Source organism: Ictalurus furcatus, chromosome 14 (assembly GCF_023375685.1).
Source record: "Ictalurus furcatus strain D&B chromosome 14, Billie_1.0, whole genome shotgun sequence".
Classification (NCBI taxonomy): Eukaryota; Metazoa; Chordata; class Actinopteri; order Siluriformes; family Ictaluridae; genus Ictalurus; species Ictalurus furcatus.
The window spans coordinates 27199162-27265993 of record NC_071268.1 but is presented as its reverse complement, the minus strand read 5'-3'; the positions used below and the strand labels follow the sequence as shown (position 1 = coordinate 27265993).

Here is a 66832-nt window from a genome sequence, read left to right as displayed (position 1 = left end):
AAAATTCAAGGCAATGATTGCACCTCAGACTGAATGAACTCTTAGCACATTTCTGCCTTTAATCAATTTCAAACCCTCTCACACACACTGAGAAGTTTCAGGCATGATCTCTGTGTCTCAGTTCTCAAGTCTCAGCTAGTGTCACGAACCAAATTGTTTTGTGTTCGTGGTATGTGTTGTTTTGATGGTTCCTAATCACCCTGCCTTTCGCCCTCACTCTCTCTCTCTGATCTTCTTCTCTTATTATTTGTAGACTAGACATTATTTGGTAGACTTGTAGTTCTTATGTCACTCGAACCTACGTAACAGATCTATTGATTTTATCTGTGACTTGATCCAATTGACATTTATCATTCCTTATCAATATTTCTGTGTGTACATATACTGTGCTTTCTGTATGATAGTTTCACTTAACAATGGTGTCGGTGTGACTTCTTCCTGGTACCAGACGCGAGGAAATCAGCCAGAGCAGGGTTCAAATTCTGGTTCTGTGACTGGTATCGGACAAAGAACTCAATACACACGTCGATGGCGATTTTTCACATCAGTGTTCCAGTAGATGTTTGCTTTTATTATTATTTTTTTTCATTTGTCTGCATTGATAGGAGAAAACGTTAACGATAAGTGCACGCTTGCTTTTTTAACCTCTGATCCAGAACAATACTAACAGCTGCACTCGCTCAAAAGAAAGCGCAATCCACTGAATATGAACAACACCAATTATTAACAATGAGAGAGAGAGAGAGAGTGGATATGAATTTGATTCATCACACCGTCTGGTGGTTTAACAGCAGAATGGGTGTCGTGTTGTCTCAATGCCTTTGTTGCTTTGCAACTCTTTTTTTCTGATCCTTCGGGGGAAAACACGGATCACGAGGCCAATCAGGATCAGCAATCCAAATCCTCTCAAAGCAGATGGCAGGGAATGTTCAGTTTATAACTGCTAAAATGTAAATATTAACAGGATCTGACTTGCTTTGCAGAAGTTCCAGAACATTAATTACAATTTGATATAAAGTGTCATTCTTTAATGAAAAAAAAAACAAACAAAAGATAATTGTTAGAAAATTGGCGTAGTATAAGAGGAATTAACCACCTAGGGACAAGCTGTTGTAGGACAATAATCAACGGTGCTTCACTTCAGACCATATTACAGCACAATACTCTGTCGTGCTGTCCTATTATTGTCCTATATCAACATGCCCAAGTGTTTTTATTCCTTACTTAAATTACTTAAATTATTTTTTCAATTCTTAACAATATTCCTGATATCCTCCCTCACAGGCATCCTCTACTAAACTAGCTACTTTTTAGAGAAAAGAAATAATACATATATATCATCATCTTTAAGTGTTAAAACATTTTTAAAAAATAGTGAGAAAAAAAAAACAAATTAAATGAAATAATTAAGAAAATATATTATTTATAATGTATAAATAAATGATAAATGTATTAAGTAAATTATTCATTATAATTATTAGAAACCATCCTGTGTTTCCAAACTTTTTCCTGATAGTGTATTATTATTTCAATTAAAGTGACTATAAGAATACGATCTTGCCTGTGAAAGGAAGATCATTGCCTGGGTACCCGGTGTGACCCAGATGAGGACGGGTTCCCTTCTGAGTCCGGTTCCTCTCAAGGTTTCTTCCTCGTATCATCTCAGGGAGTTTTTCCTCACCACCGTCACCACCGGCTCGCTCAATAGGGATAAATTCACACGCGTAAAATCCGTATCCTGTGTTTATATATTTCTGTAAAGCTGCGTTGAGACAACTTCCATGGTTAAAAGTGCTATACAAATCAAACTGAATTGAATTGAAAGGCAAAAATACTGTATGTTTGCAGGATTGTTTATTTCTGCTCAACACAAGCTACATTATTCCCCGAGTGTAAATATCGCCAGATGGAACGACTCCTGCTTGCGTCAGCGTTCTTGCAGCTCTCTGGCCGACGGAATTATAAAACAAAAACGAATTCTCTTTCTCGGCCATCGTCTCTGTGGTGATTTAATGACAGGAAACGGACCGCTCTGAAAAAGGAACAGGACGCTCGGATCACGTCCTGGGTTTATGCGTCTAACTCTTGCGTGCTCTTGTGTCAGACTGATTGTTGCAGATTTCGGTGCTGTACTGGTCCTGCTCCATCTCTAATAACGAGCAGGGCGTGAAGCTGGTGGAGCAGCTGGAAAACGTTTCCCATCAGGTACACTAATTCCCACCTCACTCTGTCATGCCCTGTGCTCTTTTTTTTTTTTTTTTCCCATCTTCACCTTAATTACTTCCATTCATCCTGCTATTTCCATCTCGACAAATGAGGCTCTTCGCTAAAAGCAGGCCGGGATTAATTGCTGGTGCTCCCTAAATGGCAAACAACAACTCTGTTTTATATTGAACGCAGCAAAAAAGAACCAAAAACAACCAGGAGAATGGAGAGTGTAGGAGTGGTCATGCTATGGAGACAGATGTGTTTGTTTATTTGGGCCTATTTTTCTCATGAAATTGCAGGATAATTGGTTTTAATTGGTAATTGGAGGTGATTAAAGCAGCTCTGGCCCTGGATGCCAAACCCATCAGCAAGGTGGCCCGAGATAACACGATGCACATGCAAACACACGCACACAAATATTATATATATTATATAAAGTGTTTTATTCCTTTTATACTACAGAAACTTACCAATGATTACAATCTATACTTAATTAATGAACGATACTTCTTGCTTTTTAACTGTTTATAGTTAAATGTTATGGAATGTCCATGAAACAGATTAGTTTCTGTTTACACATACAGCACCCCCCACTAATATTGGCACCCTTGGTAAATATGAGCAAAGACGATAAAAGAAAATATCTTCATTGTTTAACCTTCTGATCTTTTGTTAAAAATATTCACAAAAATACTCTGCTCCCATGTATTTCAAGCAAGTACAAACAAAACAAAAGTTTATACACACACACACACACACACACACACACACACACACACAGATATATATATATATATATATATATATATATATATATATATATAAGGAAATTGTTTAAGCATGACTTCCTGTTTCATAGGGGTATAAATATGCGGTAACGCATAGGACAAAAATTCCCTTAGTCATTTATAAAAATATAAATATATTATATATATATATATATATATATATATATATATATATATATATATATATATAACTTTTTGTTACATATAGATGTGCAAAAACTATTGGCACCCCTATGAATTCATATGAGAAAAATGTATTTGAAGTATATTCCCATTGATATTTTACTTTTTTTTTTTACTGGGTGACTAGGAACAGGAAATTGTTTAAGCATGACTTCCTGTTTCATAGGGGTATAAATATGCGGTAACGCATAGGACAAAAATTCCCTTAGTCATTTATAAAAATGGGTAAGACCAAGGAATACAGCTGTGATGTGCGGCAAAAGGTTGTTGAGCTTCACACAATGGGGTGTGTCTATAAGAAAATAGCACAAGCATTGAAAACGCCCATTTCCACCATCAGGGCAATAATTAAGAAGTTCCAGTCAACTGGAAATGTTATGAATCGTCCTGGAATTGGACGTGTGTCTATATCGTCTCAACACACTGTGAAGAGGACGGTTCGAGTGGATAAAAATCTCCAAGGATCACAGCTGGAGAATTGCAGAAGTTAGTTGTGTCTCGGGGTCAGAAAGTCTCCAAAACTACAATCTGAAGTCACCTACATCACCACAAGCTGTTTGGAAGGGTTTCAAGAAAAAAGCCTCTACTCTCATCCAAACACAAACTCGAGCGTCTTCAGTGTGCCAGACACTACTGGAGCTTCAAATGGGATCGGGTTCTATGGGCAGATGAAACCAAAATAGAGCTTTTTGGTAATAAACACCAGAGGTGGTTTTGGAGCACACAGAGAGGTAGACATATGGAAAAGTACCTCATGCCCACGGTTAAATATGGAGGTGGAGCTTTAATGTTTTGGGGCTGTTTTTCTGCCAGAGGACCTGGACATTTTGTTAGGATACATGACATCATGGACTCTATCAAATATCAACAGATATTAAATGAACACCTGACTGCCTCTGCCAGAAAGATTCAAATGGGCCGTGGTTGGATCTTCCAGCAGGACAATGATCAAAAACATCCATCAAAATCAACACAAAAATGGTTTACTGACCACAAAATCAAGCTCCTGCCATGACCATCCCAGTCCCCTGACCTGAACCCCATAGAAAACCTGTGTGGTGAACTGAAGAGGAGAGTCCACCAGCGTGGACCTCGAAATGTGAAGGATCTGGAGAGATTCTGTATGGAGGAACGGTCTCAGATCCCTCACCATGTATTCTCCAACCTCATCAGGCGTTATAGGAGAAGACTCAGAGATGTTATGTTGCCAAAGGGAGCTAGCACAAAGTATTGACTAAAAGGGTGCCAATAATTGTTACACACCTACAGTGAGGGAAAAAAGTATTTGATCCCCTGCTGATTTTGTACGTTTGCCCACTGACAAAGAAATGATCAGTCTATAATTTTAATGGTAGATTTATTTGAACAGTGAGAGACAGAATAACAACAAAAAAAATCCAGAAAAACGCATGTCAAAAATGTTATAACTTGATTTGCATTTTAATGAGGGAAATATTTATTTGACCCCTCTGCAAAACATGACTTAGTACTTGGTGGCAAAACCCTTGTTGGCAATCACAGAGGTCAGACGTTTCTTGTAGTTGGCCACCAGGTTTGCACACATCTCAGGAGGGATTTTGTCCCACTCCTCTTTGCAGATCTTCTCCAAGTCATTAAGGTTTCGAGGCTGACGTTTGGCAACTCGAACCTTCAGCTCCGTCCACAGATTTTCTATGGGATTAAGGTCTGGAGACTGGCTAGGCCACTCCAGGACCTTAATGTGCTTCTTCTTGACCCACTCCTTTGTTGTCTTGGCCGTGTGTTTTAGGTCATTGTCATGCTGGAATACCCATCCATGACCCATTTTCAATGTCCTGGCTGAGGGAAGGAGGTTCTCACCCAAGATTTGATGGTACATGGCCCCGTCCATCGTCCCTTTGATGCGGTGAAGTTGTCCTGTCACCTTAGCAGAAAAACACCCCCAAAGCATAATGTTTCCACCTCCATGTTTGACGGTGGGGATGGTGTTCTTGGGGTCATAGGCAGCATTCCTCCTCCTCCAAACACGGCGAGTTGAGTTGAAGCCAAAGAGCTCCATTTTGGTCTCATCTGACCACAACATTTTCACCCAGTTGTCCTCTGAATCATTCAGATGTTCATTGGCAAACTTCAGACGGGCATGTATATGTGTTTTCTTGAGCAGCGGACCTTGCGCGCGCTGCAGGATTTCAGTCCTTCACGGCGTAGTGTGTTACCAATTGTTTTCTTGGTGACTATGGTCCCAGCTGCCTTGAGATCATTGACAAGATCCTCCCGTGTAGTTCTGGGCTGATTCCTCACTGTTCTCATGATCATTGCAACTCCACGAGGTGAGATCTTGCATGGAGCCCCAGGCCGAGGGAGATCGACAGTTCTTTTGTGTTTCTTCCATTTGCGAATAATCGCACAAACTGTTGTCACCTTCTCACCAAGCTGCTTGGGAATGGTCTTGTAGCCCATTCCAGACTTGTGTAGGTCTACAGTCTTGTCCCTGACATCCTTGGAGAGCTCTTTGGTCTTGGCCACGGTGGAGAGTTTGGAATCTGATTGATTGATTGCTTCTGTGGACAGGTGTCTTTTATACAGGTAACGAGCTGAGATTAGGAGCACTCCCTTTAAGAGTGTGCTCCTAATCTCAGCTCGTTACCTGTATAAAAGACACCTGGGAGCCAGAAATCTTTCTGATTGAGAGGGGGTCAAATACTTATTTCCCTCATTCAAATGCAAATCAATTTATAACATTTTTGACATGTGTTTTTCTGGATTTTCTTGTTGTTATTCTGTCTCTCACTGTTCAAATAAACCTACCATTAAAATTATAGACTGATAATTTCTTTGTCAGTGGGAAAACGTACAAAATCAGCAGGGGATCAAATACTTTTTTCCCTCACTGTATATTCAACCATTTTTTTTTTATAAACCTATGTTGTGTTTGAAATTGTTTAATATCCATGAGAGTAGAGTATTTTTGTGAATTTAATCAAAAGGTTCAACAATAAAGACAATTTTTCACAGCCTTTTTTTGTCGACATTCACCAAGGGTGCCAATATTAGTACATTATAGCAGCGATAAACATTCGTTTCGTTAGCATTCATGCTCTCAAGACAGAAATCGCAGCTTGTCATGTCACCGAGAAACCCCACCGCGTAACCTCCTCTGTTTTGAAGATGACCCAAAACTTGCTGACCATAACAAATCACTGACTCTGGAGACTTCCATAAATGTTAAATATCTCCCTACAGAAAACACGCTCTTAATCATTACACAACGTTTCTGTGTTAAATAACGACACATTGCTTTTATCCATTTATTATTATCATCACTACAGTTTCTCTTATAGTGTAGAAAACATGGTACTTCTCCAGTTAGTGTACAGTACTGACGTCTGCTTAACATGCGTCCTACGTCGTCTTTTCTTTTTCTGCCCTTTTGTAGTAGAAACAGATTTGATATCCCCTTTTTTTTTTTTACATGGCTCATCTCTCACACTAAAGCACAACCGAGCACTTTAGTTTCCTTGCATTACAGCCTGCAGAGAAGAAAAGGCTTTTAAGAGCAATTAACTCAATGGAGCTGCTCTGTAATTTGTCTTCATTGGACTCTGAATAATGATTTTGTTAGTGTCTAGTCAGCTGCTTAAAGCCCTTCTGAACGTGTGTACTACATATGGAGTGCTTTATTAGCATCACAGACAAAAGCACACAAGACTTGCCACCACGTTATAAGCCATTGACGGCTTGTCAAGGACGTGAAAAGAGACGTGAGATGAAAAAGTGGAAGCAGGATGGAAGCGAAAGTGTTAGCTCAGTGTGTATCATGAGTAAATGATAAACTCGATGGATACAGGACGATCAGTAAGGAATAAAATGCTCCATTTAATAATCAAACAAAGAAAATAGGAAAATAATCAACAATGTTGCTTTCTGAAGTTACTGTTACCACCGCAAAGTTGAATTTTTTTTTTTTTATCACTAATAACAATAATGTTTTGGTTTTTTAAAAAAAAATATATTTATTTATTTTAACTTTGCATAGACCTTTACATTTTCAGAGACCATTTTTTTTATGGTTAAATTAGTGTTTCAAAAAAGGTTCATAAACTTTCCATTTTGACTGCGCAAGTGCAATTAGGCCTTGAGAGAATGGTTTTAAAGTATTAATTGCTTTCTTAGAAATGGTCTTTAATGACACACACAGTGTCTCTTTGCTCATTTATATGTAGGGCACGTTTACACGACAGCGATGTAGTAAAAATGGGAAAGTTTCACGTACAGACGAAATGATCCCCGTTCACACGGGTCCGCGAAAACGACTAAAAACGCTGTATTATGCACGCCAGGCCAGTAGGTGGCGATATCACTTTGTAAAGAAACACTATGCGCATGTGCGCATAAGCATTCACGTCAACGTGTCCGCCATATTAATCCGGGCGAACGAGTAACGGAGGAGCTGCGGTTCTTCTGGATAAAAAGCACAATGACGTTTACATTTCTCAAACGATTTCAGTCGTTTATGTTGTACGTGGAGAACAAAAAGTTTTGTCCCACCCAGTCACTTAGAATCTCGATAGTTAGACTTGGAAAATTATTCGTCGTCATAAAGAATTGTGAAAACTCACGCTTGTCAAGCATAGATCCGGCTTATTTTTTCCTGGTTAATAAATGCTGAGACGGCCCTAACGTCATATAATTTAATGTACATGAAGTTTTTTTTCATTGTGGAAATGGATTTTTCTGTCTTCAACCCCATGTTTTAGCTTTTCTTGTGCTCCAGGTCAGAATTCTGTTAACGAAGCTCGTTCATTTTTAAACACTGAAAAAAATCGAAATAGTGCATCTTTAAGTAATAATAATTGACCATCACTGTCATAATGGAACAAAATTAGCAAATACAAATGGAATAGTGAGACGCTGGCAGTCCGTCTGCTTTCTATATTCTGTTAGCAATAACATGATACAGATTTACTCCAAAACAGACAGTATATGATAATGATAAGATTTTGAAGACCCTTTGTCGGTGTACTGTAGATGCGGGTTAATAACGTGGTGTATGTAATAAACGCGTCTCCGCTGGTCGTAGTAACGATGCACACTTTGCTGGAGAAGCACAAACACAGTCCTGTAGTTTTAAACGTCTCGCGCGTTGTTTTGAAGTACTCGTGCGCACACGTATAGACTAAACACGTAATACGCGTGCGCATGACGTCATCGTTTTCACAGATTCTGGTTTTTTTGTACGTTTAAATGGAGTCGTTTTCAAAAACTTGCACTTTGAAACCCGTTTTCAAAAGTTTGTGTTTTCCGGCCCCGAAACGCCGTCGTCGCGTAATCGAACAGCCAAACTGCACAAAAAGTTTTCAGTTGTTAATTGAAAATGTTGTCGGTTAAACAGCCGCTTAGATAGTACTTAGTAAAACTTCAGGTTCAGGTTAGAGAGGATGGAGGGAAAAGAAACATGAGAAGTAAGTTGTATGTGACACTTAGGGTTAGCAAATTTTAACCTTATTTCTCCAAAAAGCCTGCAGCGTGCCCTCCAACCAGCCTTCAGGCTACTCTCTCCCTCCCCCCCTCCCCCTCTCTCTTTCTCTCTCTCTCTCTCTCTCTGTCTCTCTGGTACAGTTTTTTTTAATACCTAAGAGACCATCATGTGAAATCATTTCCCAAAGTGGTTGAGTGAATCCTATAGCTCATAGAGCATAAGAGCTCCATTTTACAGAAATATGTGCAGTTTGTCTCAAATCCCCTAATGCTAGTGCATTTTTCCCAATGTGTCTCAGTCTCGCTCTGGCCAAATTATATTTAGGGCAAATGCATTAGATGAGGAAACGGAAGGAATTCGATTCAGCCATAAAAGCTTTTTGTAATCACCCAGCAAGTCCAATTTATTATTAAGGAGGCAACGTGTTTATCCATTTTAACACTAAGCTTCAAAACCAAGGAGAACTGGCCCCTGAGCTCCAGTAACTGGCTGAGAGCCATAATGTAGAAAAGCCACAGAAAAAGATGGCTGAGTCATGTGATTCCTAGAATCTGAACACCCGTAAGAACATCAGAAGGGGATTTAAACTTTGTTAGCATGTTAGCACTCGATAACATCACTTAATATTTCTAGATTAAAGCAGTATCAGTATGTATAGGACAAGGCTGTGTGTGGGTGTAATTGCCAGCTGTCACTTAACTGATTAATTGAACAGACAGACTTAAGAGTGCTTTCATCTGCTCTTCCTGGCTGTAAGAGGAAGCTGATTAAAAGTTTGCCCGGAGTGCTCATTAAACTCCAGCAACCAGCCGGCCCTCAGTAAATCACAGGGCCGTGTTAGAGCCGTCTCAGAGCCGTCTCACTGCAGCCAATTCATAAAGCATGAATAAAACTCGCATTCATTAAGGGAAACCTAGACATCCATTATGACACAGATTGTAATTATACTGTATTTGGTCAGTAAATTGAGGTGAAGCTGATCACAAGCTCGCTAATTTAAAGTATTAGAGCTTTTCTGGCTTTAGAAGTACTCGTGGTGTGTGTGTGTGTGTGTGTGTGTGTGTGTGTGCCAGTGAATGAGAATGATTCATTTATGTGTCCCGTTTTATGTATAACACACTTCATCCTGATGATGATGATGATGATGATGACGATGACGATGATGATGACGACGATGATGATGACAATGACGATGAGGATGATGAGGATGACGATGGCGATGATGACGATGACGATGATGATGACGATGATGATGATGATGACGATGATGATGACGATGATGATGACGATGATGATGATGATGACAATGATGACGATGACGCTGATGATGACGATGATGATGACGATGATGATGATGATGACAATGATGACGATGACGCTGATGATGACGATGATGATGATGACGATGACGATGATGATGACAATGATGATGATGAGGACAATGATGGTGATGATGATGACGACGATGACGACGATGACGATGATGATGATGATGACGACGACGATGATGATGATGATGACGATGATGATGATGATGACGATGACGACGATGACGATGATGATGATGATAACGATGATGACGACGATGACGACGATGATGCCGATGATGACGACAATGACGTCGATGATGATGACAATGATGATGAGGATGACGAAGATGACGATGACGATGATGATGACGATGACGATGATGATGACGACGATGATGACGATGATGACGACGATGATGACAATGATGATGACAATGATGATGACATTGATGATGGCGACCACAGTGATGATAATGCATAATAATTACTACTGCTTTTTCTCTTTTATTCATTGGTTTGTTTATCTATCTATCTATCTTAATGTTTGTTTAAATTAATTAATTAATTCATTTATTTCTTATTTAAGAGTTTAATAATTTTGTGTTGTTTAAGATTGAGTATTTATTTGGGATTATTTATTTTTTTGCTCATTATTGATTTATTTTCTTGAGCTTGTTTAAGGCTATTCATTTATGTATCTATTTATTTAGTTGAGCATTTCTTTAAGGTTATTTATTTATCAGAGTTTATTGAATAAACATCGTCTGCATAGGCTGCATCACAGAGCAGCATAACACACTTTGAGAAAAGCGCTATCTGCCCTCTTCTGCATCCATGAGATCACAGACACAGACGACTGGCTAGTGTTGCTGTGATTGACAGGGGAGAGGGAGTATGCCCCTCCCACCTAGAGTAGCGAGCATGGGCAGTTTTGCTTCCTCATCTCCCGGTCATGAATGGCTGTGACATCAATGGGATTGATCTCATGATCCCGTAACGATAGATGGAGCGCTTTTCTGCTGCACCACTCAGGAATGTTTACTTGTTTAGGTAGTGGTTCAGCACAGCAGTGCTGGCAGCCATTTTAATCCCTGCAACTCCTCTATCCAAAGTATCTCCTCCGGCGTGACCTAGTCTCTCCCAATTCCCTGATGTTTCCAGGATTCCTAGCAACACATTTCCTTGTTTATCCGGGTCTATGGCAATATAGAACTTTAATGTTTTATGTTCAGGAGTATAAATAGTATAGCAGAATTTAATATGTGATGGGTTTTTCATTTAGCGGTTAAGTGTATTTTTTGTACTTTTAACATGTGTTTATGTTCTTGGATTCTTTCTTTGGACTGTGTAATAAACACGTTAAACTCTTTCTTCCTTAACGACTTATTGATTCTTCTACAGGAAAGAGGAAGTTAAGCAAATATCCATGATTGGTATTACCAGGTAGACACGGTCAATTAAACCTTCGACAAACGATTCTAAAAGTTACTACTTGTTGTAAAATATGTTTAAAATAAAAATTCATCAGTATGTTTCAAATATCAAAAACAAAAACAAACAAACAAAAAAAAAAAACACGCGAGACCATAATATTAGTCATGTTTTATTGAAAAATCTCATTTTATCTCACTGAGATTTATAAACAATTTAAATAATAAAAAAATAAATTTTAAATAATTTAACTGCGCTGTTAAACTGGATAAGTTCATTTAAATCAAAAAAATTTGAGGAAACTAATTACCTGAAAAATTTTTAAGTCGATAAATCGATTTCTTTAAGCCAAATACGCTTAAATATAACAAAAATGTATTTTGAATTACAAAGTTTGAGTTCAATTTTTGTTATATTTAAGCGTATTTGGCTTAAAGAAATCGATTTATCGACTTAAAAATTTTGAGGTAATTATTTTCCTCATTTTTTAATTTATTTAAATGAACTTATCCAGTTTTACAGTGTGGAGTTGGAGACAAGTTTTTTATTTTATTTATTTATTTTTTAAAAAAATTTTTTAAATGTCATACACAGTGCTTTTGGATTCTCAAGTCTGAGCGTTGATTCATTTTCGATTCCGCAAAGCAAATCACAGGTTTATATTAATGCACTCGTTTTAATAAGTTATCGTTCCTATAATGAGAGCTAACGCAGTACTTTGACTGCTCCATAAATGAAATAAATTGCTGCGTGTCATTGTTTTCTGTGACGAGACGTTTATTTCACATTTACGGAAGGAGTCTCCGGTGTCAGCGCTCCAGTGTAAAAAGTCCGACAGTCTTCTTTGACATCTTCAGGACGGAAGGGTTTATGCTTTATGGTTTCTCGGTGACGTGAACTTGTTTCGCAGATGTTCCACATACATTAAACGTAACTATAAACAGATAAAAAGTATGACCGGTTGTTATTCATTAGTACAAAATCAGAATTGTTGGCAAGTTGCCGCAGTATAAGAGGGATAAAAGACGTCGGGACGTGCTGTTATAGGAAAGTGTGTCAACGTCAGGCTGGTAAGAGTAACTCCAGTTTATCACACCGCCCTGTCATTGATTATTTCCATACAACAGCACCATACAGAGTGAGGAGTGTTGTGCTGGACTCTTTATCTTCCCTCACACTCAGTGAAGCCTGAATTCAATCCCATCAGACTTTTTAATACTAAATTCATCTTACTGTCGCTTGAATAAACCCGACGTTCACTACAGACACGATTATATGTCCCTACCTGCCCTCGCCTCTCCTCGAAAATATATTTTCAGTACACACAGAATAAGATCTGCTTCAGGGTTATGAGTCAGAGTTATGATGTGCTCGCTTTGTATTCAGCGCAGGAATCAGAGGGTAGGTGGTAAATGGATAAGGTTACTGCATCACTTCACATTAAACATGATCTTTCCTCCCGGTTCCTCTGTCTATCTCCCCCTCTCTGTAGCTGTCTCACTTTCTCTGAGATTAGAGATAAATGGGACTCTGATACGTTTTTGCTCCCCTGTACACTCTTGCTGGCTCGGCCCTCTAGCTCTCCCTACTTGAAATGCATAGGCTGTGCGCCACATCTGATTTCCAAAAACGTTTGTAGGTCACGGTCGCTCGATCACGAGCACGGGGGAAGATAAATATCTACTCCAGACATCTACAGTAGCCGAGTGAGAACCAAGCGTTCATCATGGGTCGTCAACCAGCGGGGTGATTTCACAATTTGTGCTGCCAAAAAAAATCATTTTTATAATCGTTATTAAACATCTCACTGTAACGTGCAGCGAGTCACGGCAGGACGTGAGATCGTATGCTTGGCTGACAACAAGGCTAATTCATACAAGTCAAGAAACAAGGACATAGTAATCTAAGATTAAAAAATTTACAGAAATGCATGATATGAGAAAAACAAATTACACTGTTTGGTCAAAAGTACGTGCGCACTTGACTATAACCCGTTATATGTGCTTGTTGAACATCCCGTTCCAGATTTATTCCCGTTTTGCTCCTATAATAAACTCCATTCTTCTGGGAAGGCTTTCCACTAGATTTTGGGGCGTGGCCGTGGGGATTTGTGATCATTCAGCTACAAGAGCGTTAGTGAGGATGAGGTCAGGCGCTGATGTTGATGTGAGGAGGCTCCAGTTCCAGTTCATCCCAAAGGTGTTCAGTGGGGTTTGAGGTCAGGGCTCTGTGCAGGACACTCGAGATCTTCCACCTTCTTCCAACCTTCACACACCACGTCTTCACGTAGCTCGCTTTGTGTACAGGGACGCGTGTCGTCATGCTGGAAAAGTGTTTGGACCTCTTAGTTCCAGTGAAGGGAAACTGTAATGCTACAGCACACGGAGACATTCTATAAAATTGTGTGCTTCAAACTTTGCAGTAACAGTTTGGGGAAGAAGTGAAGAAGCACATGTGTGATGGTCGTGTGTCCACAAGCTTTTAGCCACGTAGTGTCAGAAAACACTAATGACAGGACAGACGCAGCGACAAGACCAGAACAGAAACAAACAACAACAACAAAACAACAGCTGTAAGTAAAACAGTGTTGATGAAGTTTAAATTAAAAAAAAAAAGTCATGATCTAACAATTCAACTTTATTATGAAATAATTCATGTGATTCATATTTCTTTTATCCGAGATGTTCAATAAACATGCCGTTAATGTCGAATACGTAAAAACATCCCCGTATCGATGTTGCACAACAACACGCTTTAATCCATTCACTGTTAACCTCACACTGTTTGGATGGTCTGTCTTCTATACAAGTCCAGGTGCCAGATTGTAGCTATAACAACAATAACATATTAACCGTAGTGCATTAATATTCACAGCTTTTGCAGCTACTTTACAATGAACCAATCAGAATCCATTGTTCAACACTAATGTCAGTTAGTGACTTTATTGTAACCACTAAATGTGTAAATATATTCTCTGAGCGACAGATTGGATCCGTAAAATTCAGCAAAATTGAGATTGGAACACAGTTCCTGGATTAGAGTGATGTCTAACACCCTGGCTGTGAGAAAGTGTGCTGTGTTACAAGGAAGGAAAAAGAAAAAAAAACAGTGCTGAGCTTGTCACTTTTCACTTTGCGCCATTATATGAAAACACAAAGAGGGTTTTTTGGAGCTTTTAGTTTATGAAAAGACATCAAACGGGTAAAAAAAAAAAAAAAGAGCAGGCAATTTCATTGCTTTATAGTGTTTGATTTTTTAAAAGAGTTGATTAATTAGTGTAGAGATTTTACTACACTGCACTAAAGACAGAGACACATTTAAAGAGAGAGAGAGAGACATTTATAGTCTTTGTTCAGCACTTTTTTACGTACTTAAAAGAAACTCTTCTCTGCAACAACAAAATCCCAAGAGATGTTTTTTGAAGCTTTTTTTTGTGTGTGTGTGTGCGTTTAGAACCCTTCACCGTAAAATAGATGATGTACAAGGAACAAAAAATGTCCTTTCCATTTCAGTCCCAGCAGAGAGAATATATAGAAGTCTAATTACAGATGTATCAATCACTTGTTTTAAAATGGATCCACAGTGACAGAGTGTTTTCACATACACAGCGCCCTCCACTAACACTGGTACCCTGAGCAAAGAAGGACGTGAAAAAAAAAAAATCGCCTTAATTGTTTAACCTTTTGATCTTTTGTTCAAAAATATTCAGAAAAAATACGGTAATGAATACTCTAATTCACAGCTCTAACGAGAAAGTGATTCGGCTGTGAATCGACTCACTGCAGGAAGTGAATCGAATATTCTCTGTGTTTTGGTTCGCAAATAAATAAATAAATAAATATTTGGTAGATGTGATCTGCTAAAGTGAGCCAAAGGACAGAGCTATAGCGCTGCAGGAATGCTTTGGAGATTTGGATTGAAGAACATAAAGAGTGAATAAACACTGGATGTACAATCTTCAAACAGATGTGTTAAAAAAAAAAAAAAAAAAACACATTTTGTGTTGCTTTTAACACAATCAGTGTGTTAGTACATTTAACCCGTGCTGTATGTTAGTACATTTCCACACAGAGATGTGTCGTTTATACATTTCTCCCTGCAATTATCCTAAAATGTAATTTGTTTCTATGCTAAAATTCTACTAGAATGATTAACAAACAATTGCATGAAACGCAGGTGACATTTATTCAAATCATTAAAACACTTGACAGATGTAAGAATTGGAGTTGATGCGTCTTCTTACAAATCTCACTCAAGTGTCCCAACTAACCGCTCCCTTCCGTTTGAAAAGCAGTAAAAGGGCACAGAGAGTGTTGGTTAATTGTTAGTTACAAAATACGGACTGAGAACCGAGAAATGTTGGAAATGTGACCTCCTCTCTCCTAATGAACAAACCAGGAAAATCGAACTGACTTGAAAATATTTATTTTCCAGCCTTTAGCACGTTAACGCCATTTTTTTTAACAACCTAATTAAGTCAACCTACATTACAGAGATAGTGGAAAACATTACAACCTACTGTAACCCCAACCTCTCTTTCTGTCACATTAACCTTGCGAAGAACTTGTGGCCTCGACATTACTGAGTTAGCTAAGTTCCGTTAGCCACTCAGTACGTTTACATGGACAACAATATTCCGATATGAACCCGATTAAGACGATACTCTGATTAAAAAACTAGCATGTAAACAGCGATTATTGATGATAATCCGATTAAAGTCATACTCGAAGTAAACACAAATGGAATTAAGACGTGTGGAGTATTCCTGTTTTAGTCGCATTATTGACGTGCGTTACAGACATGTACACACCTTAATCACACTATTAACGTCGTGTGAGAGTTTTCACCGCATTTTGCGACAGGACACGTACACACATGGCAGCGCTCAACCGTTTTATGGCAAACAGGAGAGCACGGCTACGTCCCAAACCACGTACTTGCCTACTGTATAGTAGGAGAAATACACGTATATAGTAGGTGAAATTCATGTATATCGGCTACTATATAGACGGTAAGTACGCGGTTTGGGACGCAGCCCACGGCTTCAAGCAGTCGTCTATTAGCACGTACAGCATGACAAATAATTAACCGCACTTGAAGTGTGCATAAAATTAAAAATAAAAACACCCAAAACTGTATACGGTTCCATAACGAAGACCAACTGTATGTCGATACGTGAAATTCTGGAGGGAATGTCGGACGGCGTGGCGCGGTGACGTAATGACGTGTGACGTTAATCCATCTATGTTCTATAACATGTAAAGCCTGAACGTGAAAGGAATATTCTAAAAGCGACTCATGTAAACACCTTAATCACAATATTATCTTATTCAGAATAAGATCAATAATTAGATTACTGCTGTCCATGTAATCTAATGGACATTAGATTACACAATGTAGTCACTGACTGTCTGCACCTGTTATCCAGCATTAACATTCACCAAATACGTGAAGAAACACGGCTCTAACCCATCCTCATAATGCTTGCCTTGTCCAAAACACTTACTAAATATAGTTAACATTAACCCACTCTCTGTATTGCATCATGGTGAATAACTCTCCAAAAGGGAATGGGAATGTCTAACATTACCGCAAGCTGTATGCTAAAGTAATGTTATCAGCTCAGGTGAGTGTGTAGGTTAGCATCACTCATCCCTACTGTGATTGGTGACAGCATCCAGCTAGTTAACCCTAATTATAGAATAACCTCAGTCCATATTTCACATCCAATATAAACCCATGACACTAGTAGTGTAACTCCGACCCTGAGGAAGCAGTACATGATATTCACTGTTGAAGCCGTAGCGATAGGTAAAGTTAATCATCACTCACTGAGTTACTGTTTTATAATGAATACATTTTCGAAAGCTCCCTGCCTAAATATAACAAACTCGGCCAGGCATTTTCAGCATCGTTAACACTAAATAATGATGAACGCTAGCTTACCTGTGGTCATTTGGTTTCCTCGCCTCAGGACTCTCAAACATTCACCTTGAGGCGAGTTCAGAGTCAGACGATGACATCGGCAGTTTTTTTTTTAACGCATTTACTGGAGTATTTAACACGACACGCGTTGAAATAGTACTAACACCAAAACGTGTGTAGGATATTAGCACATCCTTTCTGAGAGTGTAAGACAAAATGTTTTAAACTAGTTCATTTTTTATAATGATCTAACTCTTTATTTATCCCCAGCTCCTTGGTTTCCTTTCTCAGGAGAATTCTGTGATTTATTTGTGCGCTTGGCAAAAACTCTGTTTACCCTTTTAACCTTTTTTCTTCTTCTTCTTCTTCTTCTTCTTCTTCTGTTCAATAAATGAAATAATTTGTTATGAGTACACGCCTTTGTTTTTATTTTTGGTTCATTGAGTTATGTGCAGTGTAAAATGAAACCAACTAGCGAATGAGCTAAAAGCAGAACACTTACTGGCTGTGACAAAGCGCTGACACTGGAGACTCCTTCCATGGATGTCAAATAAACATCTCCTTACAGTACAGCACGTTTAAAAAAAATCCGTTTATTATTTTCCTTAGATTTTATTCCACAATTCATGAGCACTGTGGTGTAATAATGTAATGATGTTCGCATTCCTATTAACATTAATATTAATATCTGTGTTAATAAACTACATTTGCACATACAAGCTGTTGTGGCAGAGCAATTTTATTGTACAGTGACTTGTAAAGTGGGACCACACTTCTTAACACCTCTCCACACACACACACACAAACAAATTGCAATGCATAGACTTCCAAGAAGAATATATTCAAATGCAAAGCACGTCTTCTTGACACATCGCCATTCCATATGCAGGAATAAAACAATATATACACAGACATAAAGAATATAAAATAATCTAATGCATGAACATAAAAACACAGTCATGTAATGAGTTATGGACAATTATCCCCAGCAGAGATCATAAAAATGCCTCAGGATTGTTTTTTTTATATATATATATTTTTATATTATAAATCCTACATAAAAAAAGAAATGTGGTTTCTGCATGAAACAATTAACCCCAGGAAAGGGGGGTGGGGTGGGGGGGGGGGGGGGAGTCAGAAGGAAAAAGAAGGTAGGTAGTTTAAACAAACCGGCGGATTTCCTATCCATTCTGTCATTAGCTCATCTGATGTTCATGTTCAGAGCATCACTTCTTTCTTCTTCTTCTAGCATAGGACGCTTCTTTTATACTCATTATCATTACCTCTGCAAACACATCCAGTAGGCGAGGTGACAGGAGACAAAGACGCATTTTAATCTATTCGTATGGCACTTTTAATAACAGTCAGGTTCGTAATGGAGAGTAGAGGAACCTTGGGAGCAAGGAAGAAACATTCAAAGACGAGTGAAGACTCGAAAAGGGGTGGAGATAGAGTTACAGTTACGGTAAGACGGGAACAAGGGTGTCCCAAAAGAATCCATATATAGGGCGCTATGTTTGCCAGCACTACAGTATGTCGGTTGTTCCTTCGCCAGTGGATGTTCGTGTCGTGGGCGTCCACTTCTCGGTCGGTCCGCAACACTTCCAGTATTTTTGAAATTGTTAATAAGTTTGGCAGCAGTGTCGTGTGCGATGTGCCCGCCATGTTTCGTATTAAGGTTCATCTCAGCCTTGTGAAAACTTCCTGTTCCAGCCATGAGAATGATTTCTGGGCAGTGGTGGCTTGGTGGTTAAGGCTCTGGGTTACTGACCGGAAGGTCGTTGGTTCATGCCCCAGCACTGCCAAGCTGCCACTGTTGGGCCCTTGAGCAAGGCCCTTAACCCTCTCTGCTCCAGGGGGTGCTGTATGATGGCTGACCCTGTGCTCTGACCCCAGCTTCCTGACATGCTGGGGTATGTGAAGAAAAGAATTTCACTCTGCTGTGACCAATAAAGACTCATTATCAGTATTTCAATTCCTTCTTCTTTGGTCAAAGGTGTTCTTAAAACCTGAAAAAAATATATAATATAATCCGAATATGAAATATTTTAGGAGACATTTTACTAAAAAGTGTTAATTTTCACAGATATTCGTCACAATCGCACATTTAGGAGTGCAGAGCGCGCCTTTAACTAAATGTCATCTAGAGTAGATGTGGAACTGGAGAGAACTTTGAGAACTTTTGTTGTTGTTGGTTCTATTTTGTGCTAGGAGTTGTCGAATAACAGAGAGGAGGTGTGAATGGGGAGTGTGGAAACTTGTGTGGATGTACATGAAGTAGGAAGAAGCACCTTCAGCAGCAGTCTTTCTCCCAAACCTCAGTTACTTCATAACGCCATTTTTGTAACGATCTGCACTACTCAATCCGAAAAGTTACAACTGTAAAGACAAGGGTTTGGGAAGAAGTTTTATTTGATCAGGTTTAATTGAGATCTAACCACACTATCTACGCTTGTTCAAATCTGTACAAATTCCTGAGGAGATCAGGTGGGCATGGGAATCAGTGAAACCGGGATGGTTTTACCTGAGCAGCCGTGAATCTGGAACTCTGGGAGCAAGGCTATGGACAGGACACGAGTCCATCATGGGCACACATATATTTGGACGAATTTCAAATGTGAGTTTCAAAACCGTGAGGGCACTGGAGAACACACATGGACACGAGAAGAACATGTGACTGCAAGGGTGTACTCCCACTTTACGCCAAAGATTCCCAGTCCCCTGACCAGGATAAAGCACTGACTGAAGAACATTTAAAAAAATAAAAATTTCAAGCGGGCGCACGGTGGCTTAGTGGTTCGCCTCACACCTCCAGGGTCGGGGGTTCGATTCCCACCGTGACCCTGTGTGTGCGGAGTTTGCATGTTCTCCCCGTGCTGCGAGGGTTTCCTCCGGGTACTCCGGTTTCCTCCCCCAGTCCAAACACATGCATGGTAGGCTGATTGGCGTGTCCAAAGTGTCCGTAGTGTATGAATGGGTGTGTGAGTGTGTGTGTGATTGTGCCCTGCGATGGATCGGCACCCTGTCCAGGGTGTACCCCGCCTTGTGCCCCATGCTCCCTGGGATAGGCTCCAGGTTCCCCTTGACCCTGAAAAAAATAAGCGGTATAGAAGATGGATGGATGGGTAATTTCAAGCTTTCCTTCTATGCTACATTCCATGATGAATATTTCCATTTGAATTGCATGCAAGTGCTTTTTTTTCCCTTGCATGGCTTTGAGGGATTTGTTGAACAGCTCTTAATTAACTGTGAAATAAAGTGTGAGTATTGGCTTGGCGCTCTGTTGATCCTTTATGGCTGCCTGGGTAGGAAACTTGGTAGAAAACTGGCAGAAATTTGTAATCCTCAATGGCTCTTAGAATGTCATAACAGCGCAAGAAAACAAAGCTGTGATATTAAAGATTCATATTTTGACACTCGTACATGTGTGTTTTCACAGGAGGTGTTTCAATATGTGCGTAATGGTTCCACAGTGCACCGTTTTCTACACTTCTCCCGTTTTTGAGCATACTCGTGGTTAACGGCAACTGAACGAAACGTTCAGATGTTCTACATTTCGGGCACCAGTTACTCATTACAGATCATAATATTTGGTTTTGATTTATGGGACCTCAGTTAAATTGCTCACATGCTGCAGGGAGCTAAATCACCGCAGAGCAAGAGTCCCGGAGGGCGAGCTTTTTCGCTGCTGGGGAAATTTGTGAAAGTCAGTCAAATATGACTGTGGCAGCAAAATTCCCTCCACCATCACCCTTTAAACCAGATCACATAACCCACCAGGTAAGACATGGCCCAGAGGTCTGAAACACCATCCGTCTTAATCCACTTCAGGCTACAATCTAATACCGCGAGCTGAACAAGTAAAAACCTGTGCAAGTCATTTCTTAACATCTTAAGCAACAAAACATGAGCAATGGATCCAATAAACGTTTGCAAACCAGGTCAGATCATGGGCTTTTAACTTCTGTATTGACTTCTCTAAGCCAGCTCTCCTAAATGCACAACTCTTTACATTTATTTAGACGGTTTCACACAATTAAGCATGATCACATAGAGCTTAAGTGTGTGAGTTGAGATAAGCATGCGATGATTTAATACTGAAATTCAGGTAAATACTGGTATTCAGATCTCAGATATAACCACAGACAAATAATCAAAATATATCATGCTGAAATTCATATTTCGCTGTAAAAATGCACTGAGAAATAAAACACGGAAAGCCAATCCAGCGCTAATGCTAATGTAATATTAAATGCATATATTTAAACTGATATTGATAATCCTTCAAAATGTGTCAGAATAAATAAAGTTTTTATGACTAGTCATGCAGCAATATATTGGCAGCATACTAGACTCCTATTACGTTTATTTTAATGTTTGACATCTTCTTCTATGATCTTATTATATCATAATATTAGTCTTTCATTTATAAACTGTCTCTTGATTTTATGTTACATTGTCTTAAACTTTTTATCTGTTTAGCACCTCTGTAATACGTGATATGAGGAAATAGATATTGACATAACTTAAGTCTCCGACTCTGATTATGACTCACAGAGCCTTTCCGTTAGTAAAGGGCATCTATTCGGTGGAAAAAATAATACTAAACTAGCCTAGATTTTGTTAAATTTGTGCAAAAAAAAAAAAATGTAATTGGCCTGGATTATTTATTATTTTGTCACATTAAAAGGAACACGAAGACACTACACGGTATGGATATTTCTATGTTGGTTCCAAAGAGTGCTATCGATTTTAGTCTATGATGCGGTGAAAGTATGAATCATAGCTGTAGAAAAGAGCCTTTAATGATCAAAGGGGCATGACATGCAGATTTATTCTTTCTCACACATACATTAGTGCCAGAGGTTTGATTTAGAATGATTCAGTTCAGTGACCGTATGAATAAAAAGAGTTCAAGGGATTGCAGACAGCAACTTTCATGTCTGGAATTAGTTGAATAGCCTGACTGCTGTATTAAGGACAGTGATCAAAGTCCATCCAGTCGTCTGCATCGCCATGGCAACAATACCACACACTAAGGATGCACTGACTCCAATCTGCTATTGGGTGTTGGTCCAGGACCATGGTCATTTACTCGTACTTATAAAAATACTCTAGAGTCAACATTGAATACCAGGTGACGCTAAGTACGTGCCATAAGCCGAGAATTAACACAGAAAGATGAAAGGAGGAAAACTGAGTAAAGTTTCCATTAGAATAGCACTGTGAGGAGAACCCATGAGATCTGAACACTGCCCTGTTGTAGTGAACCAAACTCAGCAAAGAACCATGTGCAAACCTGAATAAATCACAATCCAGAAGCGTAGTTGTGAAGCAGACAAAATGGTCAAAAACGGTATTAGTATCAATCATCAAAACAGAACGGTCGAACATGACACTGCAAAAGGAGCAATACACAGGATAAGAAATCAGGAAAAACAGCTCGGAACTTCCACAGCTTGAGAGAATGGCAAGACTGAAGAATTCAGCAGACATTGACCTCTGCTGGTGGGGAGGAGTACTGCCCTAGTCTGGTATGACACCTGTGAATCAGACTATAAAAGGCAAACAAAATGGATCAAGAACTGACCCCTGGGGAACTCCCATAGCTCGGGTGTGAGGTGGTGATATTTAGAATCCCTTTCATAGAAAGGGAACTGTATAATGTTACCATGTATAGACAGCATACGTCCTATGTTACATTAAGTTATAAGAAAAGCTATATACTGGCAAGAATATGTAAGATCAGCTTAACTTTGTCTCATTCCATTTTATTATATGATCTTATTATAGTTTCTAAAGCTTGTCTAGTTTTTACAGGTGTACGAGGTCCATTATTTTTCTCTTTCTTCATTATTTATAGTGCAATCACTTTGCTAATGTCAATTTGCTAATTCCTGTGACGTAATCAGACGGCTATTTCTGATCCCTTCGTCGGGGTAAGCTAGCTTCACCTGGATGCCGTATACAGTAGTACTCAAACCTAGCGGTAGAAAATGGTAGAATAAACAATTTATTTCTTTCAGGTATCTTCAGGACGTGCTTTATTCTGCGGTGGATCCGGAGCATATCCCGGGACCTCTGGGTGTGAGGCGGGAATAAACTGTGGATAGAATTTCAGTCCAACGCAATGAACCATGCACATGCTCATTGGGAGAAAAACGGAAAATTTGGGAGGAAACCCACAAGGACATGGGGAAAACATGCACAGAAACTCCACACATAGAGTAACCCAAGCTCAGGATCAAACCAGGAACCCAGGAACTGTGAGGGCGCAACGCTACCTGCTGCAATATAGCAATCTCTCAAATGAAAGGAACAACGTTCTTTTTTTTAACCATTCAATAATACTTTCATCATTGAAGCTATAGCTGATAGTAATAATGAGGATTCATATTATAGTTTCCAATCTAACCAATCTGTATTAAAACGAATCCCCTAAATGTAAATGAATCCCACAGGACGGCAGAGCTGCAATACACACACGCATCTCTAATGAGAGACCAGCTGACTAGATGGGGAGAGAGGCAGCGAGAGATTTACAGTGTTCATTTCAGCTGCGATTTTCCACACAACATGCTGAAATGATCAATATTCAGATGATGACGCATCAAGGGAAAAAAATGCAGAGGAAAGAGTGAATCAAACGGGCAAGCATATTGCGAGTGTGAGGCAGAAAGCAAGTGAGAAAGGGAGTGAAGAGACAAGAGAGTGCAAGAGAGAGAAAGAGCACAAGCCAGAATGAGCAAGCGAGAGAGGGATAAATGGCACGGATGATCGACAACACTTTGCCGTCTGCAGCTCGCTATCTTTCAGCCCAGAGCTCTGGACAAAAAACAAATGACAACATGGAATTTCTGAATTTGTTTCAGATCAGGAGGCTTGGTATTTCTTTCATTCTTTTTGCATTCACTCCACTGGCTTTTTTCCCCTTGGATTTGTCCTTCGTCTGGCTTTTCCAGAAGTCTGCAGAAAAGGACAGTTGAATGCAGTCACTGATGTTCACAATAGAATGGGTAAGTTCGCTTTCTTTGATTTACACAGTCTGGACCTGAATAGGAAATGAATAGTGAATTGAAAAGACGGTGGGGAGAGAGTGAGGGAGTAGACTGCCCGTGCAGTTAAAATGTCATCTTTCTTACGCCATTTCCCCATATTGAATCATCCAAACTTGTGATTTAGACTCGCTTTAAATAACAGCAGTACTACAGGATAGAGAGATGATAATGATGAGTAAAAGAGTGCTGATAAAGTCATCCACATATGGTTCCCAAATGCAGTATAAATGTAGATGGGAATGGAAAATGTGCAAATGAGCAACAGATATAGCATCTGAAACAGCCAAATGAATAATGCATGCATTTGGGCATTTGGCATATTTACTGTTTATTAATTAATTATTATTAAAATGGGAAACCAGCTCAATCGTAAGCCTGAAAACAATATTCAAACCTCAAATTCTGTATCAACATTAATATTTCTGCTAAACCTAGAGCAGAGTGGAACAGGATATATATATATATATATATATATATATATATATATATATATATATATATATATATATATATATATATACACACATATATGCCCTGCTGAGATCAGATGTGCTTATCTTTAAACCCACCCAGGTTTTCATTCCAAGGTGGCCATTGGTGGGACAAGCACCAGCAGCACTTTGTGTGATCAGCATACTACTGTGCTTCCCTCCTGCGTCATGCACAGCCTGCCCTCAGAAATGCCGCTGCGAGGAACTGCAGTTTTACTGCGACACGCAGGGACTCCTGGCGCCCCCAGATGGCGTGGACAGAGGAGCCCTGGGACTCTCGCTCCGGCACAACAGCTTCACCGAGCTCAGCCCTGACCAATTTCTTGACTTCACCCAGCTAACCTGGCTCCACTTGGACCACAACCAAATACATACTGTGCATGAGGATGCCTTCCAGGGGCTCTACAAGCTCAAGGACCTGAACCTGAGCTCCAACCGCATCACCAAACTGCCCAACACAACCTTCATCCACCTCATCAACCTGCAAATCCTGGATCTATCCTTTAACCAGATGACCGCGCTGGAACCTGAGCTCTTTCACGGGCTTCGGAAGCTCCAGATCCTCCACCTGAGGTCCAATTTACTGAGGACTATGCCTGTCAGGGCCTTCTGGGACTGCTGGAGTCTGGAGTACCTTGGGTTGAGCAACAACCGGCTTCGGAGCCTGGCTCGGAATGGATTCGCCGGGCTAATAAAGCTACGGGAGCTCCATTTGGAACACAACCACTTGACCAAGATCAATCTGGCCCACTTCCCACGTCTCGTCGCCCTCCAGTTCCTCTATCTCCAGTGGAACAAGATTAACAATTTATCATGTACCATGGAGTGGGAGTGGACCACTCTGGAAAAACTGGATCTAACTGGGAACGAGATACGCACGCTAACCCCTGAAGTGTTTGAAACATTACCGAACCTAAAGGTTCTGCTGCTGGATAACAACAAGTTGACCAGCCTTGATACCCAAACCACGGATATGTGGAAGTCTCTGAACACCATCGGGTTGTCCAGCAACCTTTGGGAATGTACCAACAGAATCTGCAACTTGGCCAGTTGGCTTAGTAAGTTTAAGGGTCGATGGGAGCAATCCATCCTATGCCACAGCCCTGACTTCACACAGGGCGAGGAAATACTAGACGCTGTTCATGGATTCCAACTCTGCCAAAACATCTTAGCACCTATTGCACCGACCAGTACCACGATGGAGGCCACGTTACCCCAACAGTTCACTAGATCTTTGTTTGGGAATATGCAGACACCGACGCAGAACTTCTATGCAGAGAATTTGGGAAGCTTTAGTATTTTCACCACTCCTGTCACAACATCCAAAAACCCACAAACTACCATGGCTACCACCACAGATGAGGTGAAAGAAGTTACTGATGACTCTGCTATGATGGACAACAAGTTACTAACCCAGACAATAATTGTAGGTACCATGGCTCTTTTGTTTTTCTTCTTTCTCATCATTTTCATAGTGTACATCTCATGGAAGTGCTGCCCACACTCAATACAACGTACCCACCACTGCTTGACCATTCAGAATAGGCAACAGAACCGGACACAAGAAAGGCAGCCGATGGCGGACCCGGCCACGCAGCTGCCCTATAATGAGTACGAACTGACTCACAATGACGGTGCGCTTGTAATCATAAATGGTTACGGGCAGTGCAAGTGTCAGCAACCATCTTACAAAGAGTGTGAAGTATAAACTCTATTTATTTACCCAGATGATTGGTTGACCATTTCAACCATTTAAAATAATACATGCTTTGTTTATGAATATTTCAGTTTGTAAAGAAAAAAATGAAATACATGCTTTTTTTTTTTTCCTGGCTTTGAAATTCAATAAAAATGAGATGTGAAGGTCATATCTATGGTATTTTTAGAGTGGTAATATGAAAAACAAAACAAAACAATAAAAAATCATACGACAGCAGTCTTTAACCACAGATTATTGTCTTGTATGATATATGACTTTTCAGTATGAATAAGTGAAATCACTTAGCAAACACAAATTAAGGAAAATAAGTTACCAATTATTGCTAATTTTGTGGTAATATAGAACAAAATTCTAAATTTTGCACTGTGGCTGTAATTAATAAATACATTAGAATAGGACTGGAAGAAGAATCCATGAGATCTGACCAATACACATTGATTTAGTATGTAAGTAGAACAAGAATGGACAAAGGACAGACCATAATATTTCAAACCATTGCCTTAGCCAGAAACATTACACCTTCTTTCTTTCTTTCTTTCTTTCCTTCCTTCCTTCCTTCCTTCTCAAGTGGTCTAGTAATTGCAAAGTTGGTTGCAAGGTACGTGTACATATATAAACATTTTGCACATTCATGTTCCTTAGACAGAACTTAAGTTTTAAATGTAATGCTCAAGATTGCTCACAGTTCCACTTTTGGGTCAATTTATAACAGATAGGGTCAGAGTCTGGGTCTTAATTTTTCAGGGGGTACCTGGGAAAGTATAGTGTGCATGCAGAACATTACATTTTTTCTTTTCTTTTTATTTTTTATTGCTGGAGTCACTTACTGCTTTTATCACAGGAGAAACAACAGCACAGTTCTGTTTATGACATATTTATTTGTAAAACACCCAACTGAACACTATAATACCATATTTGGATAAAATCTATTCACACACACCAACTGTACACCTGTACCAACATGATAGTCCAAAGACATGCATGGTAGGCTGATTGGCATGTCCCAAGTGTCCGTAGTGTATGAATGGGTGTGTGAATGTTTATGTGACTGTGCCCTGCGATTTACCAAGAAACTGGAAAGTCCTCTGTCCTGAAGAGTCCTCATAGAAAGCTTCACCATATCAATGTTAGTCATTTTAGCAGTCATTTTTATTATTAAGCGTCCATCATACCCATTAAGTCCCTGTTAATGAGCTGTTAATATAGAGATAATAATGGATTAAAATAGAACATTTTCATGCTTATGAACTTAATGGTTAAATGTAAACCACTGGCTGTCTGAACGGTAGGAAGCGTGCATTCAAAGTGCAGAATTAGAAAAAAAAAGAAGATGTAAGCTTGACACAATGTAAAGTAACACTGATGATACTTCGTTTGTGGTAACACTTTACTTAAAGTTAATGTTCTGGACACGTACAAAAGCGCCTCATGACATAAACCCACATGAGTATTCAACATCAGCTGTAAAAGGCTTCCGTGATCTCTGGTGGCATAACATGAGTTCATTTTCTTGACATAAGGCTGTCATGAAAACTAACTTTATAGCTCAGTTTATAGCGGTTCTCTGGCCATTAAACGCAACTAATCAACTATAAATGAACTGCAATGAATTTTTTCCCAAGTGTAATATCATGTGTATATTCATGCCATAAAAACTCAATTAACTCCATTTCAGTTCCAACAAAATGTTGAAAAGTTCAAAAGGGCTGTACTTTATACACCACTATTAGTGTTTCTAGTTTGTAGATTAGAGAAGCGATACACAATTGAAACAAAAGAAGGAAGGAGAACAGTACATACAATATTTAGTAATCACCAGGCAGAAATTCCACAGCGGCTTGAAAATGATCAGAACTGAAGCACTGCGATGAAATGACCCATGTGAGTACAATACAAAAGATGGATGTGAATGAGCTCAATTTTGCAAGGAAAGATAAGAAGAAAACCAGAATTCAGCTCAGATGACTTGCATGCTCTGTCTGGAATTATATCAGGCTCAGCATCATTAAACTTCGATAACAACCAGGGTTGGGAGGGTTACTTCCCAAATGACTTACTAAAAATGTTTTCTGTTACAGTTACAAATGACTTCATGAAAAATGTCAAGTATCACAATATGAAAGTAATGTAATCTGATTACTTTTGGATTACTTCTAGGTCACATCTGTAAATATAGTCAAGAGAAAAGCAATACTTTTTATTTAGAGCTTATTTTAAGCTTATATCATGTTTGATGTTTGGATTTGTTTTAATAAAATAACATACATTAATAAATAAAAGATTGCTGTCCCTGATGCGGGTAACATTACATCACAATGGCTATGGTGACCATATTCCGGTTTACCAAAAAGAGGACTGCATATCACTATGTTCATGTTGAAGAAACATACAAAACAATTGGAGATTCTGGAAAATAAATACATATCCATAGTGGGTTGATGTTTGCAGAATGTTTATCAACTCATGAAGCATATGAAATGTACTACTTAAGCTATTAATTTCATCTATTATACCTACTATATGTGTTACAAAGTGCACTGGATTTTTGAACATATGTGGTCATGATTAGGTAATTATTAAATAACAGTAATAAACTCATTTAAGTGTATTGCATCAGGGGAAACAAAATTAACCTGGAGGTTCGGTGTTTCAAGGAAGTACATTGACTCCGAAACACGTAGGCATTGTGCAAACAGCACCTTATACTATACATGCAAATGATGTGTCAACATGTCAGATCCACTACAATGGCTGCGAGCTGGCTCTGAGAGGATATATAATTAAGACAGCAACTGCTGCTGCCTCTGATGGATGGATGGGTTGAGGGATGGATGTATTTGTGAGTGGGTGGATGGATGGGTGGAAGGGTAGATGGATGGGTGGAGGGATGGGTGGATGTGTAGAGGGATGCATGGATGGGTGGATGGATGAGTGGATGCATGGATGGATGGAGGGATGGGTGGGTGGATAGATCGATGGGTGGGTGGGTGGATGGATGTGTGGATGCATGGATGGAAGGGTGGATGTGTGGATGCACGGATGGAAGGGTGGATGCATGGATGGATGTGTGGATGTGTGGATGCATGGATTGGAAGGATGGATGTGTGGAGGGATGTTGTGGGTGGGTGGATGGATGTGTGGAGGGATGGATTGGAAGGATGGATGTGTGGAGGGATGTTGTGAGTGGGTGGATGGATGTGTGGATGCATGGATGGATGTGTGGATGTGTGGAGGGATGGGTCGGTGGATGGATGTGTGGAGGGATGGGTGGGTGGATGGATGGATGCATCTCCACTACTCACTATGTTTTTTTTTAATCAGTCACTTTTTCCTCATAGTACCCACGCATCACTACATTAACATGTCTGTTATTAATGTGTGCGAATTCTCCAACGAGGACTGCACTGTACAATGTGACACAGCCACTCCACGATGTTTACGGTCACAAAGGCTCCCAGTGCTGCACTCAGTATGGCTTATATGTGTGAAATAGTGACGGATGGACGTGACCCACTAATACGTCACAGTTAGTGAGCAAATATAGCGGACAATAGTGTACAATAGCACCGCTGTGTTAAGGTCAGATCACACGGACACAGGACTAATGGTGACATACTATTGTATCCTGTTATATTCAGCGGGGTGATACACGTGCAACACTGGCTAATATTCGGCTAAAAATAGCTTAATAGACCCCAAAGGCTTAATAGTGGAATTTGAAATCAGACTAAATAGAAAAAAAAGGGATATGGGTCCAGAGGCGTGTGAATGAACTACAGCCTGGGTGAAATGATGTGAAGAAGTACATTTTGATATTCAGATACTGTACACATTCCGTCCTGTTGTGACCTCAGACTTTGAAACGTGTAGTCAGAGGTAGAAAGGAAGGTAACGATACGTGTGTTTGGGGGCGTCATTTGCACTACAACAAACTTTGTTCTCCTTCCATATAATATTTATTAAAAGCATGAAATCAGAAGTCAGTTTGTAGTGTTGGATTCTTTTTATTCCAAGTTTCACAAAACGACAAGGAAGACAGCTCCATCTCTTCCAGAGGCTGGGAGACACGGAGTAAAATCACCGTGCACGTCAAGCCACTGTCAATAACACGGCCATCTCGTGAATTTCCTCTTTCACACTGTTTATCATTACACGTATTCGATTTTCCACCAGGCAGGACAAAGACGTGACAAACACAAAGCCATCGCCTTTAACCTGTAGAGTCTGTGACACTGTGAGTTTCTGAATCAAAACGAACGGAGCATGTGGTATAAAAATGCTACCGATTTCGTTCATTACGTCCTCCAGAGGGAGAGGGAATTTGAGTATAATTGTAGCAAGACAAGTATGAGCTGTCAGACGTAGCGCCGAGGAAAGTTCTGCATCGAATGTGCTGCAATTTAATGACTTCGCACTTCGATCTTCTCGTTACGATCCTCGGTGTACTCTCGCGGCATTTCAGTCCTAGCCTCTGTGAAGCTCTTCATGAACTTCGGGAATCCAGTTGAGAGAAATGGAAATGGAGTATGAAATTCCGACTAAGCTATCGTCAAGTTAAGACTACAAAGGAAATCCATTGCGAAACGTCCCCCTTTTCAAGACGCAGCAGTGGGACGTAATTAACGAGTGATGTGATGAAAACAAGAGCATTGCTCATTCTTCATTCTCCTCACTGATTTGTGACTCTGGCTTTACAGAATGCCTTTCTTTCCAACGATGAACCCCTGTATCAGTCTGCAGCTTCCTTTCTACGTAAAAATTAGCCTGTTATTTGCACACAATGGATCTGAACATGAGAATCGTGATTATGTGATGATCACACCCTCGTACATAAGCATGCTGTACTTTGTCATTCCTGATTCATATAATCTATAATACACTGTATATAATAGTATATAGTAATCTAACCAGATTCTTGCAAGTACATTTTTCGGTATTTTCAGCTTACATCATATCTGATAAATTCTCGATTCTGATTGGTCAGAAGGTGTTGAATAATTTTCTATATCAGCAGCTCTGTCAATAGTGCAGCTGCAAATCAAAGGTTCATATACGTTAATGCGTAATGGTTTCCATAGTAACAGTAAAAACAATACATGATGTGCTTTGATAGATAAACCATTATAATGGTTGAAAACTTGCTGTGGTGTAAGAGGAATAAAACACTCAGGATGTGGCATTGTAGGAAATGAATCAACTTTGTGCCTGATGCCTTGTGCCCGATGCTTCCTGGGATAGGCTCCAGGTTCCCCGTGACCCTGAGAAGGAGTAAGCGGTAGAAGATGGATGGATGGATGGATCCTCAATTAAAGTGGAATGCAAATACCGTCAAGATTGATGATGTTATTGATCTAGATCTATTATTTATAGGCATAACATGTGGAAAGATTATCATTACCCAAGACAACAATATACACGTTGTGACCTTGTGTAGGACCAGACCGAACAGCCATTAGTGGAATGTTGGATTTTGATTTTAGCCTACCTGAGCATGCAGTAACTCCTCTGTGCTTCTCTTTCCACTCTTAAAGAACCATTTATCTCCATCAATACCTGCTTCTCTCTGATAAAAGACAAGATGCAGACTCAGCCCTAATGGCCTTCTGGAGACTTCCACCTAATCACAAAAACTACACTCCATTACAAAGAGGGAACAAAAGCATCAAAGTTAGTGTTTACTTGCTTAGAACATTGATTTAATGTCGTTAGAAGTTAGTAGTGAAAAATCAATAATGAATGGGGATGAGTTTCATATTAAAGCAACTACACCATTTTGCCTGAAAACACTGCAAGACTGCAGATCATATTTTTGACTAATGCTACGTAATTTGCTAATAATTTATTCAGAAGTAAAAAAAAAAGAAAAAAGTAATGAACCAATAATTACCATCAGTTAGAATTTATCTTGCTTCCTAGCCAATTACATTAGCCACTATTATTATTATTATTATTATTATTATTATTATTATTATTATTATTATTATCATGTAACTAATCTGGCATTAGCAAACAAAACAAGTTAATTATAGACATTTAATATTAGCAAATTAGCTAAACTTACTTCAGAATTTTTTTTTTTTTTCAAATAAGATAGACTTCATGTTTTCTAAGCAGGTAAAGGAGGCGCTTTATTTCATATCACTCTTTGTTTACGCCAGCATACTGAAACCTGAGGTAGGGCCTGAGGTAGGGCCAGGGTGCTCATCCTCGAGTTCAAGACTTCAGTGTGGTGTATTATGCCTCTTCAGACGTGCATGGTTAGCTACAATGCTAACTATTCACGTCAATTCAATACAATTTTATTTGTATAGCGCTTTTAACAATGGGCATTGTCACAAAGCAGCTTTTACAGAAATCTGGATATAAATTTTACATTTATAAATGTATCCCCATTGTGTATCATAAGAAGGTTCAATGTTTGTTTGTTTTTTTTTTCTACATTGAACTTGATTGCTAAACTGAAATGATTGGAAGTAAACTGAGCCCATTCGACTGATGTAAAGCACATGGACATTGGCTGGATGAGAGAAGAAGAGACCTTCAAGATTCTTCAAGGTCTAATCAAAATGTAAGGAATTAAAAGAAAATGTTATTGTCTTGTAAACGTAGTTAGATTAGAATAGAAAGAAGTATTGCATTTCAATAATACTCAAGTAAAGTTTAAATATTATAGTAATGAAGTGCAATTTGGGTCAAGCTACACAAGGCTTACGGTGACAGGGAGAATGATTTCAACATGAATTGCACCTAAAAATGAGTTATTGGTGAAAAATTGGCTTTGGTTATACCTGAACACACCTCTTTCTAGTCGTAACATTTTTCTTTCCATATTAATACCTGCTGCTCTCTGGTAAAAGTTCAAATTTTGTCAGCCATAATAACCCTCTTGATATTTCCACCATGACTAACGGAGGAGAAGAAGGCCATTGAGATATTACGTTTGGAATCACGACTTGAATTTGTATTTATGTTATTTATTTATTTATTTTGACATTTTTTTAATCCTCGGCTAATTGAAGGCAGTGAAAGTTTTCACACTAGAGAACAGCACAAAGTGAATGGCTCATTGTAATTCAGAGTTAGTGTCTAAATAAATACTGCGTATCCTTTTTCCCCAGACATTTTAATCATATTATGTTAGCAAGAGAATCCTTATTAATTCTCTCTTTGCCTACTGTGGCGCTTTATTCACAATAAAATCAATAATCTCGTCTGTGTCGTGAATTTGTTCAGCTAATGAAATGACTCAGCCTGAAACTTGTCCAAATCGGTAACTGGTCCTGAGGGAAATGGAGATTAGGAGGACTGTGAGGTCATATTTAAAAAAAAAAAAAAAAAAAAAAAGTGAAAGCAAATCACATATGACGTGAAAAAAAAAATCACGTGAAAAACATAGAGCTGTTGAATTTCCATCATACAGACCCAAACGTCATGATAACAAGTAACGCTCCAAATATCCGAGGTTATGAAGCATCTCTGTATAAAGCCTCTTCACGTCTTAATTCACATGACATGACTCTGAACGTCAAGGCTGAGCTGGCAGTGATCATGGAGAGAGAGAGAGAGAGAGAGAGAGAGAGAGAGAGAGAGAGAGAGAGAGAGCGAGCGAGAGACTGTTCCTTTCCAGAAGTGAAACAACTGCGAAAGACGGGGAGAGAAACCTGATTGAGGCTCTGTCATGGCTGTAAACAGAATGACGTCTCAGAGAGACGAGCAAGCCATTACAGAACAGACCCACAGACACGTGAAATTTATACATGTGGTTTTTACATACAAAACACGCTATTATTCAAATATTTTTCACGAAAATAAAGACAATTTTTCACAGCCTTCTTTGCTCATATTTAACAAGGGTGCCAATATTAGTGGAGGGCACTGTACATTTGACTTGATGGGCTTAGAATTGAATCAACTAGACTTCAGTCAGTTAGGCTCCACTAGACTTAACTTGACACAATTAGATTTGACTTGATTAGACTAGATTTAAATCAACTAGACTTGACTGGACTCCACTTGACTCTATTTGATTAGAATCAAACTAACTAGACTCACCTTGACTAGACTAGACAACTATATTTGACTTGAGTAGATTAGACTCAGATCAAAGAGACTTGACTCAACTAGACTCAACTTAACACGACTCAATTCAACTAGACTCAAATCATCTAGACAACTTGCTTTGACTTGATTAGACTAGACTCGAATTAACACAAAACTCAATTCAACTAGACTTGACTCGATTATAGTCCATTTGACTCTATTTGACCAGAATCAAATCAGCTTGACTCAACTAGAATACACTTGATTAGACACTAGATTTGACTTAATTAGACCTGACTAGACTCAACACAAGACTCAATTCAACTGGACTCAAATCACTTCAACTTGACTTGATTACACTCCATTTGACTCTATTTGACTAGACTCAAATCAACTAGACTTGGCAACTAAATCTGTCTTAATAAGACTAGACTTGAAGTAATTAGACTCGACCTTACATGACTAGACTCGACGTCACGTGAACTCGCATGACTCGACTCGAACTCACACGACTCAGCTCGACTAGACATAGAATGCAAAGGGCTCAGAAACATCCCTGGATTGACACAACACACAGACTACCTAAAAGTCCAGCGGATTTAAACAGAGTGCTTGCTTGAGCACAAATGGGTCTCATTAGAATCCGGGAGAGTCAGGTGACATGGGTACTGGCTGAGGATCCTGGGAGTTGGAGTTCATAGTAGATGCGCCAACACGTATAATTTTGGCTGCAGTTCATACCACGAATGATAAAAATGAACATAAATAAATAATTGTTTAACAAAAGTCAGTATAGTACAGGCTTCATTTACATGCTAACAAATAAAGAAATAAATGTTTACTTTTATGTATAACATAAAAAAAATATAAAAATATAAAAGTCAAAGAGAACAAAAAGTGCATAAGCCACTTGAGACTTTAGATCATGCTCTATGTCTTTGGATTCCCAGAATGCACTTGGCTTTGTGAATCTTCTTGAAGTGGGCACAGATGGTTTTTCCCAGAGTGTGATTGGGTTCATTTAGCATCTTGCATGTCCCCAGTGCTTTATTCACCTCGTCCCTGTGGCTAATAGAAAAGGGCTCATGCTGGTCCACAAGGATGAGAAGAAATAAACCCATTCAGAACAGTTTGTGTGTATGTGTGTGTGTGTGTGTGTGTGTGTGTGTGTGTGTGTGTGTGTGTGTGTGGTGGATGACAAGACATTTATGCTGTCAATTCAAGTTCATGAGTTCGATCTCAGCTGGTGTCTACAGTCGTATCAGCTAAATGACATAATGTGATTATTACGATTTGTAACCTCTCTGAACAGAGGCGCTGCTGTAGAGCCAAGCATCAGGGCTGAAATATCATCCTGTCTCAGCAGGAAAACATTTTACAACACCATCTTATAAGACATTCTGTAAATCCGCTCATCTGGAGGTATGATGATCCGGACAAAAAGCCTTTACAACATCTCAGCATGAGAATATCGCCCAGATTCACCTCTTCCAGATTACTTTTCTGCTCTAGCTCTTTGTCCAGCCCTCCTCCTGTGACCACGCCCATAAATATACATCTATTTTTAATTTGCTTTTTAATTACATTATCTTCAGGTTGTAATGTTCTATCTTATAACTGACCACATTTCCGTTAATTAATTTCATTTTCAAATATATGTATTGTATTTATAACTTTTTAATTATTAAGGTTTAGTTAAGAATTCCAACTCATTGATGAAACATTTTGTGTTGTTGTCATCGTCCCCCCCCCAAAAAAAAAATAAAAAAAAAATAAAAATAAATAAATAAAAATAACAATTTGTGAACATTCCTCTTGTCAAAAAATATTGTTTTTCTCTATGGACACTTTGGACACGCCAATCAGCCTACCATGCATGTCTTTGGATTGGGGGAGGAAACCGGAGTACCCGGAGGAAAACATGCAAACTCCACACACACAGGGCAGCGGCAGGAATCGAACCCCCAACCCTGGAGGTGTGAGGTGAACATGCTAACCAGTAAGCCATCGTGTGGACAATTTAATGAATAAAATGCTACTAAAGAATGCTAGTTTTTATGCATCTGTTAAACAGGGTGTTCAAATAAAAATCCTTAAGGGTTCCATGTACGAATGTTAAAACTCAAAATATCAGTGTAGAATTAATGCACCCAGCATCACTAGTCTATTATATACGCTAATCAATCTAATGGCAGCTGTACCGTTCTTTTCTTTTTAGCTTTGCTTTTACATTGCTTCTTTATGTCTCTCTTTCTGCAGTAGGTTCCAAGATCAGAAAGTAGAACCGAAAGTTTCCTGAGAAACGGCATATTTGAGAAGGAAGTCCTTAATCAGCTCTAGCAAAGTCTTTCTGATGATGTCAAAGATCAAACTGTCTGATTCCCAGATGGATGATGAGTATATGATCGGACTTGCATGACTGATCTTTCAGCTTTAGATGATGCACGACTCCAGTCTGCCTGGAATAGTCATATGTGTATGCACAGATGTATAAAACATGCTGCGAGTCCATACAGTATATAGTGCTACATATCTGAATTGACAATAACTCCACCATGTACACTTGGCCAATCTTTTGTCAATTTAACAAGACTATTTCAAGCTTGCGAAAGTCTAGAAATTTGTGTAATAATCATATATTTGGCTTATTATTCATCCATCCATCTATCCGTCCATTTTCTGTACTGCTTATCCTACACAGGGTTGCGGGGACCCTGGAGCCTATCTCAGGGGAGTCTGGGAACAAGGCAGGGGACACCCTGGACAGGGTGCCAACCCACTGCAGGGCACAATCACACACACACACACACTCACACATCCATTCACTCCCTAATGACAATTTAGAGGCCAATTAGCCTACAAGACATGTCTTTGGACTGGGGGATGAAACTGGAGTACCCGGAGGAAACCCCCAAAGCACGGTGAGAATCTCCACACACACCAAATTGCCATTTTTTACAAATGTAGATAGACTAAGCAAACATACAGTCAATGTCAAAATGACACAAAAGGACAGAAGATAATCAGGTTAGTGTTTTATGGTTTTCTACACATGATTTCACGTTCACATGCATTTTCACACACAGTGCTTTTATTTATCACATATTGACTTAAATTCATATCATGTTGAGATTTCAGAATTTTCTCATGTAATGGTGACGCATAATGGTGTGAAATGTATGTGTTTTTTTTTTTTGTTTTTGTTTTTTTTTTTGCTTTTCCAAAAGAGAAATCATTTAGGGTTTTACTGGGTTAGTATTCAGACATAATTGAATTTAGCTTGTACTGCCCTTGAATTAAAAAAAAAAAAAAAATAGCATTCCAACTCTTCATGTTCATGATCAATCAATCAACAAACCAACCAATTAAGCAACCAATTTACCAACCAATCAATACCCACATGACCCAACCATGCAATGAATCAAATAACTAATCAACTACTCAATTAATCAACCAATCCGCCAGCCAATCAACCAACCAGCCAACCACTCAATCAACAAACAGAAATACCAATCAATCAATCAATGATCTATTAACCAATTACGTAAGCAACAAGCAGCCAACCAACTAATCTATCAATGAGCTAAGCAAACAATTAATTAACCTTATGCGTAATAACATCTGGCAAAGGGACTACCAATGAAATTTAGCCTTCGGCTAGCTTGGGTACATATACATTTATGAATGTTGATTAATGTACACTGTCCCTTTTTGAAATAAATAAATAAATAAATAAATAAATTCAAAGTTAACCAACAACCAACCAATAAATCAAGCCATACAATTAACAAATCTATCAACTAATCTATTGACAAATCAGTCAAGTAGCCACACAATTAACCAAACTTTTAATCAAATAAATTAATTAAAATAGCAGCAAATAAACAATTAACCGATCTTTTAATCAAATAAATTAATTAAAATACCAGCAAATAAACAATTAACCAATCATTCAGCTAGTCAACCAATCAAAAGCTTTCCAATTAAACTGACATTAAAGGACATACTTTTTTCCCCATAACTGTCACTTTCCTACATGATTGACAGTATGGACACCCAGTGTGTAATTATCACTCGGGTAGTGTCAGTGTATGTTTTACCTTCACAGCTTACCTTTCACACATCCTCCCAACAATGCCTCAGAACCTGTCAGGCTTTTGAAGAGTCTCTGTGTTAGTGTGTCTTTGAAAGGCCAGGCTCTGATACAGTACACAAGCTCGCTTCTCTGTTTGAAGCTGAAGAAACAACAAAGTTTCTGTGGGTTAACAGCGCCGAGGCTCAGTAACTCAGATTATGTGAAATGTGAGACACAAACATGTGGAGATCAGAACATCTGTCAGTCCTTATACCTGTTTACTCCTGATGCTATTTATCCCATGCTAAACAGCCATGACTCACTGCTATGACTCACTGCTATGTTAAAGATACCTGAAATTTATCTCAACAAATGCTATTTTTTTTGTTGTTGTTGTTACAGTGTGCCAGTTAGCTTAACATAGTTTATTAAATAGTTGGTAACACCTTTTAAAAACATTAATAGGAAGCAATCTCCTTAGAGAACTCTTGGATTATGACAATGCAAGCAACATTTGTGTTGGTCTGGGCAATCCTTTTGTTCTCATACTGCTAACCTGACTTGGTCATGTAGGATTCTCCTTTATGATATCAGCAGGATCTACATTTTTAATCCCTGACCTATTTGTACTAGCAAGAAGATATGTTTTTGAACATAACCACAAAGCAGTTCTGTAAGCCACACTGCATAAGCGCATGTGCTAAATGCAATAAATGTAAATGATGTATTTCAAGCCCGAGTACCAGCTGCTCTTAAGAAGTCTGATACATTTATTCACAAAAACTGGCCAAGAACCACCTACTTTCACAGGAAAAGGCGATCTGAATGATGTTGCAAACAACCACCCACTGACTTTTTCTATAGGCCATTGGAAAACACATCTCGCTTACTCATCACCATCCATGTCCTGTTCAAAAGTTTGTTTTTTCCCTCAGGAATGAGTACAGGGAAGTGCCAAAGAGGATGAAACGTTCAAGGTTCCAAAACTTGTGACCAGCGAAGTGTTCAAAAAGAAGGGAAAATTGTAAAGATTCTTTGTTCCACAGATACATGGTAGGCTCATGTCTGGCCTTTTGATGCATCTGTGTGTATTTGGTGTGGCCATTTTTGTACTGTACTTGAACCTACAGTATTACTCTACATCCTTACGTTTTAGAGTCACATAGTTCTTATCCTAAGCATAACCATGGCAGTTTCTCCAAGGATGGATGGTTGTCATCCCATGTGCCAAATTCAATCAATCAATCAATCAATAACTCCACAAATCAACAACTCAATAATTTATGAGCCAACCAATCACCCAACCAATTTATAGATCAATCAATCAACCACATAACTAAGCATCTAATAAATCAATCAATTAATCAGTCACTGAGCCTAAAAGAGCCTGGGGTCAAATTGACCCCGAAGAACAGCGATGCTACAAAATGCAAGACATTGAGAAAATATCATCATGTTAATTTCATGTTTACCGAGTTGTCCCCATTAAATTAGGAGAATTCATTAAATCTGAAGCAAAAAAAAGTAGGTCAATCATGTATTTACAGACGTTAAACATTGAGTGGGGTCAAATTGACCAAAAGATAATATGAGGATTAATATAGGCCTGTGATTAGTGCAGCTGCACTACTGTCTTCAGTACTGTATTTATTCAGTGCTGCTGAGTAATTTATGACTGTTTTCTTAGTGATGGAGAAGTAATTTAGTGCAACCCTCATTTGATCCTGGATGTCTTTAACCTCCCTCTCTCTCTCTCTCTCTCTCTCTCTCTCTCTGTGTGTGCAGTGAGAGAATGGAGCGTGATGTAAACATAACTCAGTAGGACAGAAGAAACATTTTTCCCGGGATTAATAAGTGTGCCGTGGCGAACTCATTTTTATAAGGATGAACTTTTGTACACTTGTTTCTCAGAGAATTCTCTGAGTTTTTATTCAATAGTTTACCCTAAAGCAGAGCTATACGATTCCACATACAGCAGCAGCACTTTAGGGTGAGACCTTTTAAATGAAGCACGAATCAACTTTACATAAATTCTTTGCTGGAATAAAGATAATATTTGTTTAATATCGTGTAGGCAGGTGGAGTCAACTGAGCGCAATCTTCTAGGGGAATGAATTACATGCAATTGATCAAAAGCAGGCACAGCAAACAGGTTAAATCTGAAATAAATAAGATTACAGTTAGATACTCCATTAAGCAAAGGTTTGCTGCTAAAATCTTCATGGCGTTTAGTCAATACTGAGAGCTCATCCATTTTGTTGACTCGAGATGTTGCATTGCTCATTATGATAGAATGCGGATAAGGTCTGTACTTGCTTTCTCCTTTTACTCAAAAGTGAAATGTTCCTTTCACAGCAACTCACACTCTCTAAACACAGTATGCAAAGCCAACAGCTGTTGGTTGGAAGTGTGTGGGTGAACACTTATCTGTGCTCGCTCGCTGGACATTATTTGAGGAACAACAGAATTCTGAAGGACAGATAAAGCAGCAAATCTTCCCTGCTTTCAGCATTTCCATTTGTAAAATGTACTGGTAGGCAATAGGCTGGACACAATCGATTGAATATACAGACAGGTTGCAAAGTAAAGGAAACAGCCATGCCTAAAAACCTACGCAACGCACGTCAAGGTTCATCCATCCATCCATCTTCTATACCGCTTAATCCTTTTCAGGTCACGGGGAAACCTGGAGACTATCCCAGGGAGCATGGGGCACAAGGCGTGGTACACCCTGGACAGGGTGCCAATCCATCGCAGGGCAACCTCACAGTTGGATTGGGAAATTTACTAATAGCTAGAATTTTTGCCGTTAAAAGGCACACTTGACCATGCCCTACTTTTTTTTTTTGTACCTAAATAAGTCACAGTGGCCTGCTCAATCTTGCACTCGGCAAGATTTAGTGTCAAGGATGCTTTCTCTAGACATTTAAGCACAGTTTACAATCAGAAAACAATTAAGAACATCAGCAAGCACTATGTTAACCAGTCTTTGAAACGTAGCAGCGGCCTTTCGAAAACCAAATGCCATAACGTTACGTTGTAGAAAACAATCTAGTGTTACGAAAGCATAAATTTCTGAAGCCCTGTTGGGTGAAAAGAACTTGCTGACTAACAAACTTTGCTGACCCTATGCTATCCATGCAATCTTCCATTCTGGGTAAAGGAAAGCAGTCTGGTATTGTAACAATTCGATAATCTGTACAGAAACGTTTAGCGCTGTCCGATGTCTGTACTAAAAGACATGGAGAACTCCAAAGAATAATACTAGAATGAGCTAATCCTTTCTCCAAGAAGTACTGCGTTTCCTCTTTCATAATAGTTCTCTTAATTCGTTAACCCTACAAGGGTGCTGCTTAATTGTCGGATACTTCTGGAACAACTCAACTGTCATAGGCTGAGTAGGCAAAGTATCTAGTACCTCTAGTAAAGGAAGTACCGTTTCCCCAGCTAAATCACTGCCTAGAATGGAAGATACCCCTCTCACTGGCAAACATGGACGTACTCCAAGTTCTAAAAAGTCTGTCACCCAGTCAAAACTTTACACTACTCTACTGGAACCTACCGACGTCTGATCAGAGAAAGGTAACACGTCAGCACATACAGAAGATAGTGCAGCCCCTGTGTCACATAACATCTGCACCTCCACCTGGTCTTCCTTTTTGCCTGTCAAAGACACAAATCCTTTTAATAGAAAAGGCAAGTAATTAGAGTCAGGCGTTTCCTCTCTCTCTTCAAAAAGTGAACATGACTTAACAGGGTTTACAAATGCCGGAGGATTCTGTTTATGGTTACTAAATAAACAGAGGTAAACAGTTGACTATTACATGTCCTTTCTTATGACAGTAAAAACATTCTCGCATCTCTCTAGACTTTTCAATGTTCTGTTTAGGTAGCTGAACAGTCAGCAGGGACCTCGATAAGCCACTATTTTTGGCACTTGGTATATGAAAGATGCAAGTGAGCACAAATTCATCAGCCAACACTGCAGCTTGAGAAAGTGCGGTCACCTTCTGCTCATTTAAATACAGTACCATCCGCTCAGGAAGACACTGCTTAAACTCCTCAAGTAACATGAGTTCGATACGTGAATTACAATCGTCAGCCTCACCGGAAATGCTCTACCTGTCAAAGAGAATTCTAAAAATGTTTGTGTAGCACTTTTCTTACGGTTACGAATCTGTTGCCTGTAAGCTTCTGGAACCAATTCATACGCTCTAAGTATGGCCAGTTTAACCACGTCATACTTAAGACTATTTTCCAAAGATTTTCCAAACTTCTAAAGCCTTGCCAACTAATTTGCACTGCAACAGTAGTGACCAAACAACTTTCGGCCACCCTAAGGAAGTTGCTATTCTCTCAAAAGCGATAAAATAGCTGTCCACTTCCGATTCTCTAAAATTCGGTACCAAAGCAATATGTTTTCCAACATCAAATGTGGTAGAAACCGAAATAGATGCATTATCATCACCCACGACGAGATGTTCTGCTGAAAAGAGGAGACCGACGCAACCTTCGCCATCTCCATATCCAGCTGATGAAGCTTCACTTCTTTATCGGCTTGAATTTCGAGCCTGTGGATTTCGAGACGGAGATCCAGCTCTGCCTGCCAGGCCTGTACACACTCTCGTGTCTCCGTATGGAGTCGTGCAATCATTCAGTCGCACTTTCATCTGTGCCTCCCCACTCAAACTGGGGGTATAACCCCCCACTGAAGGGTGGTATAGCTGCCTTGGTCTCGACCTCCACCTCCTTCACGTCTGCTTCCACCTCTCCTTTCCCTACTTCTCCGTAACGAGCTCATCGCAGGTAGTCTCTCCATGATCCTCAGACGCCTTTAAAATTCCAAGTTCGAACAGTCAGTTTAATATGTCAGCTTTAATTTGAATGTTTTTTTTTTTTTAATGATTCCTTGGTAATGTTAATACAGAAGTATGCAGCCATTATAAACTCAACTTTTCTCAATTACCTCCCAAGATGGATTATAAAGCCTTGCAAATTGAATGCTATGATCAAGCTTAGTATTATCACAACCTGTCTTCGCAAAAACAGGAAAATACTCCACCTGATATTTAATCCCTGCCTCCCATAATTAATCTCTGCCATTATCAATACAACACACAATTCTTCCATGCACGATAACAAAAAGAGCACGAGCCCCCAATTATGTTACAACTACCTTTTTAATGTCTAGGGTAAAAGGGCACGCAACATATTTGTCATAAAATAAAGAAAAATTATTAAATAATAAACGGGGTTCAGTTATTGGAAATTGTGTGGTGGAATGAAGCAGGCAGAGATAGATTTGGGCTACTGATTTTTAGTAATAGACCATTAAGAGAAAACACCCGATAGTATTTACAGTGCCACAGTGAAACATCAAATAATTATTTACAATATATACAGCTGCAATCAGAATTATTCGACCCCCAGTGCAAATCAGGTTTACTGTCAAAATGTACAGACTTTCAGCTGTTTAGAATGAACACATCAACCAAAAGCCATTGAAATGGTTCAACACGACGAATGCTTCAAGTGGATTCACCAAGTTCAACTGAAAATACAACTAATGAATTCTCCAGTTTCAAAATGATTCACACTCCTGAATAGAATCCCTCACAACAGCACATATATGCAAAACAGGTGTTGTCTCAAGCACACCTGATGCAACTGATCAAGAGCTTCATTAGTTGCAGCAGGTGTGCTTGAGCTGGAACACATGAAATACCTGAACTGGCTAGGGGTAGAAAGTATATGAAATACCTGAACTGGCTAGGGGTAGAAAAAATATGAAATACCTGAACTGGCTAGGGGTAGAAAATATATGAAATACCTGAACTGGTTAGGGGTTGAAAATGTATGAAATACCTGAACTGGCTAGGGGTTGAAAATTTATGAAATACCTGAACTGGCTAGGGGTTGAAAACGTATGAAATACCTGAACTGGCTAGGGGTTGAAAACGTATGAAATACCTGGACGGGGCAGAAAAAGGAAGATATCAACGGCTGCAAGCAGATTTCTGAGAAGGCAGGTTGTGAAAAACCCTCGAGTAACTGTAAAAGACCCGCAGCAAGACTTGGTGCCGCAGGCACTGAAGTTTCAGTGAGCACAGTATGGCGCGTACTAAACGCAGAAGTCAGAACTCCAAGAACTCCATGCCAGAACTCTAAGACGTTCACCACTACTGACCCAAAAGCACAAGAAAAGTCACTCAAAATCATATAAGTTAGCCACAGAAGTTTTGGGATTCTGTTCTGTGGAGCGATGAAACAAAACTGGAACTTTTCAGCACGATGGATCAGCGGTATATCTGGAGGAAGAAGAATGAAGAAAGAACACTCTGTCCACAGTCAAGCATGGTGGTGGCTCGGTGATGCTCTGGGGCTGCTTTGCATCCTCTGGCACTGGAAACCTGCAGACAAAAGGAAAAAACTCAACGAAACAAAATTCTCTTTACCTTATTCATATTTCCCTAAACTAATCATGAAAACAAAATATTGTTCATATGGGTTGAAATCTGATGAGTGTGAAAGTCATAGCATGATGTTATTTACATCATTTTCATCCTCATCAATCCGTTCGGTGAAGCCTCGTGCCCTGTGGATGGGGGTGGAGTCACTGTGGAAGATACCTCGACCATTACAATAGAAATATTTCATTAAAGGATTAAGGTGATCTATCAGAAGAACTTTGGATTGATTTGTAGAGAAGCCAAACATTGCAAGCAGATAAATAAGTGCCCCCTCATTGCATTAAAGAGCAACTGCTTCCCCCCTTTAATTTGTCACCCATATTAAGGTTTGTACTGTTTTAAAGAAATTTGTTCCTAAGACAAATTTAATTACTATTTTGAAATGTATCCTGGATGAAGCTTCTTATAAAGATGGTTGGAATGTTGCCAAAAATCGGACAACGCTTCATCTGGAATACTGTTAAAGAAAATGAATAAATATTAAAAGCCTTGGATTTGTTTTCTTTGTCACTGGATGATTCCATATGTGTTCTTTCAGTCTTATATCACAGTGTGGTTGAAAACTTGAATCTGGTTGGTCAGAAGGTTATATGTATTCTATTCACATAACAGCACATGTAGGTCTGGCTTTAACATGAATATTCATATTAATGCACTTGTTCTAATGCTTCATTGTTTCTATAGTAACAGCTCATACACAGGGACTTGTACAGCAGACACTCTGCATAATCTAAGACTATTAATACATGGAATTAAGGTTGTGTTGTTTGTTTAAGGAAGTAATTCGTATAATCATTGATGTGAAGTTTTTGTTAGGAGATGTTTGTTTAATATTTATGGAAGGCGTCTCGGTCGTTGCTCTCCAAATCCTCACTTTTGTGTGGCATTTGATGAATGAGTTCAATCACTCCCAAAGGCTCTTGAACTGAAACTACTCACCCATGAAAGTTTTGGCTGATGTCAAAAATTTGTAATGGGCAGACAGCACATATGATCGTGAGAAACTTAACCCTGAGCCGTTCTGTCCTTTAACAGCATTCCACTGGCAGACAAGCTGTAACTCAATGGTAACTCGACTAAGGTTCTCTTGCAGTTCTGGGATTTAAACTCACATCTGTCGTACTGCTAGCTCAGAACAATAACCACCGAGTCACCATTGCCCCGAGTGTTTGTTGTTTTACACTGTAAATATTTCGAATATTGGTATATAATGAGAAATCCGCACACTACCGTGCACCACCTTAACTTATAATGGTTTTGTTGTAGCACTTGTGAGTTTTTCACAATGCTACTATATAGCTATTCCAGCTTAATATGTCTGAGTCAAAGACTACATGAGCACAGTGAAATGTCTTATCCCGTCAGGGTGGCGGGGGAACCTGGAGCCTATCCTAGGAAGCATGGGGCACAAGGCAGGGTACACCCTGGACAGGATGCCAATCCATCGCAGGGCACAATCACATACACACTCACACACCTTAAAAGAATGATATTATTCATGAATTAATAGTGTCATATTTATGTATTTAATATTGGTTTCAAGTTGTCTTCCATAGTTGTTTTTTTTTTTTTTTGGTTTTGTTTTTCTATAGCCGAAAGGTATACATTTCTGCATGACGAACTCCCACGTGACTTCTAAATTGTCTTATAACGTCTAAACTTCCACCTGAGATTTTAATAATAACGTGCTTCATTTTTAGATTAAATCCTCACTATTTGCTTAATCCATCTCTGGATTTGTCCCTGTGTGAACACGTTCGAAAAAGTGAGCTTTTTAGTAAGTCGTGCTTGTAAATGAATGCACAGTCTGCATTTGCGAAATGAACATCCAGATAAAAGCAGTGATGGAAACAAAATTTCAGTGTGTTCCTTTTGACTCAATCCATTAGAGCACTCTCTCAGCAGCATCCGAATGCCCTAATATGATTTATGAACGTCGAATGAAGTTACACCCCGAGGTCTGAGGCGATATCCATAGCATAAGAAGAGATTCAATAAACTGGCCTCTACTGCAGGGAGGCACATATTTTATCAGGGTATAAAGATTTATGACCATGACTAAACTCTCTCTAATCTCTCTCTCTCTCTCTCTCTCTCTCTCGCTCTCTCTTTCTGTCAGTCACTCTTCATTGTTATTCCCTCTTAAGGAAGTGAGTGCATTAGGCTGCCTGCAAGGGTCTCAGAGTCTGTTGAGACTCGTATTGTTTGAATTCCAGGCTGTCATCCCTTCCTCAACACATTTCTATTCTCATATTTTTAGTTTTAATTTCGTTTTTAATTAGATATTTATTTATCATATATCTTTTAATGTCCTAATGTTATAGTTCAGCTTGTCTTGTATTAAATGCCTTATCATTTGACATTTATCCTTTTACTGTTTTATATAGTTTGCCATTTTGTAAAACACTTGGAACTGCTTTTTATACGAAAGGTGCTGTATAAAAATTATTATTATTATTATTATTATTATTATTATTATTAATATTATATAAACTTGCTCACTCAGCAATGAGTCAGGAAACTGGTGGAACACACACACACACACACACACACACAGAGATTATAAATGTACAAATCCTGAAAGCAGAGGTGGGTAGTGACACGTTACATTTACTTAGTTACATGTACTTGAGTAATTTTTTGGACAAAAATGTACTTATAAGAGTAAGGTTTAACTGGCCATACTCTTACTCGAGTTCATTTTTAATCACAGAAATGTACTTTTACTTCTCTACGTTCTGTGGCGTTCCTCAATTACTGTTAAATATTAATGAATATATGTCATTTTAATAATTAGTTTAAATCACGTATAATGACCTAGTGAGAGTTTTGTGTGTGTGAGAGAGTTTCTGTGTTGAAAATGACAGGTCGTGTGTTATTGTACCCGTCACAGGACTGGGACGTGCTGCTTCATCTTGAACCCAGGTTTTATATCATATAAACAGAACGGACAGACTTTCAGGGAGAGGTGTGACTTACAGCTCTCCATGCGGTCTGAGATTCAGGATTCTCCCTTCGTTTTAAATCAGAGCCCAAGTAACGAGTAACTCGCTACTCGAGTCGTCTTCTCATTGGATACTTTGTTGCTCGTACTCGGGTCATTATTAACGTTGCTACTTTTACTGTTACGCGAGTAATTATTTTTATAAGTAGTTGTACGTGAATGAACGTTTTGTCTACTCTACCCACCTCTGCCTCAAAGACAACATGCGCATCAGTGACATTTCAGACAGTATAGTTTCGACCAAGTTAATTCCTGCTCTGCGCTATAACATCTTCAACATAAAACTCAGCACATGGCAACGGCAAACCCGAACAGAGTTGAAGAAAATGTTCGAATAAAATGTTAGTTAGTAATACTACATACGGTACTCATTTCAGTATCAGTATCGTTTTTGATGCCTACCAAAAAACATGTACTTGTACTCATACTTGAACACTTGCTGGTTAGTTCACATACATTTTTTTTTTCTCTCAAATAAAGCCGTTTATTCATTACAACCTGCATCCATCCTTCACTTACCCAGGTGCATTAAACATTCAATGAGGCAATTATCACCTGTGGAGTAAATCTCTGCTTAAAACATACTTTACCATTGCTGCATAATCAACCACAGCTGCATTGTTCATTAATAAAGCAGGAGCTGAATAGAGCAGGAAGTGCTGGATGAGCTCATGAGTTTACCTTCTTACACTCTCACTGATTTATGACTCTCACACAAAGACAATTAGTCACTCTGAGATAATGAGCAGATATTAAGCACCACTGTATAGGCGGCTAAGTGAGATCAACTCATTTAATGTCAACTCATTTAATGTTTAATCTAACGTCTCTTTGTTCTGCTGCTATCCAGTTGGTATGAATATAGAGGCACTTGGAGACAGAGACTTGTAGGAGGTGTTAAAACAATGGCGACTCCTAATAAGAAGAGACGTGTTGCCATAATATCTGCTTTATACGACAGTTTACAGATTGTAACGTACTAAGAATATTCTTATGATTTAGAAATGAGCAAAGAGGGAATGAGATGAATTAATGGCACTGCATTTACTCTGTAAAGAACTGGATTTCAAGACCTCCCAAGTCATCCTGCATATTTTTAAAAACCCATCAAGCATTTCGCAAAAACAACCCATTTAACAGTAGATCCTCACACCTAGCTTTTTCCCCCATTTCCCAGAAATACCAAATCAGAGTGCATTTCATGCGTGAATATCCAAAGGGGGGGAAAAAACAAATCACATAATTGCCACACTGCAAACTATAAACCTTTAACATGAATGGTTTAATGCTCCCTTAGTGGGTCGGAATCCTGGGTCTGTGAGGGTAGTACTTCCAAAGCGACAATGAAACTGCAAAAACAAAACCTGCCTTACACGAGTCCCAGTGCAATTTTCCTTTTCAACAGAACACGAATATTAATGAGACAGCTGGTGTAGAGCCAAAAGCACATCTCTTGTTCTCTGTTGTTTACTCACCTTTTGAATAATACACAAGTGACATTCAACAATGCATGATACTGCCTCTCACACACTTTCCATTTTAATGGTTTCACTGGAGAAGTGATTTGTTGGACCTAATCAAGCAAAGTTTCAATAAATGTCAAAGACCTCAGTAGAAATACAGTGCGTATACATAGTCGGCACACGTCTGTGAAAAAGGGATGTTTTTGTGATGTAAAAAAAATAATAATTGAAATTAAAGGAAATCATGTCAGAACCTTTTCCCAAGTCCCAGAATCAGAATCGACCAATCACATCACATTCAAACTCATGTCAAATACTAATTAGTATACACCGGCTATCAATTAAAGTGGCTGTTCTTATAGTTCCTATAGGTAACATCCCTCTTGGTCCCTCTTGGTAACATCCAACTGGAAAAGCCATGGGCCACAAAGAGCTTACAGAGCAGTTACAGGATCTCTACCTACAGGATGTTGAAAAATATCAATCAGGGGACAGTTACAAAAAACTTCCAAGGCATTGGATATACCATGGAACACTCTAAAGACAATAATCAACAAGTGGAGAAAATATAGCACACCAGTGAACAGGACATCCTTCTAAAATTGATGAGAAGACCAGGAGAACACTGGTCAGGGAGGCTGCCAAGAGGCCTACAGCAACAGTACAAGAATTTCAGCAATTTCTGGCAAGTACTGGTACTGAATATTTGTAACTTTCTCCATGTTAAAACTGATAGATTTAAGTAGCTTCTTCTGAATAGTGTCTAATATTTGTTCTCCTAGCCTTACACACTGTCTACAAACCCCTCAAGCTGCTGAGTGTGATATCTCTCCCCAGCTGTGCATGCTTGAGGCTGGCTTCTCATCATGCATGTGCATTAGTTATTGGTTTTGGGATCTCTCCAAGGTGTTGAAGCTGGTATTGGCTCTACACCAATAGCGCTCCAGGTGCAGTGATTTTCTTTCAGTGAAGCCCAGCTTCGTGCTCTTTATCACTGTGGTTGGTGGAAGGTTTTACTGAATGGAGTTCAGATATGAGGAATGGAGAAAACTCTAACTAAACTGTGAGCTTTGTGCATTCATCCACTTTAGATAAAAAGTGACCTATTGCTACTGCCATGGATGGGGAAAAAAATGGTTTCGCAGGGAAAGCTGGCAGGGGAAGACTCCTCCAGCAGTAAAGCTGGATCCTTGGAGAGGTGTTTTAGATCATGATAAAGTCTTTGGAAGCCCCCGAATTCAATTTATATCCGTTAACAGGATGATGCTCCTGGGCGAGAGATGTTTAGTCTGTTTGTCTTTTAATCTCCAGCCTGCTTTCAGTCTCTGCAGCACTGACAAACCGCCATATTTGGAGGAATTTCTGCTTGATCAGCATTTTCCAGAAGCTGATGATGCTGCTTCTCAGTCCAGAGAGATTCATGTTAGAAGTATCTGGCTTTTTAAAGTCTTCTTCTTTTTTCTAAAAGGACTTTTTTTTTTAACAAATGATGTCATATATTGCACAAAACAGTAGTCGTAGTCCCTTAAAATGTATATTGTGGTTTGGGAAAACCCTTCATAGGTTAATTTCAGGGAGGGTCACAGAGGCTTAGTGGTTAGCACGTTTGCCCCGCACCTCGGGGTTGGGGGTTCGATTCCCTTCCCACCTCCACCCTGTGTACACAGGGCTTACATGTTCTCCCCGTGCTTTGGGGGTTTCCTCCAGGTACTCCAGTTTCCTCTCCCAGACCAAAGATATGCATTGTAGGCTGATTGGCATTTCCAAATTGTCCGCAGTGTGTGTGTGTGTGAACGTGCCCTGTAATGGGTTGGCACCTCGTCCAGCGTGTCAACCGTCTTGTGCCCTGAGACTCCTGTGGTAGGCTCCAGGCTCCCCGCAATCCTGTGTAGGACAAACTGTACAGAAAATGTATGGAAGTTATATGAACATTATTTTCTACACCATACTGTATGTTCATGTTTCTGTGTTACTCTTCGCATGTATCCTAATGAAACATTCTACCATTTTAAAGACAGAAAAGTGAAAAGCGAGAAAAACTGCATTTAAAGATATAATTCCAATCCCTCTGAAAGATGCAAACACAACACACTCATGTCGTCTCCGGAAATATTTTCCTCTATATCCACTGGCACCAACGCGTTCAATCCCTGCATGGTGAAACAAGCCCTATCTGTTTGAGGTAAAACCATAACGCTAATAAGGAACTAAAGTCAGGTATCTTTCTTATTAGCGCAGTGGTTATTAAGCTCCTGTGGGCAGGACAGAAAGAAAAAAAGAAAAAATTGTGTGATGGCACTTCAACCAGCCGACAGCCGCGAGACTCATCTGCACCTAACAAGCAGATTAAGTGCATTTCATTTCTGTGGTTATCAAGGGACTGTAGGATTAAGGTGAAACTTAATGCAAGTCATTTCCTGTCTTATATATAAATAAATTGAAGCAATTTCACCACGTTCTGCATATTGTTATTGTTATGAGTTTGTGTTTGGTTTAAGCCGAACTCCTGTGAGGCTTTTGACCTGATGTTAAAAAGTAACTTTTAATGATATATTTATTTATTTTACTGACAAGTTTTACCGTGTGATACTGGAATTTCACGTATAACTGGACACAATGATCAGACGCTTATCTAAGGAATAAAACACGATGTCATAATGAACTTTCTTTTACTTTCACGCTATCCGTCGTTACCCAGATGATTACGGGTTCCCTTCTGAGTCGGGTTCCTCTCAAGGTTTCTTCCTCGTATCATCTCAGGGAGTTTTTCCTCACCACCGTCACCACCGGCTCGCTCAATAGGGATAAATTCACACGCTTAAAATCCGTATCCTGTGTTTATATGTTTCTGTAAAGCCGCTTTGAGACAATGTCCATTGTTAAAAGTGCTAAACAAAACAAATTGAATTGAATTGAATACTATTATGGGAAAATAATCAACGAGGGCCTGGTGGGATGCCAGATGACAGTCGAGAAGTGGAGTTTCTCTTACCGTCCTATAACAGCAAACATCCCGAAGTGGTTTATTCCTCTTATACAACAATTATTTACCGATGCGGACGATTTTCATTTATTAAAGAGTGCCATACTCTTTTTTTTTCTCCTTCCATTTATTGGTACATTTCATGTTTTGACCGTCCATGAAAAAAGTTAGTTCCTGCTATCACATACGTTATAGTAGCTATAAACAACCGTTCCCTCACCACACTCTCTTCTTTCTCTTTCTCGACATTAATAAAAACAAACACACACAAAGAAGCAAAACAACAGGTTGCTATTTTACCCAGACACCAGGAAGCATAAGACTATCCCATGTTTGGAAACTTACTGACTGTTACAAGGCACTGACACTGGAGACTCCTTCCATAAATGTTACTTAAACATCTCCTAACAGAAACCATGTTGACGTCAACCGTTATATGATTTTCTTTGTTAAACAACGACGTGTCTTTTAATCTGTTTATGTGCACGTCCCTGTGAATGAGCTGTTTACAATAGAGATATTAATGTATTAGGACGAGTGTATTCATATAAACATTTACGTTACTAGTGTCAGAGCTGCTGTTATAGGAAATGAATGCACACTTTCAGTTTAGAGAATTCAGCCACACTGTGGTATAAATTTCCTTTAATCCTTGGAAAGATATGAAACAAAGCACGGTGTATAAAAGCAACAATCTTTCACTATAGTAATGGCGGCACAGAGCTTTGTGTGACTATTATTTATACCTCTGAGATTACACTGAGATTTTTCCACTATGTGTGTGTGTGTGTGTGTGTGTGTTTTTTTTCCCCATTATCTTTGCAGGTTTATGAGAGAGGGCGAATAATCCGATTTTACTGTGGCAGAAAAGGAAACTCGAGCATTTCCCAGTGACCCCTGCACCACTGTGTCATCATCGACCATTGCTTTGCTTCACCTGACTGATTCAGACGTTGGAATTTATGAGCTAAGCATCTAATGAGTATTCTGTTTTATTCACTGCAGTGGATCTTCACAGAAAAGCCGAGAGAACGTCTCTCAAGGCAGCTTTACTGTACACGTGTTTATTTATTTATTTATTTATTTATTTATTAACCCGGCTTCTCTTATTACCGTACGCCAGCATGGCTGCGTTCTTCAGCACAATTATTCGTGCATACTTGCTCCTCTGGCGTTGAGTTTAGTGATTCATGCGATGAATTCTGCAGCAGGGAAGGAATTATTTTTCAGCCTCTTCAGCCTTCACTCAATTGCACCATATGGCATAATTTATCAAATGCCTATCCTGCTGTCAGAGAGGCAAATGGAGAGATGAAAGACACCACAACGATCAAGCTGAAGATTTTTGTGATTAATTCTAGGAAATTTGGGCTCCTGGAACACAGGAGGAACCAGAAAGATCTCGTAGTTTCATCCTGTTCTGAGGAATTTTATATAGGATTCACTAGATTTCTGCAACGGTTTCGCAGTGATAACAGAAATATATCCAGGTATGCCTTGAGCAATGTTTTACTAACCTTATGAGGCAAACCAATGGAGTTAATTTGACAGTAAAAATAAACTGGAGGGGTCTTCGCTAGAGATCCTAGAATGTTTTTTTTTTTTCAATAAACGCTGCCAAGAACAAGCCATTTGATGAACACTTTTCCTATATACACCTGAGCACTTGAGAGATTAGCAGTCTTACTAACAGACATGACGAGGGCAGTTTGGTGATTTGAACTCACAACCTTCTCATCAGTAGAACTATGCTTCAACCACTCAGCCTCCACTATTTTGAGCTCATTGACTATATTTTGCTCCAGAATGTGTTTAAAATATCATTTCCTACTGAAAAAGAAGTGCCTAGAGCCAATCAGTTTCAGCCTTTGGGGTCGTCCAATCTGTAGATTTATTTATTTTTTATTTATGAACGTTCCACTCATTGAAGACAGAAAAACACATCAATACATTCAATAACTCTGATAATGGTGAGATTTGTTGTTTTTTTTCCTGGCTGTAATAATAATTAAAAAAAAAGTCTATGTTTATGTCCCTGGACCCCACTTTGAGAACTTTAAGAGATCAAGCTATATTTCATTCATACATTTATCTTCAGAAGTGCTGTTTGGGGTCTGGAGTAGAGTAGTAGTGAGCAAGAACCATGGCAACAAACAGTATAAGCAAATGATTTTTTTTTCTGTTAACCTAAATTAATTTAACTGGTCTTCTTCCTTCTTTCCATCTTCCCTTAAAGAAAACCGTGACAGAATCCAGAAACCTTGGCCCACTTCGCCACATCATCAATCCTACTTGCTTCTCAGACAGCCTTGATACTGTCATCTCACACATCCTTGGTTACTCTCATCAACGTTTCATCATTCTAAATGTCATCCTTTTGGTTTGTCTGAATTTTCAGACCAAACAGTGACCCAGGAGCTTCCAATTCCCCTTTGGCTATAAGGTGTCCAAACGGTCTGACGGACACTAACGATGTCTGAGCGTCCTCACATACCGCATCACCCAGAGGGCACTCGCGAGACAGCGATTGATTTGGCAGGTATTTTATGGATGAAATGTCACACTTGTGTGACAGTTGTGTGTGTAACATATGATGAAAATGCAAGTTAGTCTTTATAATGTCAGGTATTGTTTTGATTTTCTTGTCTCGAGAGCGGTGTTGACAGAATTATGGAAGGAAATAAAAGTATTTTCCAGGGAATTGTAGATCGATTGCTGAAGAAAAAAAAAAAAATCCTTTTAGAGCAAATCAAACTCAGCTTTGATCGATCTTTTTTTAAAGCTTATATATAGACAGATATAGATATATAGATATGGATGTACTTTATTGAAATGTCTATGGTCCCTCCCGTGAGACCACAGTCCTTCCTGTTTTTTCTCACATGGATTATTTCATCGGGACCCACCTGACACAGGCCTTATTGCTAAGATGAGCTCCATTCATGAAGTCTTTTCTTCCTAGGAAAAATATTGCGTTACCCCGAAATGCATCATATCCAATTATGGCCACAAAGGAAAGAAAAAAAAAACCTCCTGTCGCTCTTGGTGTCTTTACAGATCCAGAAAATGTATTCTATAAAATATTTTTGTGTTACCCGAAAATGCATCATACCCAATTATGGCCATATTTTCTTTTTAAAAAAACTGAAAGGAAAAAAAACCCTGCTGTTGCTCTTGGTGTCTTTGCAGATCCAGCAAATGTATTCTGTCAAATATTTTTGCTTGTATCCATCCTCCGATGGGACCCCGTCGTGTTTTGGCCCAGCATGACGTCCAAATCGAATGACTGTGTTTTTGTTCGCTCTTCTTGCTTCTCACTTCTTCTCACCAACGCTGTGGAAGTGAGTGCTGGATGAGTCACAATGCTGTACCAACTTAGCAAAGCTAATGCCGTATTTAAGACTGAGAAAATGTGTGAAATGAGATGAAGCGGATGCCAGGAAAATCAAGAATTTTGGATTTGCATCACTAAATAGCAGATAAATGGGTTAGCAGGGTTAAGCCCCGCCCCCTGTCTTTCTGCTATCCAACCCAAAACGTAGGAGCGTGTCACACTTTTTTATTATAACTGATTTTATTTAGCATTCTTCCTTATCCCCGCCCTGAAATGAATTCCATAACTCCATAAATGTGCATTGCATTTAATATCAGACAAGACAGTAATATCATCATATTTGTAATATTTAAATAAAATTAAAAAAAAAAAAAAACCTCATGCTTCCTATTCAACAACATTGCTGTGTCAGGCCTGTTAATAACACAGCGCCACTTTTGCCAATCTTTCCACTGAACTCGTATGTAAGGTTATGAACAGTTGAGGTTAATGGTTGACCTTTATTTACAAATGAATTAGGAAATCCATTTTCTATGAATACTGTATGAGGTGTGCTGACGGCTTAAATGTGATTGAATCGATGTGGCCAAACTTTTATTTACACAGACCCACTTATGCATAATTTAAACGGGACACGAACAAAGCCGAAACAATCGACAAACGAATATAAGCCGAATATACCATATACTTCACTGTAACATAAACGTCTCTGCACGTAAGCGTTTGTTTTTAAATGGTGAAGTTTTATGGAACATTTATGGATGGAGTCTCCAGTTTCAGTGCTTTGAACCAGTCAGAGATAAAGCTGTAACTAATAGGGGGAACAATGAATGTTTACAGCTGCTGTAATGCAAGTGATAACAAAAACTAGCTTTATTTATTTATTTATTTATTTATTTTAAAGACATTCCTCAACATTAAACGGATAAAACTCATGACATGTCAGTGTTTATAAATAAACACTTAGATTTGACCTTATCCAGAGTGACTTACATTGATCTCATTTATACCTCTGAGCAGTGAAGGGTTAAGATCCTTACACAAGGGTCCAACAGTGACAGCTTGACAAGGCTGGGATTTGAACTCATGATCTTCAGCACAATAGACCAACACCATAACCACTGAGCAACCACTGAGCGACCACTGCCCTTGACTCCTAAACACTAGTGAATTGCTGTGGTATAAGAGGAATAAAACACTTCAGGATATGTATAGACAAATAATCAATAAGCATTCATAAACACTGAAATTTATACGATGATAAAATAGATTTCCTCTACAAGCCGCTTGGCTTAAAGAAAGAAACAATAAGCATGTTTGAGACTCGTGAGTGAAACCCAATTTGTGCATCTCAATGTATTTATTTATTTATCTATTTTAGATCTGATATTTGGGTGTTTTTTAAATTTGGTTAATTGAGCTTTCCTCGTTCGTATTTTTTCAAAACGCACATAAAAGAGCTGGATGGAAAGCCCTGTACACCCTCAGCGCTGTACTGCAGTGTAGGAGTTATTCTCTACCGTGTACATTTTGGGAGGATTGTGTGGGCAGAAGATTAAATATTCATAAGATCAGTTGCTGTGACACTGCGCAGGGCGGGACCTCAGGCTGACTATTAGCAAAACACAACTCGGTGTGTGATAGAGGAAACTCAGGTTAGGTTAGGTTAGGATTGCCAGCTCTACAGTTTTAACACACACACTGCAGGCTTGGGATGGAGAGACTGGGATACCTGCATTATTATGCTCGAGCTTTATACTTTGGATTTTGGAGAGCAGTTTGTGCAGCTTCTTATAGCTATTAGCAACAACGAGCTAAACTGGGTGCCAGTTTGATTCAGGCACTGCCGTTAAATGAGTGTTTATTTTATTTATAGGACAAAGTCCGTATTTTAAATATTTAGTCATATTTGTAAACGTTATAATATTAATGTAATATTCACTCTTAACCTTAACTAGCTAGAAATGATCAGCTAATCTGGCAGTATTTCTGTGAGGATCACAGAAATTTTCATCACATTCATATTATCTTCTATGCTAATCATTGTTTTTGTTTTAAAAATTAATCTGGTTAAGCTGGTAGACAACCCCAAACCTAGAGTGTTTTAATAACCATCTTTGTTGACTATTGCTAGTATTAGCTAATCTAACATTAGCCACCCTGCTGAAAACAAACAAACAAACAAACAAACAAACAATAGAAATGTCACAGGAATTCTAATGGTTTCCACTACAAATACCATTGAAAACCATCAGCTAACCATTAAACCATTACTATTATGGGTCCTTAATGTCCACTAGACATAACATGCCACCATGAAGGCAACAAATTACCAGTAGAGACCCACAGGGACCATTACAGTGTCCATTAAAGCCAATACAATTCCCATTATAACCATTAACACCATTACAAATTCTATTAGGATTTCCATAGTCTTTAGCCAGCTAGCTAACGTCAACTAATCTGACAGGTGTTTTCCTATTTATAAATCTTCACTGCTAGTTTTTGCCTGCTGGCTTACATGAACTAGCTGTTTCCATTAACCATCAAGCCAACATGAGCTAACTACTAACATTAACCAGCTAGCTAACATGAGCTAATTACTGACATTAACCAGCTAGCTAACATGAGCTAACTACTGACATTAAACAGCTAGCTAAGATGAGCTACCTATTGACCTTAATCAGCTAGCTAACATGAGCTAACTATTAACATTAACCAGCTAGCTAACATGAGCTAACTACTGACATTAATCAGCTAGCTAACATGAGCTAACTACTAACATTAACCAGCTAGCTAACATGAGCTAACTACTGACATTAACCAGCTAGCTAACATGAGCTAATTACTGACATTAACCAGCTAGCTAACATGAGCTAACTACTGACATTAATCAGCTAGCTAACATGAGCTAACTACTAACATTAACCAGCTAGCTAACATGAGCTAACTACTGACATTAACCAGCTAGCTAACATGAGCTAACTACTAACATTAACCAGCTAGCTAACATGAGCTAACTACTGACATTAACCAGCTAGCTAACATGAGCTAATTACTGACATTAACCAGCTAGCTAACATGAGCTAACTACTGACATTAATCAGCTAGCTAACATGAGTTAACTACTGACATTAATCAGCTAGCTAACGTGAGCTAACTATTGACCTTAATAAGCTAGCTAACATGAGTTAACTACTGACATTAATCAGCTAGCTAACATGAGTTAACTACTGACATTAATCAGCTAGCTAACATGAGCTAACTATTGACCTTAATAAGCTAGCTAACATGAGTGAACCCAGGCTTTTTGAGAAGATTTCTTTAAGTCACTTTCAGAAATGTTTGTCATTTTCTTTACTTAGCTGTCTAGCTAACATGAGCTAACCTGACAGGATTTCTGAGAGGAGGATTATTTATTCATTATTATTATTTATTTATTTATTAGGATTATTTATTTCTTTTTAAAATCTGATTCATAGATATACTCTTCACTGCCTTTGCTAGGTAGGTTTTCAGTACAACAGCTGAGCGCTAATTTGAGTTTGCATAGAAATAATTATCGTCAGGTTGCTTCAAAAACCTAAAAAATTAAAACATCCAGAAACTTCAATACAAGCAATTATTCTTCATTTGTTAATACCCATTTAGCTCTGAAAGTTAAGGGTAAGAAGGTGACGTAAGGAAGAGGGATTTCTCATTGTCGTTAAAAGTGATTAGCACTAAAAATCAAGCAGCAGTGTCGGTGTGTTCTTGTGCAATATTTAAAAGGTGCGGCGAGAGAGCGATCGATGGAGGGACAGATTCAGCTGTGAAGTGCTACAGACACGTCTCACTCCCAGCATGCACTGCTCTGCACGTCGTCCGATTTGAGCTCACAGGTTGAACCTGTTCATTGTTGTATTACGAGTTTGAAAGATGGGAAAATGCTTCTCCAGGTTAGCTGGGGTAAAAAACAAAAAAACATCAATGCAGCATGCATGGCTGTGTGTGATTGTGTCTCTAGGGGGCAGTGTTACACTTTCTGCATTCTCACTACTAGTCCCACTTTCCTCTCTATTTTCATTCCTTGTTTAACCTTTTCTCATCTTCCTTCTCCAGCTCTTGCATATCACGCTTTGTCTTATTCTCTGCATTTCTCTTTCACAGTTTGTCTCTCATTTATTCCTATTCTCGTTTACTAACACATGTACGTGCCTGAGCAATCTCAAAGGGAAATCCAGTTATGTATGAAATGGAGAAACAGCATTATTCATTCTTTTGGTTAGATGTGAGGATGTATGTGCTATGATCAGGGTTGCCAGATCTTTATTTAGTAAAGAATAACACATCATACTTTAATGTTGTGGAACGTCGGAGGAACAAGTTAGTTCCTGTTCTCACTTACATTAAACATTTTTTCTCTGTTTTATCATTTTTTTATTTATTTTATTTAATAAGACCAAAAAAAAAAAAAACACACACATCTTGCCACGTTAACAAGAAACTAGAACATGTGAACGCCTCTGTTCTGAAGACGTCAGAAATCTTAAAGGGGTCATATGATGCTTTTTAATGTTTTCCTTTTCCAAACATCTGTCACAATTTGAAATAGTAGAATAATCCTGCACAAAGGCAGGCGCGAAGAAAGAAGGCGAGGCTTCAGTGAGTTGTGTTAGTGTTGGTGCCATGTCGTAAACATGCTGTGTGTTTCCATGCGAAAGCAAAACCCCCTTTGAAAACGGACGAAATTAGGAATCAGTGGTTAACATTTATTTATTCATTTATTTATAACGCTGTTCCTGAGAAGTACAACCCAAAAGTTGCTTGTGCACAGCACATTTTACGGAGGAGAGCTTCCTGAACCTGGGAAAGTACAACTCAGGCTATACACATAACCTACACCAGAAAAATGGAGCAATTTCCACTTTGCTCGAACAATCTTGCGCTTTTGAATCAGAACCTAATTATTTTATGAAGTATCTGCTACTGACTGTTCAGATGCTGAGTTTTGTGTTGTGGTCCAGGGATCAGTTGTAGATGTCCGCTAATGTGCTAGCTAAAGTTATTGTGTTTTGATATTCAACTGAGGGAATTTTTACCTATAAACGTGTACAGTAACGCATATCCACAGTTACCTGTCTGTATTTTGTGTCTTTTTGTTTGTTGATTTCATAAGCCAAATTAAACCGTTATATCTGAAAGAGTTACAACAGAAAAACCTCCCACTGTGAAACGTTCTGCTCAAATCGTGCTTGCAAAGTTGGTTCCGATCGATCTGCTTTTGATCATCCGCATTTTCAGAATGTGACTCGGGTAAAACTGACGACATTATTAACTGTGTGGCTTAGAATTGCTTTAGAAGCCTTGGAAGATGAAGCTCACCATTATGATAAGGAGCGTTACATTTCCGACACACGCTTGAGGTTTTGGGCCAATCACAACGCAATGGGTCATCTGGCCAATCAGAGCACTCTGGGCTTTTCGGAAAGAGCGGCTTTGGAGAAACCGGACCTCAGTCGGAGAAGCAGCCTGGGAACAGAGGTACTGCAATAATGTACAGTATGTATAATAAATAATGTCTTTTTTTAACAGTAAAGCATGTTAACCTATTCTATTACACCCGGCTTTTAAAAAAAGCATCATATGACTCCTTTAAAGTTACGGCTTTACCTCAGACTATCACAAAGCACGGACACTGGAGACTCCTTCCGTTAATGTTAAATAAACATCTCCTTACAGAAAACTTCACCACATCAACAATTACACGCGCTTTTAGTGTTTACGTCTGCCGTACAAGTCCCCGCGAATGAGCTGTTGCTATAGAAGCGATAATGTATTAGAATGAGTGCATTAATATGAACCTGTGATTAATCAGAAGCTTCTGACCAATCAGAATGCAGAATGCAGCAGTGCTAGGGTAAATATTAGTAATAGAAATAAAGCTTTGTAATATTTGAATATTTTGTTCATTATAACCTATGAACTACAGCTACAAAGTACAGAATGTAGTTCAGAACTAGTTTATAGAGTAACAAAATGTTTTTTATTATTTTGTTTCATTTCGTCTTCCTCTTCTGCTTCTTATTATTATTACCGTTAAAGCTTTCAAAGCACAATGATTGAAGAATACCAGAGCGATCTATTTGTACATCCTGATTTCTATAAAAGCTGCTTTCTGACAATCTCTGTTGCTGAAAGAAAACCACTGAAATGAATTGAAGGTATGTATCTAGGGGTTAAGGATACTTTGGTTGTCCCTCTGATGGAATCCATGTTCTGTGTAGAACCCTAAAACAGTGCTTTAGATTCTTCTTGAGAGACTTGCTGCGGTCTTGTTAAACGCTGTCAGCATTTATGAACTGTTTTGCACCAATTTACCTCGCAATGACTGCTCTCAGACGTCAGCTTTCGGACCTGCAGCACTCTCAGGACGTTATGAGCATATGTGTAAGCTCGAGAGTGGTATCAATGAAAACTTCTCTTCTTTTTCTGCTCTGAATCTCATTATTCAATCTGTCCTCTTTGTGCCCAGAGTAATAGAAGGAGAATGAGCAAATCCTCTGCACAGATTGTGAGAGAAGCAGCCAGTTTCTCAATTGTGTGACATATGGCTGTACAAGTCAATTTCATGTAGTTAAAAATAAATAAATAAATAATAATAAAAAAAAGGGGGGCACACAAGCACAGCTAAGCAAGATCAAGCACAGTTTTAGCCCTGGTTATAGAGGTTTCTCATTGAATGAATTGATTCATTTGTTGGGTTACCCCATTTTTCGACCTGCCAGTTCCCACTCTGCCTCATGAATACGGGGATAGCAAATACAGACAAGTGACAAATTACAGGGAAAAAAACAACAACATAAAGTTTGTTAGTAAGGTCTTGGGCTACCATGAGCCACCCCAACAGCTTCAATTGTATTGGTTCTACAACTCTCCGGAGCAGTACTGGAGCAATAAACACCATCCTTCCAAAAGATCTTCCCTCGACTGGTGTTTTGATGATGATAGGCGTTACGTTGGGTTGTAATGTAGTGACTGTGAAGGCATTAGCGTATGATTGACACCATTTCCATCCTCATGAAACCATTCAGTGAGTCCTCGTGTCCTGTATCTGGGGGCGGGCTCATCCTGGAAGAGACCACGCCTATCAGCATAGAAATGTGTCATCGTAGGATAAAGGTGATCATAGCGTAGTGTAGTAGTGATGCTTGCAGCGGTGCTTAACTCTAAGGGGAACCAAACAATGCCAGCAAAAATAAACAAATTCCATGAGAGTATAACAGACCCACCATTTTTCCCCCTTTAATTGATCACCTGGCTGTTCATGAGAATATTAATGACAAGAGCAATTATTTATATGGAGTTTTAAGAAATGCTACTTGCTAAACGCTCTACTGAACTATCAAGCAATATTTTGATTTGAGAAAAAACATGTTAAGTTTGCTTCTTTAGTTCAGGGTTAAAATAGCTAACATAGAGGTAACATAAAATAGTTTAAACAGCTTAAAGACTGTTTCAGTGAAGTAAACAATAACAAAGTTACTACACATGTCCGTTCCTTTAAAACATTTCCTCTGGGTATTCACCTGTAAAGTGACTGAACAAGATATATACTGTGCAACAAATAACCATTAACCGATCCGTTGAACGAGAATGTGGCCAAACCATTTTTTTCTGCAGATATACAACTTCTACCTGAAGTGATTTATACCCAGTGTGTACCATGACCTTATTGATAGAGTGTAATAGAAATATTTACACCATAAATACACCATTCTTAATAGAAATATGAAAAATATTTGCTCTTATAATGCAGATGGCTTCCATATTGAGTGTGTTGAGCTTGCAGCGAGCCAAACACTGTCTAAAATATTCAGTTCAATCCAATTCAACTTTATTTGTATGGCACTTTTGACAGTGGACATCGTCACAAAACAGCTTTACAGAAATGTATAAATTCCGGATATAAATGAAAAATGTATAAATGTATCCCTAATGAGCAAGCCAGAGGCGATGGTAGCAAGGAAAAACTCCAGAAGATGATATGGTAAATGGTCTGTATTTATATAGCTTATATAGCACTTTTTTTAACCTTAGCGGTTCCAAAGCGCTTTACACTCATACTATCACTAGCAGTTTAGGAAACTGTAGGTCTAAATCATTACTCATTCACTTTGAAAGACATTTGTTGTCTTGGTAGCACCGTTTATACATAAACAAAGGCATAAGATGTCCATAATAAAGGAATGAACCAATGTGAATACAAGTCAGTAGTGAACTATATTCTCAACTAAATTACTTCTAACATGTAGCTCCACCTACAGACTTGAATCATCCATGACGGATACTGAATGTGATTTGAATTTCTCAAATTACTGCCATTTTATGACTTGAGCATCAGTTCACAGTACTGATGCTGGTGAGCTGCTCTACTTCTCTTTTCACAGGACAAATTTCAGCCGAAAATTGTTCATCCCAACAGGAGTGATCCTTTGCCAGATTCTGATGTCTTGAGAATTATATCTGCTCGCTCTACGTGACACCATCCTGCCCTCCTGCTGCTAGAACTGTTCCTTTTTGAGCTTCTTTGGCCTGAGCCAAAAAGCTATCCAGGCTATAACCGAGTCGGAGAACCGGGGGAACTTAGCATGTGTTTTATTAGAAAATGTCAAATATGGTCAGGTGAAAATATTTCACCTCAGTACATAAGATGAGCCACTGGGGTGCCGAGAGAGAGGCAGCAATGTGGGTGGGCACACACTATTTTACACATATTTTACCTGTGGGACAAGGAGCCAAACTCTGCAAAAATGTCTTCCCTATGACATACTCTCTCTCTCTCTCTCTCTCTCTGTCTGTCTTGCTCCCTCTCTCGCTCTATATCTCTATGTATATATAGATATAGTGTGAGTATAAATATACATAGAGAGTATGACACAGGGAGGGATTTTTTCGTCAGGCGTGTGCTCCAGTAGCCCGACCTAAACACTAAGCCTTACTGATCTCCAAAATAAAACCATATTTCTGTACACACAAAATAAATCTGCTTTTATTTATAGAGCCCCCTTGCTCTATACGTTATAACCCACGGTGTGCTCGGAACAGGACGGGAAATCTCTGCTAGGTTCTCCCCACAAAATAAAATGAATTAAAAGAATGTTCTCCATCGTTATTTAAGGAAAATCTTCCCGGAAAATCATGCACTCTTTATAAGGAGATGCTCCCTAAAGGACTCCGGTTTGACTCGCAGCAGCACTGTAAGTGTGTCCCAGGATTGTGTTCCTTATTAGATTCAGATAGTGTTTTCGGAACTTTCTGGAATGTATCAAAGATGGATATATTTGACAAATGTAAATAATAGGTTCTTGATTTGGGACAGACATTGTTTTTGTTTTGAAACATGGTTAGTTTGCTTATTCAGTGACATTAGATAGAAGATAGAAGAAGCTTTCCAGAAAGTTCCACAGGATGTCTGGTTCAGGAGTTTAATTAAGTTATGTTCTAAGTTATGATATTTGTTTTTAGAATTTGTGAAGGAAAAATATTATTTTAATGTTTTTTTTGTGTTACGAGGGCTTAGTGACCTGGTTCGCACACACACAAAAAAAGTATAGATCACACCGCTTTTGAGCATTATGAAGGTTGCCAATAATTCTGTCATTCACCACCTCATTTGATCTAGAGCTGAAAATGATGGAGGGAAAAAAAAGAATGAAGGTGCATATACTACCACACTCAAAGACAATTTATAGCTGGTGGTTGCATATCAATAACTTGAAGGTTAATTGTTTCTTTGCACCGGAGTTAATTCTGCCTGGTGATGGATGACGGTGGACATGTTCTCCAGCTCAGCACTCTGTGCTTTCAGCTTTGCCAAAAAAAAAAAACAAAAAAAAAAAAAAAAAAAGCAGCTAACTGTTGTGAAAGCATTCCATTGGCATCCGGATTGAATTTCTGGAGGAGATTTTGATCTCTTTGAAAGCTTTGGCTTTTTACAATACTAACCCTGGCGTCACATGGTGTAGAAACCTCTGATGAACTGCCATGCTTTCATACTACTAAACTATACGACTTGAATTCATTATCAAGATCATCATCAAGCTCTCCTGCACCCGGCCTTTATTAGTCTGACATATTTATCAGCGGAGTTATTTTCTCTTGTACTAAAGCCGACCCTGATGATCTAGAGTTAGAGCGTGGCTTCTTTTCTGTTCTGCTTCCTGGTGCATTGTTCACACCGCCATTTGGTGTATAGATCAGGTGTTTGTCAGCCATCTTTTTTAGTAATGTTAAAAATGATGATTTGGACAAATTTACAGCTAATCACAGGACCTTATGATTAGATTTTGAGGTTGTTTTTTTTTTTTTTTTTTCTTGCTTGCTTTCCAGCTTGTTATTGCTGCAGTATATAAGGCATGATTAAGTCGTCTGTATAAAGCACTGTTTCACTGGTCCGATTCTACATTCAGTTTTATGGGACGAGAATTGATCCGTCCTCTAAGAGGTGGATTAATAAAAATGACCTTGGCTGTAAATTATGATACTGAGATGCGAGAATTGTCTAGTGAGTAATAAAAATGATCGTGTGGTATATTTTAGAGAAAGAGAGAGAGAGAGAGAGTAAAAGAAAGTTATAAAACGATTGTTATTTTAACCAATTAAGTACCATAAATAATTCTAAATAAACAGACTCACTGACATTGGACAATTAAAGACTGGAAAAAGACCAGGTAATGATTTTTTTTTTCTTTCTATTTTTTTTTTTTTTAACTGTCCAGCTTCGGCAAGTCTGTGCTCATGATAGCCTCAGATTCCTGTTCTTGGCTGACAGGAGTGGAACCTGATATGGTCTTCTGCTGTTGTAGCCCATCCACCTCAAGGTCGATGTTTTGTGCATGCTGAGATGCTT

General features: G+C 38.9%; 1 protein-coding gene across 1 annotated transcript; it reads left to right on the top strand.

Annotated features, from left to right (window-relative positions):
- The first annotated feature begins 23797 nt into the window (after positions 1-23797).
- LOC128618615 (leucine-rich repeat transmembrane neuronal protein 2-like) lies at positions 23798-26687 on the top strand. The gene is made up of 2 exons (XM_053642316.1): positions 23798-24319; positions 24935-26687. The coding sequence occupies exons 1-2, from the start codon at positions 24290-24292 to the stop codon at positions 26558-26560; spliced, it is 1656 nt and encodes a 551-aa protein (XP_053498291.1). The 5' UTR covers positions 23798-24289; the 3' UTR covers positions 26561-26687.
- The last annotated feature ends 40145 nt before the right edge of the window (positions 26688-66832 follow it).

What these genes read in the sequence shown, in the direction of transcription:
- LOC128618615 (XM_053642316.1), top strand. Translation starts at nt 24,290, where the DNA reads ATGCAGTCACTGATGTTCACAATAGAATGG. An exon ending in TGATGTTCACAATAGAATGG is followed by an intron (nt 24,320 to 24,934) that starts GTAAGTTCGCTT and finishes AAACCCACCCAG; the next exon opens with GTTTTCATTCCAAGGTGGCC.